The sequence below is a fragment of the Zingiber officinale genome, chromosome 9A (assembly GCF_018446385.1).
Source record: "Zingiber officinale cultivar Zhangliang chromosome 9A, Zo_v1.1, whole genome shotgun sequence".
Taxonomy (NCBI): domain Eukaryota; kingdom Viridiplantae; phylum Streptophyta; class Magnoliopsida; order Zingiberales; family Zingiberaceae; genus Zingiber; species Zingiber officinale.
Window position 1 is genome coordinate 88039550 of NC_056002.1, and position 72089 is coordinate 88111638.

At 39.0% G+C, this 72089-nt stretch overlaps 1 protein-coding gene across 1 annotated transcript; it reads left to right on the top strand.

The window, feature by feature from the left end:
• Window positions 1–30061: 30061 nt before the first annotated feature.
• On the top strand, window positions 30062–31935 carry LOC122019309. The gene is made up of 3 exons (XM_042576790.1): window positions 30062–30166; window positions 31102–31521; window positions 31596–31935. Exons 1-3 carry the CDS (start codon window positions 30062–30064, stop codon window positions 31713–31715), a joined length of 645 nt encoding a protein of 214 aa, XP_042432724.1. The 3' UTR covers window positions 31716–31935.
• The last annotated feature ends 40154 nt before the right edge of the window (window positions 31936–72089 follow it).

Sequence of the window (72089 nt, forward strand, 5' to 3'; positions counted from 1 at the left end):
AAATCCCTAGATCTAAGTTCATTGTCCCGGCACCGCTTTGGGATGGAGATGAAGGGAATCTCGCTGCTTGAAGCAGAACTACTCCACCAAAGACGTCACTATGAAGATGTTGTCACTGCTCACAGGGGTCCACCGGAGATGTTGTCGTCCGTCACCCCTTGGAGAGAATCACAAGGAGAGGAGAAAGTGGGCGTCAGGGAAGAAAATGCGAGGAAAGGGAAAGAATAATGCCTGAGCCCACTGCTCACTGTGCATCTGCATGAATAAAAGGAAGGCTTTCCTCCTTCGATCTGAGCCAATCATTTTTGTGAGGAATAAGGAATAGAGTGAAGATATGATTGTGTCAGATCTTAAGATAAGCGATCTATATCACTTTAAAATAAATTGAGGTTGATGTCCTCTTTAGATCTAATGGTCCACATAGTTTCAAATTTGGATGGAGAGCTAGATAGTTTAGATCTGAATGAAGGAACGAGATCTCTCTAGATCGGGATCAACGATTCATATTGATTCAGCTTGATCTCTTCCATTTGATCTCCAAATTAAACCAGATTCTATCCATCTTGATCTTAATCCATGGACTTTAGATTTCCAACAAAACGACATTAAAACATGAGATTAAACTTCGCAATTGTAGGAAATTTATAATTAAATCCAAAATGAATTCATACTCATAAAATATGATATAAACACCAAATCTATCATACGAGAAGGTAAAAATGCCAAGAATAAGAACCACAATAATAGATAAAAATGCTAATTGTCAATGTTATCCCCCAAGCTCTATATAATGGAGCTAGAGATGGATGGCTTGGGTAATAAAAATAAGAGGTGGTTAACCCCCTAATTAGAGTCTCCAAGCTCTCGTGATCCAAGTGTAGGTGATCAAGTTTGTGACAAAGTTTCTCCACCTAGAAGGAGTCGTTCACTAGCCAGAGTTTACTAGGGATTGATCCACCGAAGGATTACAAGGATCATCCTCCTTATGGACACGTCATGGAGTAGGAGCATCATCTTTGAATCACATTAAACGAAATGTGTTAGGGTTTGTTTGTTTTCTTTCTTGTTATTGGCTTTTGTATTCGTATTAGTTTTGTATTTCTGTTCTGCACTATCAAATACATAGGAAGCGAACGAAGTGGGTGATATACTATTTAACCCCCCCCCCCTTCTAGCTAGTGATCAAAGTCCTAATAGAATCCACACGACCGTGACTCCCTAGTTTTGGAAAATCAGAGTGTGGCTATGCTCGTAATGCACGGTCGTGACATGACCCAGGCAGGGATTGTGTCCATGCCTATAAAGGAGTGTTCTTTTCCTTTTTGAGGGGAGGAAGAGTTTTCTCCTTGGGGAGACTCACTTGGCCAAGATCCACTCCTCATCCGCACTCTAATCAATGATCCAAAGTCGTTTTCATTTTCTCCTTTACCTTCGGAGGCAAAGGATTGGATCCGAAGACTCTTCAACACATTAGATAAGGCTTGTTTCTCCTTTCTCTTAGATTTGAGTAGAAGCTTGTAATTTCTATGTATTTGGGTCTAGTTTCTCTTGCTATGGAATATATCCACCTTGTTCTAGGATTAAGAGAGTAATTGTAATGTGTGATTGATGCTAACTCTATGGATTTGCTAATGTCCTATTCAAATGATATGTTTATGACTTGTATCCATTTAATTAAATGTGTATGTGGTGTATTTATGCTTGAATGTCATGTTTGATGGAATGGAAGTATCGATTATTCACCCTATAGAGGGGATTTCCTAGATCATATGACCAACCATGGGACCGCCATGAGAAGAAGGTATCCCTTTAAACGAACATTTTGAGGGTGTCACTTTGAAAGGGAGAGCAATTCTTTATTGGAAATGTCTAATTAGGCTAATGAGTTATCTCTAATTCTATGTTAATATGTGTCTTGTGTAATCTTATGATTATTTAGTTGGGGGGTCCTAAGTGACATAGGGTATCTAATTAACTAGGCTTCCTAGGTTACCTTGACTGCTTAGTGACATTGGATAATAATTGGGATAATACTCCGATACGATCATCGAGGAGGAGTGTCGGTATTTAGTTTGATTTCCTACTTGTACATAAGGATAGAGGATAGGGGATGGACAATACATGGAGCATTAATTAGTATCACAATGAAACTGAACCCCCAGAACATCTCCCTTGACCAATTTCCTCACAATGATTATCAACTCTCTCTTCTACTTCTCTTTCTCTTAGTGCAATTGTTTACAAACATTTCGATCATTTAGATAGCTCACTATGGGAAATCACTAATTCTTAATCAATCCCTGTGGGATCGATAACTTTTTATTACTGATGATTTAACTGTGTACTTGTGATAGCTTAAGAGCTAACTAATCTGCTTACATAGCTGAATACTGACTCACCCGAGCGTCGAACCCTCTTTGGGCCACCTGGACTCTGGATGGCTGGGCCCTTCCTAGACACTGGAAGTCCCTTTTTGGGACAACTTCTAACTTTAATTTCCTATATCACAGAGCTAGAAAAATAGGCATAATATAATAATTTGGATAATATCAAGACTGTTTAATTCTGACTTTAAATTTTGCTGAAATTCTAAGTTAAATCAATGTCAATTGTTTCCTCAATAGGGAACACATCTTTACCTACTTCTCTCATGAGATTTTGCAGTTGTCAAACATTCAGTCCTCCAGATTTATTTGGACTTTGGCTCAGTAATTGGTCTTGACCTTCAAGACTCCCCACTAGACATCCAATCCTCAACCCGTCTAAGCTTCCACCTGGTGTCTGTGACCCCCAAGGTTTTCCGCCTAGTGTCTTTGACACCTAAGACTTTTACTAGATGTCCTCAATCTGCCAAGTCTTCTTCCAACCCCCTTGACCAAAACTTCGTTGCCCAATCCACTCGATCAGGACTTTTTTGCCTAGCCTCAACTAAAACTTTTATGAATACTTAGCTCAGCTTGTTAGATCATAATAACCTTTAACTTTGAACCTTTACTAATATCAAAACACATGTTTGATTAGCTAGTGATCCAAGCACCAACACAATGTTTGTATTGCTGATCTTCTCTAGACTAGCAACAAAGTTTGATTCTAACTGATCTATCCACACCAACAACACGCTACAATCATAATCAATGATTTTCACATTTGGGGAGATTTTGTTGGTTATCCTAGAAAAACAATAAACAAGTTGTTGTTGGTATCCTATCGAACAGTAACAACGTATAGTTGGTAATTCTAAACCAGCAACAAGATCAATACATACAGAAACTGCCAAGATGTTGGACCTATTTCTACACTATTTAGCCTATGAATTTAGATAATTGAATTTCACCATAAAATGATAATGGTAGTGTCAATTGAATGGCATCTCTTACCTGTCTTACATCATGACCCATGACCAATCTTGAAATTTGCGTTGACTGCTATTCTCTTTTGGCCCATGATATCCTGCCAACTTACTAAGGAGGCCCTAGTTTCCCTATAAGAAGAACGTAATTTTTACCGAAGGAGCGATGAGTCTATTATTTTAATTATAGCTTTCCTTTCCCTATATTTAGACTTAACTATCTTCCCTTCACTGATTTCATCCATCTAATATTATCGAAAGGAAAACGACTATGCACTACTTTCATCACTCCCACAAAAAGGTCAACGAATCAGTCACCGACAATGCTAGCCCTTCATTTTGATGAGAAATCGGTCATGGTACTTCTAAGTAAGCAATTCTGATCTAACGTTTGACCTCTAATTTTATGCAGAACTTCTAGTTTTCATAGAAGTAGCATGCTTATCATTCACACCTATGCTTAGGTCGCTCAAGCCATTGTATCCTATTACACATTGGGCATCTACAGCTCATCAGAATGTTTCAACAAAACTGGCATCTTTGCATTATTGTAATATATCAACATTTTGAGGTTCTATATATGGGGCTATCTTGATCGTAAAGACCATATCGAGTCTCCTTCACAAACAACATGTGGTATTCATGATCACTCGAAGATATAACCCATATATAGAATCCATGTCTTAACTATCATATCAATATAAACATGGATTGATTTTCTATATATGACTCCCTTGAGCACAATAAGAAGAGATCTCCCAAATCCGATCATGTTGCCTCTCTAAAGATAGCAGAGAGGAATTGAAGTGATCGCAAGGCTACAACTGTTGGGGATAGTGCCCTTAAGTATTGTAAACGTACTATGTTTTTATTTTGAATAAATGTGACGCTTATTATTGAACATTTTTGCTTGAAATTCATTGTATTGAATATCATAGTAAAATCCCTAGTTTATTGAATCTAACCATAATTTTAGTATATATAAGAGTTATATATACAAGAGGATTAAAATTATGGATAATAAACTTAAACGTGATGAAATTAATTAAAGTATAAGGTATTTAATTAAAGCATCATTAATGCAGCCCAAGAACATTATGACTGTGACGGTCTTATCCATAGACTTGGACTGATTTAATTATTTATTTCATAATTAATTCCATTATTAATATGAAATTTTAATTAAATCATAAGATGATCATATATGGAAAAATCTTAATCCTGATGTAATTATAGACTCCTATTCATTCTAATATAATTCTTAATTTACTTGTTTAAAGTTTGCAACTATGAATTCTCAACACTTGTATTTTAGATTTATATTTGAAATGATTGGTTGTGAATATGAATTCATAGACATGGAATCCATTCATTCCTGCAGGAAGTAGAAGGATGATTTCCTCATTTGTTAATTCTGGAAATGAGTGTTAGCCTAACTAATTTATAATTATGTTTTAAATTAAATCACTCACTTGTGAATTAATGGTAGACAAGGATAAAAAGTAATTGGAGAGGTAAACAAATATTCCTAGCTCCAAATTATGAATTGTCAATGGAGGATTAATCCATATGTAATGATTAAATCAATAGACTGCTCTTTTAGTAGAGTAACATATTTCATAATGAAAAAGAGTGTAATTCCATATTTTTAGTGGAGTAATAATAGAATTAATAGGTTGGATAAATTAATTAAAGAGTTTAATTATTTATCTAATTTATTAAAGCTTTTAATTATGAGTCCATGGTCCCAGTATACCTTCTTACTAATTGATGGACTAAAATACAATTTACAAATCAAATGTGAAAATGGAAAAATGTTTCCATATCTTCAAAGGTTTGTAGATAAATCATAATTATGAGATAATTATAAATTTAGATTATTATGGTAATATCCAATATTAATAATATCCTAATCTAAATCATAATTATGAGATAATTACAAATTTGGATTATTATGATAATATCAAAATAGATACTAATTATAATTATGAGTTAATTATAAATTTGGATTATTATGGTAATATCAAATAGATCCTAATCATAATTATGAGATAATTATAAATTTAGATTATTATGGTAATATCCAAATAGGTATTAATAATATCCTAGTCTAAATCACAATTATGAGATAATTATAAATTTAGATTATTATGGTAATATTAGATCTTAATAGAGACCATCTCAATTTATTCATCATTTAATTTGACCATCCCTAAGGTGGCTTATTATATGTGAGACTAAATTTCCTTGGAATTGGTAGGATAAATGTAAATGTGTGATGCATTTTATTTATGATTCCTGAATTATTTTACTTGTTGACTATGATATTCGTTCAACAATCATTCTTCTTGTCCTATTATTGCTTTAACTAATGAAAAGCTGACCGGTGAAAACTATCTGAAATGTCATCCGGAGCTCTCTTTGAATGCTTCCCGTAGTGTACGGAAAATATATGATTGATGGGTTGCAGCAAACAATAAAGATAAAGGCTATATGTTGGCTGAAATGAATGACGTGCTTAGGCTGAAGCACGAGCAAGTGGAGAATGCTGAAATAATGGATTCTCTACAAGCTATGTTTGGACAGCAGTCTAATCAATCTAAGCATGAGATGATTAAGAAAGCCATGAATGCTAAGATGAAGAAAGGACAGTCAGTTGGAGCGCATGTTCTGAACATGGTTAACTACTTCACTGAGGTTGAAACCCATGGTGCGATCATAGATGATAGCTCACAAGTAAGCATAATCTTGGAATCCTTTTCCGTAGATTTCTTGCAATTCAAGAGCAACTATGTCATGAACAAGCTCAATTATAACATGACACAATTGCTAATTGAACTACAAACCTTTGAGGTCATTTCTATTGGAAAGGTCCAAGAAGGTGAGACAAATGTTGCCGAGAGTAATCCATCTTCCTCCGAAGCTAGTTAGAAAAGGAAGAATAAGGGGAAAGGAAAGGGAGTCGCGAAAAGCAATCAAATTGGAAGAATTCAAGTGGCAAGAAGAAAGTTGTCAATGTAAAGCCCTAAGGAAAATGTTTCCATTGTGAGGTTGATGGTCATTGGAAGAGAAACTGCACTGATCCTGTCTAAAGACTATGAGATGGTGCACTGATTCTCATGATCGAAGAACAGTGAGCTTTTCGAGATCTGAAAGAAACTCTCCAACAATCTTGCATACAATCAGCCGAGTCAACAAAAGATTAGTGACCTAAAACCAGAGTGGGAATCCCTGGCTAGGCCCTCCGACGTTCAAGTCAATTTCCTTGCTTGAAAGTGGAAGAAGAACAGTAGCGAAAGTGTAAGAAAGTAGGACTTCAGATGCAAATATTTGCGTACCTTGTCAGCGGAGAGGATTCCCCTTTTTAGACCATCTCATATAACCTCTGCGATCGTGAGATGGTCCTCGGTTTGTTAGAGTTTATTAGGTGATGGAAGAAAGTACAACTTGGGCGTCGTGCAATAACATAAATACCAAATGGTTTAAGTATAATGATTTTAATCAAACATATCTCTGGTATTGTTGCTTTGGTCACATAAATGAGAGTCACATATCTCAAATCCATAAGGATAGAATTTTGGACTCATTTGATTTTGAATCATATGAGGTATGCAAATCTTGTCTTCAAGGTAAGATGACAAAGACTCAATTTAGTGGACACAGCGAAAGAGTTAATGACTTGTTAGGACTCATACGTATTGATGTATGCATCCCTTTCAGAATAGAAGCTAGAGGAAGCTATCATTACTTTATTACTTTTACTGATAATTTCAGTAGATGTGTATCTGATGAGACACAAGTCAGAATCCTTTAAAAAGTTCAAAGAATTCAAGAATGAAGTACAAAGCCAACTTGGTAAGCGTATTAAGATGCTTCTATCAGATCAAGATGGAGAATACCTTAGCCAAGAGTTTCATGATCATCTCGTTAAGTGTGAGATCATATCTCAACTCACTCCACCTAGAACACCATAATGGAATAGTGTATCAGAAAGGAGAAATCGTACTTTATTAGATATAGTACTATCGATGATGAGTCAAACAGATCTTCCTACTTCCTTATGGGGGCATGCTCTAGAGACGGTTGCTTTCACACTTAACCGCATTCCATCTAAGTCTTTTATAAAGATGTCGTATATGATATGGACTGGGAAGAGTCTCACGATGTCTTTCATGAAGATTTGGGGTTATGAGACTTACGTTTGACATCAAGTCTTAGATAAACTAGGATCCAAATAAGACAAGTACTATTTTTTAGGATATCCCAAGGAAACAAAGGGATATTATCTTTATAATCTCACACAAGGCAAAATGTTTATTTCCAAAATGGTGTCTTTCTAGAAAGGGAGTTTATTTCTAGAAAAACTAGTGGAAGTAAAGTCGATCTTGAAGAAATTCAAGATACACAATCTAGCACTGAAGTCTTGATGGAAATTGAATAGGCACCACAAGATATTGTGGATCATGATTTTGTTACACCATAAGAAGTTATGGATCAACAATCTGCTCAAGTAGCACAAGCTCTATGTAGATCTGATAGGATCAATTGTCAACCTAAGAGATATTATTTTCTCTTGTCTAACCATGGTGATGTAGTGCTTATTGGTCTTAACGAGCCTATATCTTATCAGGAAGTTGTACATAACTCAGATTCTGAGAAATAGCTAGAAGCCATGAGATCCAAAATGGAATCCATATACACTAACCAAATATGGACTTTAGTTGATCCACCTAAAGGGATCAAACCCTTTGGGTGCAAGTGGATCTTTAAAAGAAAGACTCACATGGTTGGTCATCTGCATACCTATAAATGGCGATTGGTAGCTAAAAGATTCAAGCAGATTCATAGTATAGACTATGATGAAATATTTTCACCAGTTACGATGTTTAAGTCTATTCGGATTCTACTTGCTATTGTAGCGTGCTATGATTATGAGATCTGGTAAATAGATGTCAAAACTATATTTCTCAATGAAAATTTACTCAAGGATGTGTGCATGACACAACTTGAGGGTTTTGTCAATTCAGAACACGCTGAAAAGGTATGTAAGTTGCAACGATCCATTTATGGATTAAAGTAAGCTTCTAGAAGTTGGAATCTTCAATTCAATGATGCAATCAGAGCGTTTGATTTCATCAAAAATTAAGATGAACCTTATATCTACAAGAGGATTAGTGGGAGCACAATCATCTTTCTCATATTATATATAGATGACCTATTTCTTATTGGAAATGATATCCCTACTTTTGAATCAGTGAAGACGTGACTTGAGAATTGTTTCTCAATAAAGAACTTAGGTGAAGCAACCTACATTTTTGTAAGGAACTAGGGCGCTAAACACACGAAAGCGCAGCAGAAAACATCTAGTTCCTTTCCAGGAGATCCATGCAAAAGGAAATCATATACTAAGTACTAAATTTCTACATGAAAAAGGAGTTATACCTTTGTTGCGTGCCCTTCGCAATTCCAACAGCAATATTTCTTTCTATGTGGATCTTAGCGCGATCAAGTGGCCACACCTCTATGGTATCCACACGAACAAGCCTCTTTTGTCTCACAAACTCACAAAGTGGAGAATAAAAAATAACCAAAGGTTATGCTAGCAACCCTTCTTGGAAGTTTCGGCCAAGTGAAGAGAGGAGGAGGAAGAAAAGCAAGAATACCAAAAATTCATCATCAAAATGAATAAAAAAAATTTCTTTTTATAGATTCATGAAATTGTTTCATACCTTAATTTCAATTGCCTTAATAAATATTAATATTTGTCTTCATCCAATAAATTCAATGCATCCTATGCATGATCAATTCAAATGGTTCACTCTTCATCCAATGAATCCAATGCATCCAATGCATGCAATGCATGAGCAATTCAAATGGTTCACTCTTCATCCAATGAATCCAATGCATGCAATGCATGAGCAATTCAAATTGCTCACTCCTCTTTCTTCATGAATTCAAATTCATGAAATCACTTAAGGAGTCCAACTCATTAATCATTAATCTAATTGACTTAATGAGTCTAATTCAAATTGAACTCAATCCAATAGTTAGATTCAATTGAATCTAACTCAATGAGTCTAATTTGAATTAGATTTAATCCAAATCCAATGATCCATCATATGAATCTATCTCCATTAACTTGTTCTTTGTGTGTGATCTAATAGGTTCTTGAAATGTTGGCAATGTGTAACGACCCACATTCTACTAACTAGGTTGTAAGGCTGATCGTCACGTTATGCTGTGCTAAACTATTCCCTGACCATTACTAAATCTAAATGCGGAAGCTGTACTAGTTACAATTTTACTAACTACTGACATTTCTTGGTTCTATACATGCTAAGGGAGGTAAATTGACTACTCATAACATGTTTTACCTTCCCCATGGCCAAGGAACTGAACTTAGGCACTTCCCCGCTGATACCAGACCTCCCAATCGATCCACGGATCGATTGGAATAGTCGGATCGATCCAGTGATCGATCCAGCTGGCTACTGTATGCGAGACATAGGTTGGATCGATCTAGTGATCGATCAAGCACGCTACTGTGCTCGGGCAATAATCTGGATCGATCGACTGATCGATCCAGGCTGGTTAATCGATCCCAGGGCCTTCTGTTCACGACAGAAATGGCTGGATCGATCGGCTGATCGATCCAGACGCCTACTGTTCGTGAGCCGAATTGCCCAGTCGATCAGTTGATCGATTGGAGACCCTCGAATCGATCAGCTGATCGATCCGAGTTTCTGATTTCGACAAAAGGACTGATTTCAGCACTTGTTCGTGCCAAAATCACCTACAACAATTCTAAACCTCATACCAAACGTTCTAACAACATTTAAATGACATTCTAAGCATGGTTATTAACAATCTAGACAGGTCTTTCATAATTCATGCATTAAAACAACTAAAAAAATACGGAATTCAACATGATATAAATCTAAAGTGTTAGTTTGCTAGTTTCTCCAAGATCTCTACTCCAGGTTCCTTCCACACACATCTTCATCATGGCATTGACCTCCAGCCTCCGCTAGTCCATCTTTCCTTTACCTTTATCTGCAGTATAAGGAAAAGAAGTATCTATAAGCTTTCGCTTAGTAAGAAACCATCTACCTCACTAAAACATGCACACGATGCATTTATGCTTTTAAAAACATGCTATTAAACAGATGCTGAACTTGCTAAAACATGGTATACTGAAATCACTGAATATGAACGCTAAAGCATGGCATACAAAGCTAATCATAAACAATCATATGGATCAATAAAGGAAAAACTGAACTGAACATGAACTGATTTAAACTGGAGTTGAATTCAAACTCAACTAACTTAATTAACCTTTGTGAGTTTTGAAAAGCTAATAACGTACTAGATCAAAATACATAATCATACTGCTAATGGGCCCGACAACTGTACATGCTATGCACGCATCCTTAACTAGACCCGGGGTTGCAAGTCCCGAATTTAGTAAGGTTTACTTGGTTATCTAAACCTAGGGACCGACTATGGGAGCCCAGCCCAATGGATATCTAATCCTATACAGTGTCACTGAAAGGTAAAATACTGAACACTAGCTAATAAATATTGATCTTGCTCTTACTAGGTTGTTTAAACCCAGAACTAGGTTATCTAAACCTAGAGGCGACTGTGGGAGCCCACCCATTGGACATCTAGTCCGGTAAAAGCTGAAGCAAGACTGCTAACTAATCTGTAAAAATGCTTCTATTGCATTTATCCAAGCTACTAAAATGCCTAAGTTACATTTTACTGCGATAAACAATTTAATCGAACACTTAGTGTGCGCTAATTCACATCCCTTGTGTCGAAAGTCTATGTACTGCTAAACTAAAACATAAAATCCACACGGAATCTACTTATACTGCAGGTGAGGGGTTTCTTACCTCATACACTAGTTTCCTTACGGTTCTAGTCGCTAGGTTTCCGGTGAAGATGATCCTTTCGATAGTCTTCTTGCGCCAACACGTTCCTCTCGCGGAGGAGAACGTCCTTGTGTCGGAGCTGCTGCCGGAAGATGTCCCTGGGCCCTAGGCTTGGTGCGCCGAGAGAGAAAGAGGAAGGGAGGTGGGCGGCGGTGGTGAGGGTTTGAGGGAGAGGAAAAGTTACGTTCAAATAACTCTTCACCTATTAATTCCCTATTTATATTAAGTGGTTAATTCCGCCCAACTATAATATAAATTTAATTGTTTCCCTTTCCTTTCAGCATGGCCCTGCTGGGTTCAACTGGTTACTAGAATTATCCGTAAACCATAGGTCTCGGGTTCAATTCCTGCTTAGGCCGTTTTCGTTTTCTATTTGTTTTTGCTACTTCCGCTACTCTAAAAATTCCGGAAAAATATCTAAAAATTCCCGAAAAATCATACAATATTTCTAATATAGTTTTGAGAATTTTCGGGCGTTACAATCCCCCATACCTTATAAAAAGTTCGTCCTCGAACTTAGAATAATTCTGGGTACTTCTATCTCATGCTAGCTTCTGTCTCCCAAGTTGCCTCTTCTGTGGTGTGATAAATAACCTTGACTAATAGTACTTCCTTGTTCATGATTTCTTATCGCTCGGTCTATTATCAATAGACCGATCATACCGAGGATCTGATCGAGGCTCAATCACCCGGTGACATTTGGGATATGCTTCTTAACATAGAGACATGAAATACATTATGGACAAATGACATTTGGCGACTCTAGCTCATATGCTACCTTGCCCACTCTTCTGCGATAAGGTATGGTCCCACATATCGGGACTTAGCTTGCCCTTCTTCCCAAAACGCATTACTCCTTCATGGGAGCTACTCTAAGGAACACTAAACTGAAAACTCTAAAGGTCTGCACCGTATATCAGCGCGGCTCTGAGCTGTCTCTATCCTCTGGCGGATCCGCCGTATAGCTGCTGTGGTATCTGCTACTAGATCTGTCTGAAGTTCTAGCTCTTTCTGTTCACCACTCTCATACCAGCAGATTGGAGATCTACACCTCCGCCCATAGAGAGCCTCATAAGGTGCCATGCCGATGGTGGCCTAATAGCTGTTGTTGTATGCAAATTCTGCTAGACTCAGATATTTGCACCAACTTCCTTTGAAATCTAGGGCACATGCTCGGAGCATATCTTCGAGTACCTGATTTACTCGCTCTGTCTGTCCATCTGTCTGAGGGTGGAAAGCTGTGCTGAACTTTAACTTCGTGCCCAAAGTTGACTGCACACACTCCCAGAAGTGTGATATGAATCTACTGTCCCTGTCTGAGATAATGGTTCGTGGAATTCCATGTAGTCTAATGATCTCCTTGAGATACAATTGAGCTAACTGTTCCATGGAGTAGGATATCCTGATAGCTAAGAAGTGGGCTGATTTAGTCAACCTGTCGACTATTACCCAGATGGTATCAAAATCATTCATGGTTTTGGGTAATCCCACTATGAAGTCCATAGAAATGTCTTCCCACTTCCATTCTAGAATCTGAATAGGCTGCAAGACTCCTCCTGGTCGCTGATGTTCTGCCTTAACCCTCTGACAGGTTAGGCAGGTGCTGACATATCGAGCGATGTCTCTCTTCATCCCAGGCCACCAAAAATGTTTCTTCAAGTCCTGGTACATTTTGGTGGAGCCAGGATGCATCGCGTAAGGAGTCTTGTGAGCCTCGTCTAGGATTTGGAACACATAATCTGTCGCCAAAGTACAACACCCCGCTAACGGACACTCTGAATTCTCCACTTTCTGATTCTGCTAATCCTTGCTTGATTTTCTGAATTTCAGGATCCTGCTCCTGAGCTGTCTGGATGTCACCGAGCAAGGTAGACTCTAATGTCATAGTAGAGAGCTGTCCGACTATGAGTTCGAGACCGAAATCTGAAATCTCCTTCTGTAGGGGCGATGACATGGCTGCTAAAGATAATAGGGCAGCACTGGACTTTCTGCTAAGTGCATCTGCTACCCTATTTGCCTTTCCTGGGTGGTAGAGGATGTCTATATCGTAGTCCTCGACCAGCTCTAGCCATCTGCGTTGTCGCATATTCAGATCCTTCTGAGTGAAGAAGTACTTCAGACTCTGATGATCTGTATACACTCTGTACTGAGCTCCATACAAGTAATGTCTCCAAATCTTGAGAGCGAACACCACTGCCGCAAGCTCAAGGTCATGAGTGCGGTAATTCCTCTCATAATCCTTGAGTTGTCTGGAGGCGTAGGCGATTACCTTGCCATTTTGCATCAGCACTGCTCCTAGTCCCAACTTCGAGGCATCACTATATATATCGAAGCTATCTGCGTTTTCTGGTAGAGTCAGTATAGGTGCACTGGTCAATCTTCTTTTTAGCTCGCTGAAACTGTTCTCACAGTCCTCTGTCCACTGAAATTTTCTGTTCTTTCTGGTAAGAGCTGTCAGTGGAGAGGCTATCCTGGAGAAGTCCTCTACAAATTTTCTGTAGTAGCCTGCTAATCCCAGAAAACTTCTGGTCTCACTAGCGTTCTTGGGTCTTTTCCAGTTGCTCACAACTTCTATCTTACTGGGGTCTACCATGATACCATCCTTTGAGATGATGTGACCCAGGAAGGACACCTGATCTAGCCAAAATTCACATTTTGTGAACTTGGCGTACAACTGTTTCTGCTGAAGGGTCTGCAGTACTATTTTCAGGTGCTCTGCGTGTTCTTCCTGAGTTCCTGAATAGATAAGAATGTCATCGATGAATACGATAACAAATTTATCTAAGTATTCTCTGAATACCCTGTTCATGAGGTCCATGAAAGTAGCTGGAGCATTTGTCACGCCAAAGGGCATGACTACAAACTCGTAATGTCCGTATCTGCTTCTGAATGCTGTCTTGGGTATATCCCCTTCCTTGACTTTCACCTGATGATAACCTGATCTGAGGTCTATCTTAGAGAACACTGCTGCTCCCTTTAGCTGGTCGAACAGGTCATCAATTCTGGGAAGAGGATACCTGTTCTTGATTGTGACTTGGTTCAGTGCCCGGTAATCTATACACAGGCGCATGCTCCCATCCTTCTTCTTCACGAACAATACAGGTGCTCCCCATGGTGAGTGACTAGGGCGTATGAAGTCTTTGTCAAGCAGCTCCTGTAGTTGCTCATGAAGTTCTTTTAGTTCTGCTGGAGCCATGCGGTAAGGTGCTTTGGAGATAGGATTTGTACTAGGGATGAGCTCTATCTCAAATTCGATCTCCCTGTCTGATGCTAGGCCTGGTAATTCTTCAGGGAAGACTGCTGGGTAGTCACATACGACTCGGACCTCTGCTAGCTGTTGGTCCTTGTCCTGACTGGTACTGACTACGTGTGCTAAGAACCCCGTACATCCTGAATCCATCAACCTCTGTGCCTTCATAGCTGAGAGAAACTTCTTGGCATTTCTCCTGGGTTCTCGGACGAATTCGAACTGTGCTTCCGCTTCAGGTTGGAATATGACTTTCTGTTTACGGCACTCGATGGAGGCACCGTATTTGATCAAGAAGTCCATCCCGAAGATAACGTCGTAGTCGGTCATATTAATCACTATCAGATCGCAAAAGAGCTCTCTGTCTGGTATAGTGACCGGCACTGCTCTGAGCCAGTGCGTAGACGCCATGATTTCTCCTGAGGGTAACGTCATAAAGAACTGGCTACTGAGTACCTCTGGAGGTATTGCTAACTTCTCAGCAAATGCCCTGGATATGTATGAATGGGTTGCCCCAGTATCGAATAAGACAGTTGTACTTTGCTGTAAAATACTAATCTGACCTGTAACAACTGTCGAGGCATTTGCTACGTCCTCTCTGGTCAGCGAGTATATTCGTGCATTTGTCGTGGCTGGAGGGGCTTCTAGTCGGCCCTGGCTGATGTGTGGACCATCTAAAACGGCCTGCATATGATGTAGCTGTGCTGGCTGGCCTCTATATTGTATCGGCTGTGGTTGGGGAAGACTTGTCTTGTTCGGGCATTGCTTAGCCATATACCCTTCTTGTCCACATTCAAAGCATCCTCGTGTGCCCTTGCGACAAACTCCTGGGTGAAATTTCCCACAAGTAGCACATTTGGGATAACTAGGCTGTTTGCTGGCTAGTCCTCCCTTTGGGTAACTCCCTAGTTTGCGCTTGTTGCTGGAGTTCCCTTTCCAGTTAGAGCCATGGGAGCTGTGACTCTGCTGTTTCTGAATACCTGAGCCTCCTTGACCTTTAGATTCTGAGAGGACTTGCTTCTGCTGCTTTATACTGTTCTGGTAGTGCTCGGTGGTCAGAGCACTGCTGACTAGTTCTTCGGTGGTTTGTGGCCTATGAACGCCACCAGCCACGTTCATCGCTATTTTCGGCCTCAGCATCTTGAGCATCAACCGGACTCGTTCTTTCTCTGTGCTGACTAGTTCAGGGCATAGACAAGCCAATCTGTTGAATTTCTTCACGGCTTCCTCCACTGAAAGGTTGCCCGGACGAAACTCAGTGAACTCGTCGTAGTGGCGGTTTGTAACCCGCATGTGAAAGAATTCCTCAAAGAACTCCTTCTCGAAGTCATCCCATGTCATCTGGTTTACTGGGCGCTTCGCTCTAATTCTCTCCCACCACATACGTGCATCTCCTGTCAGACAGAAGGAGGCGCACTTCACCTTCTCATGTTCTGGCCAGTCCAGAAGCTCCATCGTACTCTCCAGTATTTTGAACCAGGCCTGTGCATCCCATGGTTCACTGCTGCTTGAGAAGTTCTCTGGTTTGACTCTTTGCCACTGGATCAGATAGGCTTCTCTCTGGGTTCCTGCTGCTGGGGCCACTGGTGCTGCAGGTTGGACTGGGGGAACCTCTAAGACCACTGGTGTCGCTAAATTAGGCTCCGGGGTGATAGTGGGAGTGTTCTGCTGACTAGCCTTTAAGGTGGCTATTTCCTGTTGCTGTTCAGCTAGCTGCTGCTGTAACTGAGCTACTAATGCTGTGCTTGGGCTCAGTGGTTGCTGCCCTTCTAGCTGGGCGTCCTCGTGTCATTTCTAAAGACATGCAGGACATACATGACTAACACAAGCATAATAGAGTAACTATTGTCATCATGTTAACTACTATCATAAACAAGCATGCTGTGGTTATATCTAAACATAGAAACAAGAAGCATAAAGAAAGTGAGAGATGTTCTTACTTGGAAGCTGTAGGTTCAATGCTGATGTGTGTGTAGGAAGTATGGAAACTTGGCTCTGATACCACTCTGTAACGACCCGCCTCGTCACGTTATGCTGTGCTAAACTATTCCCTGACCATTACTAAATCTAAATGCGGAAGCTGTACTAGTTAAAATTTTACTAACTACTGACATTTCTTGGTTCTATACATGCTAAGGGAGGTAAACTGACTACTCATAACATGTTTTACCTTCCCCATGGCCAAGGAACTGAACTTAGACACTTCCCCGCTGATACCAGACCTCCCAATCGATCCACGGATCGATTGAAATAGTCGGATCGATCCAGTGATCGATCCAGCCGGCTACTGTATGCGGGACATAGGTTGGATCGATTCAGCACGCTACTGTGCTCGGGCAATAATCTGGATCGATCGACTGATCGATCCAGGCTGGTCAATCGATCCAGTGATCGATCCCAGGGCCTTCTGTTCGCGACAGAAATGGCTGGATCGATCGACTGATCGATCCAGACGCCTACTGTTTGCGAGCCGAATTGCCCAGTCGATCAGTTGATCGATTGGAGACCCTCGAATCAATCAGCTGATCGATCCGAGTTTCTGATTTCGACAAAAGGTCTGATTTCAACACTTGTTCGTGCCAAAATCACCTACAACAATTCTAAACCTCATACCAAACGTTCTAACAACATTTAAATGACATTCTAAGCATGGTTACTAACAATCTAGACAGGTCTTTCATAATTCATGCATTAAAACAACTAAAAAAATGCGGAATTCAACATGATATAAATCTAAAGTGTTAGTTTGCTAGTTTCTCCAAGATCTCTACTCCAGGTTCCTTCCACACACATCTTCATCATGGCATTGACCTCCAGCCTCCGCTAGTCCATCTTTCCTTTACCTTTATCTGCAGTATAAGGAAAAGAAGTATCTATAAGCTTTCGCTTAGTAAGAAACCATCTACCTCACTAAAACATGCACACGATGCATTTATGCTTTTAAAAACATGCTATTAAACAGATGCTGAACTTGCTAAAACATGGTATACTGAAATCACTGAATATGAACGCTAAAGCATGGCATACAAAGCTAATCATAAACAATCATATGGATCAATAAAGGAAAAACTGAACTGAACATGAACTGATTTAAACTGGAGTTGAATTCAAACTCAACTAACTTAATTAACCTTTGTGAGTTTTGAAAAGCTAATAACGTACTAGATCAAAATACATAATCATACTGCTAATGGGCCCGACAACTGTACATGCTATGCACGCATCCTTAACTAGACCCGGGTTTGCAAGTCCCGAATTTAGTAAGGTTTATTAGGTTATCTAAACCTAGGGACCGACTATGGGAGCCCAGCCCAATGGATATCTAATCCTATACAGTGCCACTGAAAGGTAAAATACTGAACACTAGCTAATAAATATTGATCTTGCTCTTACTAGGTTGTCTAAACCCAGAACTAGGTTATCTAAACCTAGAGGCGACTGTGGGAGCCCACCCATTGGACATCTAGTCCGGTAAAAGCTGAAGCAAGACTGCTAACTAATCTGTAAAAATGCTTCTATTGCATTTATCCAAGCTACTAAAATGCCTAAGTTGCATTTTACTGTGATAAACAATTTAATCGAACATTTGGTGTGCGGTAATTCACATCCCTTGTGTCGAAAGTCTATGTACTGCTAAACTAAAACATAAAATCCACACGGAAGCTACTTATATTGCAGGTGAGAGGTTTCTTACCTCGTACACTAGTTTCCTTACGGTTCTAGTCGCTAGGTTTCTGGTGAAGATGATCCTTTCGATAGTCTTCTTGCGCCAACACGTTCCTCTCGCGGAGGGGAACGTTCTTGTGTCGGAGTTGCCGCCGGAAGATGTCCCTGGGCCCTAGGCTTGGTGCGCCGAGAGAGAAAGAGGAAGGGAGGTGGGCGGCGGTGGTGAGGGTTTGAGGGAGAGGAAAAGTTACGTTCAAATAACTCTTCACCTATTAATTCCCTATTTATATTAAGTGGTTAATTCCGCCCAACTATAATATAAATTTAATTGTTTCCCTTTCCTTTCAGCACGGCCCTGCTGGGTTCAACTGGTTACTAGAATTATCCGTAAACCATAGGTCTCGGGTTCAATTCCCGCTTAGGCCGTTTTCGTTTTCTATTTGTTTTTGCTACTTCCGCTACTCTAAAAATTCCGGAAAAATATCTAAAAATTCCCGAAAAATCATACAATATTTCTAATATAGTTTTGAGAATTTTCGGGCATTACACATTGTATCCAAATCAACATTTAAATACATAAGCAATGAATGATATCTAGCAAGGCATTATTGCTACCCAAGTGACGAGAATGTCGAGATCCGACTTAATCTTTCCATGGCTATTATCTTGTATGACTCAATCCTTCTATCCTCGATATCTAGATTGATCAATGAGGCATAGACCATGTCATCCTCTTATCAATCTTTATGTTTCTTGATATCTAAGTAGACACACTCAATTAAATATGCTCAATATCGAATATTGACTCATTTAAGCATGGTCATGCATTCTTATGTCATACTAATCAAGGGGCCTATAGATATTACTTCCATCATATGGAAGGGATAAATCCATCTACATCACTCACATCCCTCCGCATAACTTATTGCATACCCAGTGATCGACTTTATGGTCCATCCTGTTATGGGTGACGTTTGTTGATACCAAAGTATACAACTCCTTATATAGGAAATCATAGTGACTTCAGGTCTAAGGACTATTCATACTAATAGTCACATGAGAATTTTTATGACACTCATATAAGGATCCATGAAACATTCTCATGGTTGGTCATTCAGTATATATTCTCTAATATATACTCATGTGTCAACCTGATATCTCATATCCATGACTTGTGAGATTAAGTCATTTGTTGACCTACATGCTAGTCTCAACATATTAATATTATCCTTGTATATTAATGCTTGACTAGGAATAATTAAAAATGGTGTTCTATGTATATCTACAATATCTCACTATCAATTCAACCAATTGATATGTTGTAGATTAGAACCTCGTACTCTATGACATTATTATACTTATTCATTCGACACTAAATTGAAGTAAATATAATAACCAACTTTTCCTTTATTAATAATAAAATATGATACAAAAGGAGTCATTTACAATCATCTCATAATTGGTATTAGGGTTAATACTAACAATCTCCCACTAGCACTAGTGTCAATCATTGAAATATCTAATACCTAGTGACTTAGTATGACCATCATGCTTCCTCTGTGTCAAAGCCTTAGTCAAGGGATCAACAATGTTAACATCGGTAATATTGCATTACGAAGAAACCATAGTTATTGCTATATTTTCAAATATTTCAACAACTTAGTTAAATGGTAATATAAATTTTCCAATTAATCATGTATTAATTTACTTGCAAGAATATTTGTTGGGGACAATCAACTTTAGTAGAGGCCTAATCATCAAAAGACATATAATCCTATAGACTGTCATGCCTTTGTCTTAGTTTAGCGTTGGAAAAATTTTTCAATGTAGATTCCTGTCACAAACATAAGATTATGGTCAATTATTTAAATATAATTATTTATCATTGTCCAATAAATATTATTTTGAAAAATATTTACTAACTATAAAATGTTGATCATTTTTTGTGCTGTAGGATATCGAATTATAATAGTAAAATATTTTTGTCTCGGTGTCCATGGACAATAAATGATAGTGAGAACTATGAGTATTCATTGGTCTAAAAATATACTTAACTTTACAATCAAGAAGATTTGTTTTTATAATGTATAACACACTAGTTCCCCATAAGTGTTCCTGTGATGACTGTCAAATTCAAGATATATTTTTAGTTAGTGTAATAATATCACAAACAAATTAATATGTTATCATATAAAACTAGATTTCTATCTCAAATATAGTTGAGCAATAAATGGATTAGTTATATGTTCTACTAGACAAGGATACTTCCCTAAAGAGTATTGAAATGTATGCGTTGATTACTTCCCTATCCGTAAAAATGCAACCATAGACACATGTAAGGAAGCTATTTATTGTTAATGCATAGTAGTCTTCCTCCAATACAAATTCAGAATTAGGTCACCTCAATTTCTCAAGTACTACTATAAGGTAGGCCACATTTCCTTCTCGTTTCTTCTTTTTCATTTATTTAAATTTACCTTTGAGATATTGTAAATAAGAACAACTCAATGTATTTAACACCCACAATAAAAACTCATATCAATATGATTGCAATAAGCAAATTGCTTCCCCCCCCCCCCCCCCCCCGGGGTCAACGCGCACCTCCTCCACTTCCCCTCTCTCCCCCGTCAAAAAGACGCATGTACCCCCTCCACCTCCCCTTTTTGTTTTTTTGTTTTTATTTTATTTTTAATTTTTTTTAACTCATACTTATATATACATACTTATATATTTTAAATTTTTAATTTTTAATTAATTTTAATTTTAAATTTTTAATTAATTTTATTTTTAATTTTTTTTATTCATACTTATATATTTTTTTAAAAAAATTAATTTCATTTTTAAAATTAATTTTATTTTTAATTTTTTTCATTCATACTTATATATTTTAAAATTTTTATTTAGTTTATATATTTTAAAATTTTTATTTAGTTTAAATTTTTAATCAATTTTATTTATTATTTTTCATTAATATTTATATATATTTTTAATTTTATTTAATTTTATTTAGTTTTATTTTTTAATTAATTTTGTTTATTATTTTTTCATTAATACTTATATTTTTTTAATTTTTATTTAGTTTTATTTTTAATTAATTTTATTTATTATTTTTTTAATTTTTAAATATTTATTTAATTTTATTTCTTTAATCAATTTTGTTTATTATTTTTTAATCAAATTTTTAAATTTTTTTTATTTTATATAATTTTTAAATTACTCCCTTCCTTTAAATTACATTCCTAATTTGACACTTAAATTACCCGCATCCAACTATTAACACATATCATAATCTTTTCTCCCTTTAAATCATCCCTCCCTCCAACCATTGACATATAACACATGTCAGAATCTCTCACCCTCTTTAAATTACCCATCATCCAACCATTGACACCTGTCAAAACACTCCTCCATTTAAATTCGTCATTCTTCAACCATTGACACCTGTCAAAACACCCCCTCCCTTTAAATTACCCCTCTTCAATGCTTGACATATGTCAGAACCTCCCCTCCCTTTAAATTACCCACCCTTCAACTCTTGACACATGTCAGAACCTCCCCTCCCCTTAAATTACCCACCCTTCAACTCTTGACACATGTCAAAATCTCTCATAACTTTAAATGGTCCCCCTTTCAACACTTGACACATGTCAGAACCTCCCCTCCCCTTAAATTACTCACCCTTAAACTCTTGACACATGTCAGAACCTCCCCTCCCCTTAAATTACCCACCCTTCAACTTTTGACACGTGTCAAAACATCTCCCTTTAAATCCTCCTCTCACACTTCATTTTTAGTCACTCTTCATTCACACCTCCCTTCACTGATATCTCCCTCTCAGCTTCTCCTTCTCTCTTCCTGAAAATATGGATGACTATTTGGGCTTATTTTCAGATAGTTGGTCAATTGAGAATGATGTTCCTAGTCAAGATATCTCCAACAACAATCGCGATTATACAATCGAATTTACCACAGATCAGGTTAGTTATTATCATTGTTTTATGTATATTCATTATTTATTTTATAAGTAGAGAAATTATATTAAGATTGATAATGTCATACTTATGCATCTTTGTTATATTTTTTTATATAGATATTTAAAAGTATAGAAGATATGATAAATTGAGTAAAGACAGTTGGTTTGAAGAATGGTATTGTAGTGGTTATTAAAAATTCTGCTAATTTAAAAAGTGGTAAGCTACCAAAGTGTCATCTTATGTGTGAAAGAGGTGGAAAGTATAAACCGCCACGATATTTAGTTGATGGGCAATCCTTAAAAAGAAATACTGGGACTAAAAAATGTGAATGGCCATTTGAGCTGCGAGGTATACCAATACCTCCAGATGGTGTGATGTGGGGTTTAAGGGTTGTTTGTGGTTTTCATAATCATCAATTAGCAGAATATATTGATGGACATGAGTACCCGAGTAGGTTAAAACCAAAGAAAAGAATCTGTGCTTGAAATGGCCAACAACACCACACCTCGTGAAATTCTTAGTATTTTGAAGGAAAGAGACCCATCACACACTACGGGGATCAAAAGCATTTATACTGCTATTTTCACAAATAACTCCGCTAAACGAGGTGGCCTAAATTCTATTCAGATGTCTTGGACCAATTAATCAAGAAAGAATACCTCCATAAATACCGTACAAATCCAGACACCAACGAAATCACAGATATTATTTGGGTTCATCCAAAAGTCTAGACTGTCTGTCAACTTTTCATCTATGTTGATCATTGATGCCACATACAAGACCAATGAGTATCGGATACCACTATTGGAGGTTGTGGGTATCACATCCACAATGCGAACTTACTCACTTATGTTTGCATATCTTAGTAATGAGAAGACAGAGCAACTGACATGGGCATTAGGTACCTTAAAGAAGTGGATGGTTGAAAAGAAGGCATCGTTGCCATTGGTATTTGTTTCAGATCGGGATTTGTCGCTTATTAATGCAATTGAAACATGTTTTCCCAATGCACGTCACATCCTTTGTATTTGGCACATAAACCAGTGCGTAATGAAGAAATGCGCCCCTATGCTTGGTCTGGAGTGGCAACATTTTTATGCATCATGGCACTCACTCATTAATTCATCGACACAATGGTCTTATCAGCATAAGTGGGATGTCATGCGCAAAGAGTATCAACGATTCGAGGGTGTTCTAAATTATCTTTGGAATACATGGTTACACCCTTACAAAGAGCGGTTTGTTTCAGCATGGGTTGATACATGTATGTACCTCGGGAGCAATTCAAATCAAAGGTATAGTCATTTTATAGTTTTATTATTTAAATTTTGTTCATTATTGTAGTATTTCAATTCTTTTCAGTATTTAAACACAATGCATTTTTTTATTACAGGGCAGAATCTGCACATGCGAGATTGAAGTTATATTTGGGAGATACCATGTCATCCCTACAGACATCTTTTGAAAAAATACATAAGATGTTGAGAATTCAGTTTGGGGATATTAAGAAGTCGTTCGAAAAATCTCTGAACATTCCACGCCATCAACATTTACATGATGACATTTTCAGTCAAATAAGGTGTCGGATTTCATTAGAGGCAATGGAGTTAATTTCTGGTCAGCTAAAATGTATTGAGGAAGCATCTCACCAGCTATCCGGCAGATGCAACTGTTCTATCAAAATTGTATACGGATTGCCATGCGAGCATGATCTTGCACATTATCATTACTTTTCCATTCCAATTCCGCTTCAGAGTATCAACGCTCATTGGAGGAGATTGTCGATGCATGCACATCAGTTTAATGACGAGGGAGCAGAACCTAACAGGACATCCCACGTTGTTGAGATATTAGATGGGATGGATCCATATATGCGAGAGCATATGATAAACAAGTTTCTTGATATGATTGATCCATCTCAAAGTATATTGCGAGCTCCTTCATACAACACAGAACATAGAGGTCGACCTACAGGTAGAGATGAGCAAAGTGGACATCGCATATCTTCTTTCGGAGAAGCATCCACTTCAGGATCTAGGGTCTCTCAACCGATTGCAACATCTCAAGGGAGAGGAAGACGTGGAAGAGGGTCGAAGGTTCACAATACTCAAACGACCCATGATCACTCTCCAGTTCCACCCATCCGTGATACTTATATTGAGAAATTACCTGTGCCTCTGCAGCGTTATATTTATCACACTGTTGATGTTCAACCTGATGGTCATTGTGGATTCAGGGCAATAGCTGCATTAATTGGGTATGGTGAAGCAGGTTGGGTTCAAGTACGATTTGAGCTTATAGAAGAGATTCAACAAAATAAGGATCTATATGATCAACTTTATCCAGATCCAAATTTGGTAACCAATCTATTATTCTCATTGAATTATTTCGAGCAGTGGGCACTAGAAATATATTGGATGGACGCTATGCCTTTGGGAATTGTCATCGCATCAAGGTACAATCTTGTACTTCATACATTTGGTGAGAATATTGGGAGTTGTTTTACTCACTTGCCATTAAGAACTCCTCCAGTTCCAAACCAAGAGCGTCGAGAAATAGCTATTGCTCATATTGGCAATCACTTCGTACAAGTTTTCTTATATCCTCATTATCCTGTACCACTCATTCCAACTTGGTGGTGGCAACATTCATCGTATGAAGCTAAAGGATGGGTCACTCGTTACAGGACACGCGCTCATTTGTGGTACGAAATAATAGGTGCACCACCACCAAATGCATCGGGAGCAGAATTTGGAGGCAATATTGATTAAGATTTCTATTTTTATATGTTTTTATGTTTTTTTTTGTATTATTACATGTACTCTTCATTTGGAAAAAATATATTTGTTCCTAAGTTATGAATGTGTTCATTATTAATTGGTAGTATTTTTTTTAGTTTTAAATATAAACTAAAAATAAATAAAAGATTATAAACATATAAAAAAATTATTGAAAAAAATAAAACTGAAAAAAATTTGATAAAGAAATTGATTAAAAAAATTAATAAAAAATTAAAATTTAAAAAAATCAATTGAAAAAATATAAGTATTATGAAAAAAATAATAAATTAAATTATTTAAAAAATAAAAATAAATAAAATTTATATAAAATTGAAAAATAAAGTATTGATAAAAACTAATAAATTAAATTAATTTAAAAAATAAAAACTAAATAAAATTTATACAAAATTGAAAAATAAAGTATTGATAAAAAATAATAAATTAAATTAATTAAAAAGTAAAATTAAATAAAATTTAAAATATAATTGTATGAGAGTTATTTTTAAATAAAATTAATTAAAAAAATTAAAACAAAATGAGAATTAAATGAAATAAAAAAACAAAAAAAACAAAAAGGGGAGGTGGAGGGGGTACATGCGTCTTTTGGCATGGAGAGAGGGGGAGGTGGAGGAGGTGTGGGTTGACCGGGGGAGGGGAAGCAGCCCTCTTGCAATTATTATTTAAGAATTACTCCATAATTCTCGCCTTACTTTAATACCATCCAACCTCCTTTTGTTAAGTGTCTTCTCACTTCATTGTATTCTTTCGGCCTTCTGTTCTTAATCAATCTCGTTAATGACTAATATAGTCTTATATTCTTACATTTTAGATTTTTTGTTTTTTTTTTAAATTTTTTTAACACCACCCTCTCACCCTCCTTCATTGTTCTTTGGACCTCTTCGTCTCATGGACCAATGGTACCAATAAAGGTTTATCTTTAGGAGTGTCCCTCATGTCATAGTGACTTCTATCACATCCTCTTTTCATCGAATTGGTGGATGAATCTTTAGGAGGAGGATGTCCTACAGGGTGCCTAGTTGGAAAAGGTATTCCTCCCTATCTAGAATGTCAACTAATTCTTTATTAAAGGCAAGTAGTTCTTCATTCTGGTAGGTAAGAATTTCAATCATTATTTCCTTTGCAATACATTCTAAATATCCAACTGCCTCCGGTGAGTGTGCATCGATTTGTGCAATGAATGTTTCACCCCTTTGTGGTGTTGACTTGCCTTAAATGGCTAGAGGGACCCAAGTAAATGGACTTCCTCAGGAGTAGGGTAAATATAAAAAATAATCTAATTGATCAACAATAATAGATAATCAATTAACGAACCTTTACATAGATAATAGGGTGGTAGCATTATTTCAAATACACTTATGTTTACTTGGAGAGCAAAGCTTGTAACTTATCTCTTACTTTATGATTATGAGAATGAGCAAACCTCGAGTTGCTTATTCTGGATCCTACCTTGTTGGTTGTTCATTGAATAGGGACATGCTCAAGAAACTAAGCCTATGACAAAATTAAATAATTAGATTATATTAGCTCTTTATGCAAACAACTAACTACATATTTAGGACTTACAATAAGTAGACCAGTAAATCCCTTCATATAAGATTGCATGACCATATGACTAGGAGTCTTTGCTACAAACACTTTTCTAAATATCAAGAGTTGAGGAGTCATATAATTATAAATTACTTCAACACCATTATAATTTCCTAGGTTGCTGATATCATCAATAATATCTATAAGTCATATAGGTAGCTTATAAGTAGAAGAAGAAATAAAACAAAAGAAAATATTTACAAAATATCAAATTTACAAAACAAGCTAACATCCACATCTGAATCCACACGAAGATAATATTTCTTCATTAGGTCTTCCAATCTAGATCGATCTAGCTCTTTTCTTACAAAATATCTTGTATACAATTTTTTAGAAGCAACCTTCGAATTCATCTTTACATGCATACCTCTATTAAGGATTTTGAGCAATAGTGCTATGTTTTTGGTTGTGAAGGTCGCACCCACATTCTAAAATTTAAAAATTTTACCTTATGAATCCCAATTCTCAAAGATGTTAACTAGTAATCCCCTAATTAAAATTTGTGGTATGCTAAGGAAAGACACAGAGGGGCTACTATTTATAATGCTAATATGTTTTTCATGAAGTTTCACTCCTGATAACTCTTTTCCCTTCCCCTTACCTTTTGGAAAATTTTGACTAGAAAAATCTATAAAATAACCCAGTTTACGCATCCAATGTAGCTTTTCTCTAGGTGTTGATATAGATGTTTACATTTCCTACAATATACAAATAAAACATTTGACCTTTGTAAATGAAGAAACAAATAACATTCACAAACTAAGTAACACTTTTTAGTCAATTCATTTTGATAAATTTAACATACTTAAATATAGACTAAATATAGTCTACTAGTAGTCTTAATAATTGATTGTACATATCAAAGTATTTGTAAACATCATTCCTAATAGATAATAGTATTGAAATATTATAATTTTTTTCACTAAGATCGATTATCTAACATTTTCATACTGCTTCTGTCAATTCAATCACATAACTTTTCTAAAAATAACTTAAACTAAGCATACATTTTCTATTTTTATAACTGATAAAATTTATTTTACTTGTGAAGATGATGGATTTTTCAGATCATTTCAAATATTATTAATACTGTAACCTTTGGTCAACGCTAGATCGGAATAAATTCTTCCGGGGAACAAATAACATCTGAAGGGATAGAAGTCTTGTACCAATAAGGGATGATGTGGTCACCGGTGAATCACTAAGAGCTACCGTTCAAGGTTTTGTCAATGAGCCCACAGCTCGCCAGTGAAAGCGTCGATGAACACTTAAATGGTGCCGATCCGTGATGTAAAAGTTGTCTTTTATGTTGTTTTCACCGATAGGAACTATGGTTTCAAGTTTTGACGATGAAACTGGAGCGAGGAGGTGTTAGAATTTTTTTCCATTAAAACAAATAAGTAGTTCAGTGACATGTGTTGGACTCCCATTTAATCCCTTCTTCATATGCACTTCAAATTGTTACAATTTTTGTCAAGGATAAAATGGAAATTTAAGACAGCTCATGGCCTCATGGTATGCATGGGATTGACATTTCCAAAATGACTACATGATTTGGGAAAAAAAAAATTCAAACCTGTCTAACACTATTCGGTAAATTACCGTTGAATTTTCATAACTTTGAAGAGCAAATCAAAATTTTCACCATACAACATTAAATTCAACTTAATTTAATTAATTAATTAATTTTTCCAAAAATAATTAAAAGATTAACATAAATATATTGAATTTATTTTAGAAACTAATATACTATGTTTTTCTTTCGTGTGAGATATCCCTCTGTCCCTTATATAGTCCGTCCATTAGGGGCATATCCTTTAGGGCATCCATAGCAGTTAGAGTTCATTGAGTGATTGAGAGTTCCTTCGTTGTCATGTCTGCGCCACATCAAAAGTTAAAAACCTCATACCTCTTTCTACTATTAAAAAACTTCTCAACAACTTTTTCATGGGCCCCACACTTTTCACTATATATAATTCTCATTTCTCCTTCATATTTTACATTATACATCATTAAATTTTATAAAATTTAAATTTATAAATTGATAACATGAAACTTCATGATCCTATATTTTTTAAACCTCCAAACCATATCTATTTCTTTCATAATTAAAAAAACATCTATAATATTATAGTTAAATTAAAAAAAACTTATTTTAATTAAAAAAATAAAAAAAAACGGTGAAGGAGCGGCTCCATCTATACGGAGCCGCTCCTTGCCAAATGGGGAAGAAGCTCTGGGAGGGAGCTTCTTCCGTACTGCCAATGTGACGTGGGAGCTGGGAGAAACTTCCCTCCCATAGTGGGAGGGAGGTTTTTCATTTATACGAAGAAGCAGCTTTATGGTTACAGAGCCACTTCTTCGTGTTTTTTAATTTTTTTTTATATTTTTTTTATAATTGTAAAAAATAAAAACAATGGCATAATTTTAATTAGAGTTTTTGTGTGCTATGTCGTTGAACAACGACTATTTTAGCCGTTGTTCAACGGTTAAATTTATTTTTTTAATTTATTATTTTTTTATAAATACATGATCGATTTCATCTTTTTCATTCATCTCATTGTTATTTTCGCTTTCGATTTCTTTCCTCAACTCTCTATATTTTTCAACCACAAAAATATCTTGATTTATTTCAAATGACTCAAAATCCAGATCGATTTATGCTCCATAAATTCTGTAGAAATGAATTGGCGGAAGATGCAGAGGATATAAATGAACGAAGAATGCTCCAACTATATGATCAGCAACAAACGGTACGTCAAAGAACTCAAAGTTCTTCTAGTAGAATACAGAGGAGAAGGTATTTGAATCGGGATGGTGAAGTTGGACATGCTCGTGTTTTCAATGATTACTTTTCTGATGATCCGGTATATCCTGATGACATATTTTGACGTCGATTTTGAAATCAAAAAGAGTTATTCCTTCGTATAGTTGACACCGTGAAAAATCATTCCGAATATTTTCAATGGAAGGTCGATGCAACGGGAAAAAAGGTTTGTCACCACTTCATAAATGCACAGCGGCTATTCGTTAATTGGTGTATGGAGTCTCATCAGCTAATCATTATCATGAGTATCTACGAATTGCTGAAACAACTGTCATTCAATGTTTATTCAACTTTTGTCGATATGTAATTGAAGTGTTCGGGGCTCAATATTTAAGAAGACCTAATACTGCTGATATCCAACACTTGCTTGAAATGCATGAGCAGAGACATGGTTTCCCTGGCATGTTGGGCAGTCTTGATTGTATGCATTGACAATGGAAAAATTGTTCCGTCGCTTAGAAAGGCCAGTTTACTCGAGGAGATCATGACACCCCAACAATTGTGCTCGAAGCCATTGCATCTTCGGACTTGTGGATATGACATGTCTTTTTTGGAATTGCAGGGGTCACGTAATGATATCAATGCGCTTAACGAATCGTCCTGAGGTTAATTTTACGATTACTAATACACAATATACAAAAGGATACTATCTGATCGATGGGATCTATCCAGAATGGGCTACTTTCGTCAAGAGCTTTTCATGTCCTCAGGATCCCAAGAGAAAATATTTAAAGAACGACAGGAGGCCGCGAGAAAGGATGTCGAGAGGGCATTTGGGGTGCTCCAATCACGATGGACAATGATAAGAGGTCCAGGACGATTTTGATACAAGGATAATTTGAAGGACATAATGTATACCTGTATAATTTTGCACAACATGATTATTGAGAATGAGGGAGATGCAGTAGTCAATTGGTCGGGCGATGAAGGAGATCCTCAATCACAAATATTTCAAGGCTCCACTCAAGAATTCCAAGCATACATCTGCAGAAATTACGAGCTACGTTATAATTAACTACATCATCAACTTCGAGCCGACTTAGTTGAGTATATCTGGGTACACTATAATTGTAATCAGTGAAAAAATAATTTATTAATTGCGATATATGTATTGTGATATTTATGTAATTTTTTTAATTATGATAGTTATTTTATGTTAGTAAGTTATGAATTTAAATTTTATTAAAATTTAATTATATAAAATGTAAATATGAAGAAGAGATAATGAAATATATATAATGAAAAGTGTGGGACCTATGTAAAAATTGTTGAAAGATTTGTTGATAGTAAAGAGAAGTGTGAGATTTTTAATTTTTAATGTGGCGCAGATGTAACAAAGAAAAAACTCTTAATAAATTTTAATCACTGTGAATGTCCTTAGATTATCTGTCCTAATTTGTTCTTGGACAGGACTATTCAAATTTGATAGCCCCATCTATCATTAAATTTCATCAATATAAATGAAGGATCAGAACTGATCCTTATATTTATGATTCAGACGATACGTCCTTACCTCTTTTTGCAACGACCAGGCCATTTCCATCGCTAATAAATCTGTTTTTTTTACTAAAATCATAAGAGATAAGAAAAAAAAATTTCATAGGTGATAGGTGTCCAAATAATATTACCGAAGAGAAAAATTAAAAAATGCTGAACTATAAAATAAAATTATTTTTTTATAAGAAAAATTTCATCTCAGATTCCTAATCCTAGCGTCGGGCCCCTTCCATTCTGTCCACACACCTCTCTCTCTCTCTCTCCTTCAAAGCAATTCGGCGTCGAACCCAAGCAAAACGCGGTTGTTCGTCACGTGGAGGCTTTTTATTTGCTGCGATTGTCGAGGATCCACTGTTACGGCGGAACCTAAATTCTCTGTTCAATTCGATTTATAGACCTACAAAACGAAGGGCTGAGCGGAAACAGAGCACAGCACTCTGTGAATGGTTTCGAAGCTTCTCCGGCGATCGTGAGAGGAAGGAGAAGCACACGACCTCGATCTCCGTCCTCCTCGTCAAGATGAGCAAGGCCGGACCCATCACTGCTTCGATCGCAGCCGCCTCCTCTGCCGCTTTCGCTGCCGCGGCCACTCCTTACCTCTTCGCGGTCATTGCTCCCTCCGCCGCTGTCAAAGGGGTATGCATGGCCTTATCTCGTCTTGATGTGTTAAGATTTTTTACGGATTGGTGATGGATTTGCGCGATATATAGGAATCAGGATCATTGAAGAAAGCTTCGGGATCTAGATCGAGGCGTAGCGCCGAAGACAAGTTCTCGCCGAGGTTCGACGGTCTCAGATTCATCGAGACGCTGGTAACGGCGCACCGGTGATTCACCCTTTCACTTAATACTTCTTGAATCTTGTTGCTCCATTCTGTTCCTCGGCGCTCCCGCAGTTTTTCCTTTTTTTTTTCTTCCTTTTTTTTCATTTTTCCCCAATTCGATTGTGGTTTGTAGCGTGAGATTGCTACAAGTAGTTCTTTGTTTTTGAGCAATAGATAGGTTGCTACAAAGTTTGTCCTAATACGATAGAATTTGCGCATCGATTTCAGGAATTGTGTTCCTCATCAAGAAACTTCTGCCTGATTAATTACTTTTTGGTAAACTTTAATCATGTGTTCGATCAGAATATAAGACAAAACAAGGGAACACGTAGAGATTAATCCTGCTTCCTTGTCTAGATTTTAGAAAGAAAAAAAAACTCTACTTTTTCGTTTGAGAAGAATCGGAGACGGATGTCGGGTGAATGTGTAGCTCATCCATCGACATACATTTTATCCTGTCATACTGTCATTTTTGTAGGGCCTTTAATGGACATTTTACTCTTGGGTACAACTAAAAAAAATCAAATGCTAGGAAATTCATCTAAAAGAAGAAAAGACAGGTGAAGTTGAATCTCATGTATGGAATTATATTTTGCAGGCTTGTCCTATATAGAAGACAAGAACATCCGTGATACATTACTGACATAAATAACACAGGACATGGTTATGAATTATATTAACAAAAACTACATTTTTGTTCAGCAAGCAAGTTACTATAAGCATATGAAAGAGGGATTATCTGGTAGAAGAATGGATAATCAACATTAAGCATGTGTTCTCACACTAATTTGTCTATAACCAATGTTGCATAATCCATCTTGTTCATTCAATTTGTGTTCACCTTAGAACGGGTTCAGTTTCAACCATAATCATAGGTTGATAAGCTTGAGTGGAGCTTCATGCTTGACACTGAAAAATGAGTTAAATTGATCTGAGTCCCAAACATTTCTTTTATACATAATCCTAGTGAGGTCTTTAAAATGGACAGTGATTTTACATATATCAATGTTTATGTGTATGTATATGTATATAGTCAATCCATGAGTAACTGTCAGTTGTCGTCTCTTTGTTTCATCCGAGCAAAACTGAAACTAGAGAATGAATACATTTATTAATGTCTAAAGGAAGAAAGTGCATACTGAAGTATAGTGTAGCTGCATTTTTAGCATAAAAGGGAAAGATCTTGGAGATTTGAATTGCATCATTCATGCGGTAAAAGATGATTCGCTCGTCCCTAGCGTCTCCATCAATCCGTCTTTAGGCCAATATGGAGAAAGCAAATCATAGGTGACTATTAGTCATTAGTGCAAGTGCCCAAGACATGGGAAGGTATGTTGTCGAGTTTTTATCCTAAGATTTTATGTGGCAACATTCCATACCTCAACTACCGCACCATCTCAATGAGACTTGAATTGCATCATTTATGGAGTCCAAGCAAGTTGAGAAACATCCAACAATGACTAGCTAGATCGTGGATCACCCTAACCTTCTGAGGTTTCCCTGTCACGATCATTTTCATCATGAAACTTGAATATAAAAAGAACGAAATCTCGTGTCCTCATAATGGAGTTTCCCTGTCCACAGCGCAGACGGCTTTGGTCTCATATTTCTGGTTGCTCATTTTGTATTTGATGGCTACGCTAACCCTCCCTGCGTCCATGGTAGAGGGCCTTTAACCTACCTCCTTAATTTACACATACTTGAATATGAAACTCTAAATATAAGATTGATTTGTATGGTACCTTTGACTACGTTGTCAATCTTAATGTTCTTCCGTGCACAATTTAAGCATTCGGTTGAGCCGACAACCATTGTTTCAGTCGACGTCACAACACTTGAGTGTGAGGCGGCCACCAACAACAATATATACAATTGCATCAAAAATCATCCAAATGGGGATCCGTGGAGTCCCCATCATCAGAAACTCAGAAGATAAAACTACTGATCAAATGTGATATGGATGTGGAATGTAAGAAACTATACGTGCCAATTTATATCAACGCCAGCTACTCCAAACAAGTTATTTAAAACAGTCACATGTTATGAGGTGGTCCCATGAGATGAATCCCACCGGTTTTACAGTTTTGTGCATTTGAATGAACTGAAGTCCCATGAAATCAATTCCACTACTAAAGGAACGATCTATCACGTTATTATTATTATTATTTTTGTCCATTTGCTTCTCTAAGCAATAAGTTCTTCCAAAGTCCTTTCGTATATGAATTTTCACATGTATAGTTTAACATTGGTGAGTGGGGTTCGGTTGTTTTGCTAAAAATTACAGAAAATGAAGTAGAAAGAGCGAATTGATTAACAGTGAGCTAAACAGAGCAGAGCATGGATGAAGTTGTTTGTGTGGCAAGCAACATCATAAATAAAATTAAAACAAACAGTTTGGTGAAAGAGACTCTCCGAGTTGTCCCGTTTAATTCAAACACGGTTGTCAGATAACATTGAATCTAGAACGATTCATTTGATCATATCGAAATTTTTTTATCTTAAGATAAATTAAAAAAATATCCATAATAAATAGTCTAAAAATCTAACATTTAATGATTGCACATCCTAAAAAAAAGGATAGTTCAGTGCACGAATTTTTCATTATGTGAAGTCCCGGAGAAGGATCTATTGTACGTAGTCTTATCCTACTTTTTACAAGAGACTGTTTTCAAGATTCGAACCCGTGACTTTTTGATCATATGACAACAACTTTATCATTACGTCAATTATATATTCTATTTGAAAGAAAAAATCTCTACAAATATATCATAGTTAGAGATTAAATCGTGAACACATAAATAACAACTTGACACTCTTTTGTTGTATGGTAACTTTGGAGGCTTGTCCCGTCTCATCCAAGCTAGCTCGAATGGGAGTGGATCGGAGCAGTCTAACTAACCCGCCAACAAATTAGGTTTCCATTAAATTTAAAATGACAGTTTGCTTGCCTGCCTCACTGAAATTAACAATACAAGCGAAAAGGGTGGTAGACAAGGATTGATTGCAAGGTATGATTTGACAGCAAATGTATGGCTAATAGCTTGTAGAATTACTGTCTTATTTTTCTTTCGGTTTTTTGGTTAATCCAGATATTCGACTCTCTTATTTATCGTTTTTTTAATAAAAAACATCTTAAAAAGATGATGGTTTTTGGTTAAACAAGTCTCTATGCTGCTTAGATTTACATTTCAAGGGATTCAGTAGCGTGAAGACCCCTTAATGCCCTTATCTCGTCCAGAAGTTGAGTTAGATGAAGATACTAATGATAAGGATGAGAATGTTGATGGAGAGAAGATCCGGGTCTGAGACCTAAGGGTACGTCACAAACTTTTCACCTTCTCACAGAGCAGGGGGAGACGGTCGGAGCTAGGACCATGAATCGATGGACATCACAGACGGCGTCAAATTTGATATCGTCCAGAAGTTAAGTCAGATGGGGTGCTGTTGACATTGGCAAGAATGTTGATGGGGAGAAAACCTGGGCCTGAGACCTAAGGGTACGTTGCAGGCTTTTCGCCTTCCCACGGAGCAGGGGGTGACGATCGGAGCTACGACCACGAACCTGTGGACACCACAGACCAAGCACCCGGGAGCGATAGTATGAGAATCAGGGAAGAGGTCTCTGGCACAGACACTCTGACACTTAAGTCAGGAGCAGTACCGAGTGAAAAACGTAGAAAGAAGATGAATGGTAGTACTGTAGTAGATGCGTGTGTGTGCGCAATCCTGAACAATAGAGAGAACCTCTCTTTTTATACTGCCTCTCATAACCTCCGTAATTATGAGGCATTTGAGAAGGTTGAGTGTCAAGGTATGTCGGGTGCTAGAGGATATACGGCGGACTCCCAATGAGTAGAAGAAGGTTCCACTTCATGCATGTGACAAAGCATCGGAATATTCCCTGACAAATAGTCATTATTCTTTGACAAGTAGTTGCAATTCCCTGACAATGTTGTCTCCTAGTAATAGTCCGACCAACATAGAGTCGGCCGATAGAGCCAACCGAAAGTATATTGAGAGTTATGCCCATAAGCAATGAGGGGACTATGCCCTGGGGTCTGACCGACATAGAGCTAGTCGAGAGTAGACTGGGAGTTATGCCCAGTAGAAGTGGGGGGACTGAGCCCTGAGGGTCCGATCGGTATGAATTCGACCGGGAGTAGACTGGGAATTGTGCTCAGTAGAAGTGAGGGATTAAGTCCTGGGGTCCGACCAGCATGGAGCTTGCCGGGAGTCGACTAGGAGTTATGCCTAGGAGAAGTGGGGGGACTGAGCCTTGGGAGTTCGACTGATATATAGCAGGCCGGGAGTAGACTGGGAGCTATGCGCTGGAGAAGTGGGGGGACTGAGCCTTGGGAGGTCCGACCGACAAGGAGCTGACCTGGTGTAGACTAGGAGTTGTGTCTAGGAGAAGTGGGGGGACTGAGCCCTAGGGATCTGACTAGCATGGAGCCGATCGAGAGTAGATTGGGACTAGTTATGCGGTGTGGGGGACCAAGTCCCAAGGGAACCCCCGCCCGTGACTACTACTTTCTCTTGACTTTTGACCGCAACATCAACTTGATTATTGGCCTTCTCATATGTTGGAACCCCAAGGTTATTTTTGTGTGATCAACAAGTTAAGTTATGTCCTGTGTGATTTTAACCTTGTGTCTAAGTGTGCAGGAGCTTAGGAGCACAAGTAGTCGAGCGAAAGACGCAGCTAGCAAGAAGGACGGCACGCGGTGCGTCCGAGGGACGAGGCACTATGGAGGCGTACACCGGCGGACGAGAAGGAAGCATGCGATGGTTCTGAGGGACGAGAAGCCGTTGTGGAAGACTGCTCGAGGAGCAAGAGACGCAGCTAGCGAGAAGGTCGGCACAGGGTGCGACCGAGGGACGAAGACTGCGGATGAGTACGCTGGCGGACGAGAAGGAACCACGCGGCGATTCCAAGGGACGAGAAGCCGGAGTGGAAGCTGTTAGGACCTTCGGATGGCTAGAGAGGGGGGGGGGGTGTGAATAGCATCCACTAAAAGTCAGTCAATTTCCTCACAAAATCTTGTTAGCACAGCTGAAATAAGTAAGAAGAAAACTGATGCAAGGAAAGAAAACACAACCCACAGATTACACAAGTATGTACGAGGTTCGGGGATAACTTGCCCCTACTCCTCGGCGTATCCGTAGGGTGGACGATCCCTTGATCTTTCGGTAGATCACACCCCGGACAAATTCCGGCTAAGTATTTCTCCTTCTCGGTGGAGTAACCTCTCCACAAAGTCACAGAAATGATTTGAAAATGAAGCACAAGACTTAACAGAGATTTTTGGCTGAAAAGAATGAACAAATGAACTTACAGCCACGATGAAAGCAAAGGCAGAAGGAATTCCTCAACCAAGAGCTCAACAATACACAGCCTCTTGCTTCGGTTCACAGAGAGTTTTTCCAGAACCTTTTGTTACCAAAACCTCTCTTCTTCCTTCTTCTTATTCCTCTGCTTTCTCACTGTCTTCAGCCAGAGCCGAATCGCTGTCACCTGTATCGTATCACTGCAACCAACTCAGGCATCGCCAATCACTCTTCCTCCTCATCTGGTTCTCTGAGCTCACACCAATACCATCCATGGTCTTTACTGGTGTCTCTGAGCTCGAACCAATGAGAAAGAGTCAAGCTGTTGCCAACTGATCGCAGCCAGTGAACGTTACGCTCGAATTGCACCACTTGCAGTGAAACATAGCACAAAGGGCATTTGTTCTTATTCTTCTGATGGAGCTTAATTTGAAATTAAGCACTGGCACGACACCTGCAACCTGTAACTCAAAAATCTCACAGCAGATGATTTGATCAGGTGAATCAGAAATCGCAGAGAAACAGCAAAAAACAAACGATATTGTTGTGGATCGGTCAGCAGACCGATCCATAGCCTTCTGGACCGATCAGGACACACCCTGATCGGCCTAGGATTATGCTGATCGGTCTGTGGACCGATCAGCCTATGGGTGGATCGGTCCACAGACCGATCCCCCTATGGTTCTGAGTCTTCGCGAACATTATTCGGTCCAGGTCCCGTCGGATAGCCTGAGATCGCTTACGTGCGTCACGAGACCGATCGATAATCCATTATTTACAGTTCCGATCGGTCACGAGACCGATCAGTTCACTGAGTATCCTTGGATCGACGCCGATCGATCCGGTCAACCGGTATCACTAGATCGGTCAATGCATGATCGATATCCAATGTTGTTAGTTTTAGAGCCTCCCTAAACCTAACGTCTTCTGCAAGCCCTCTCGACCTAGTGACTGAGCACTCAGGAGAGCCCCCTCTCGGCCTAGTCAGGAGAATGAGCTCGAGCCCTCTCCGAGGTCAGCAGAACAAGCTACAGGGCCCTCTCGGCCTGAGTCGAGCCCTAGAGCCCTCTCGACTGCCAAGTATCCGTACTTGGACTTTTCCTCTCCACATGATCAACCTTGATCATTAATCAGTCTGAGATTAATTAATATCAAAACAATAGCCAGGTCAGACTGTATCAACAATCTCCCCCTTTTTGTTGTTTGACAACACGATTTAAATTTAGATCAGAAATGTTCATATTTCCCTAATTTTAGGGGAATCAAGATCCTCCCCCTAAGATAAACTTTCATTTATCTCTAAACTTAGTTACCTTCTCCCCCTTTGTCAAACACCAAAAAGGTGCGAATTAGGAAAGAAAACGTTAAAGGACTCCCCCTTAACCCATACTGTCTTTTTCTTAATTCACCTAGAATACCTTCTAAGTGTATTATAAGACAGTGATAAAGAAATAAGAGACATACAAGACATGGCATATGAACAGCAAATTAATAGCCAATAGGAAGTGAAACATAAAAAAAAACAAGGAAATGAACAGCATAAATAGATGAAATCAGCAAGTATCCAAGTTAGACATAAATATCCAACAAACAACAACCAAAACATAGATAGTCAAAATGACATCATAGAACAATGTGTATCAATCAGCCTCCTCATCATGAGGAGCATCAGTATCATCAATGGGAGGAGTGGGTCCCTGAGGTGGCATGCCGCTGCTCGAGGATGGATAGCCCGGGAAATCCTGCGGAGGTGGGTATCTGACCATCCATCCCATAATCGCCTGATGTGTCGCCAACTGCTGACTGCGTAACTCATCGTAGCGCTGGTCAATCCGGACGCGCAACCCGTGGAGCTCAGCCGCAGATCAGGATCTGCCTCTCCATCGTCAGCAGCAGCAGCAGGAGGAGCAGCAACAGGCGCAGCAGCAACCTGTCGTGGAGGTCCCCGTGGTAACTCACCTAGAGCTCTCCCATCCTTCCACCGAACGTCCCCATCCTGTCCTATGATGCCAGACTTGGAAAATGCCCGTTTCCCAAGTCTGCAGTCCTGCCTGACCATCTTGACTATTCTACCCTTGGAGACATCAATCTGAAGAGTCTCGAGCCAATCTGTAATGATATGCCCATAAGGCATATAAACAGTGAAGCTGTTTGGCTCACTATAGGAAATGATCGAAGAGTAGATGCTGGACATGATGTCAAAGTCGAGACGCCGACGCAATCCATAAAGCATCAGACAATGATATGGTCGGATTTCAGACAAGGGTTTAGATGTGATTGGCAGAAGGCAGTTTGTGACAATCTTAAAGAGGATGTAATCGTGGGCAGATAATCTCAAGGCTGCAAACGTAGGAAAATCAACATGTAATTCATCTAGCCCACCTGGTCTAGGATGTCTGAAGAAATACTCATAAATAGAGTCAGATGTGACATCAAAAGGTGAAGGTAAGGGGTCTGGTAAGTCAGGATATATCGAAAAGATATTTTCGGAACACCTCCGGCAACCTAGATAGTCAAAGAAGGCTGAGAAACTGAAATCAAGAGTCCGCTTAGCAACCTTTGTTTTATAACTTACATCATTAGTTTGATGAAGATTGTTATAAAACTCCGATACTAAGTCATAATTGATATCTCGTTCTAAATAGACAAGTGTATCAAGTTTGTAGTAGGCAATGATTTCTGACACAGTTGGACAAAATTCGTCCATGAATTTTCGATCTACAGACCTACAAGGGAGTAATTTAAAGGTTCTTTGTCTAAAGGCTTCCTCAAACTGGTGGTTTGGAAATCTCCCGGAGACAGCTGGTTGAGGTCGAGAGGGAGCCTTAGACTTAGACTTCTCAGGTGACTTAGAGGTCCCCTCACCCACTTGTTTCTTCCTAAGGTGTAACAATGTGATCCAATAGGGCAAGTAAGTGAGCATCGGAGCCACCAACACCCGAAACAAAAAAACACAGATATGATGAGAAATGAAACTGAAATGCCAAGTTCTAGAGAAGTATGGAGTTACCTTGGTGCCATTGAAGTATCTTTTGGCTAAGGCTTTGGCTAGGGTTCCAGCGTGCAAAGAGAAGAGAAGAAGTGAGGTGTAGGGAAGAGTCGGCTAGGGCTTCCGCGTGAAAAGGGAAAAGAAAGGATCGGGAAGTTTTAAGGGAGATGGGTGTCCAGGTGTCGAAATGATCGGACGACTGTCCGATCAGGAGACATCAGGAGCCTCCTGATCGGTTCCTGGTGTTAGAGTGTATACTAAAAGCCTAGCTTTTGGTATAAACATTTATCTAGAAATAAGAATCACATTGGTCAAATGTCTACATTTATGATATATGTAGTTGTTCAATTAATTTATATTGTAGATAACATGGTGTGTGATGTCACACACAGAGGATCATGTTATCAGTACCTTATAAATTATAAACAGTAACTCACGACCATAATGGAAAGGAACAAACCATTGGAAGGTCGTAGTGTAATTAGGTATTAGTTTATCTTAACTATATAATTACACTAGTACACTTAGAGTGTATTGAGTAGGACCATTAGAGGTCGTTTCTTTTATACTGACTTTATAAAGAAACAAAGACCTCAGTTATTATGGAAGTGTGTGCTCTTAATCCTAATATAATTACAAGCACATATATTTGATATTTATTTCTTTAATTTATCAATGGGTGAGATTTAGTTCGATGAATCAATAAGCCCGATAAGTTGGGAAATGATATCACTTATAGTGTGTATTGTGATTATAGAAGGAAACTGTGTCCTAGTGATCTAGGTTGAGAATGTCCTCAAGAGGAGCTCATAAGGATTGTCATGTTAAACCCTGCAGGTGGACTTAGTCCGACATGACGATAAGGTTGAGTGGTACTACTCTTGGACTAAGATATTAATTAAATGAGTTGTCAGTAACTCGCTTAATTAATGGACATTTGACATCTTAAACACAAGGAGACTAACACACTCATAATAAGAAGGAGCCCAAAATGTAATTTGGGATTGGTGCGGTAGTTCAATAATAGTTCTTTAGTGGAATGAATTATTATTGATGTGTTCAGGGCGAACACGGGAAGCTTAATTTCATCGGGAGACCAAAACCAATTCCTCCACTCGGTCCCTATCGTAGCCTCTTGTATATAGAGATTTATACCCACCACATACCCACCTTCTTACCCAACCAATAGGGGCCGGCCAAGCTAAGCTTGAAGCTCAAGCTTAGGGCCGGCCAAGCCTAAAGGTTGGCCTTAAGGTGGCCGACCAATAGCTTGGAGCCCAAGCTTAGGTAACCGGCCACATCATATTAAAAGGATTTTTTAAAAATTATTTCTTATGTGGATATCATAGTTTTAAAGAGAGTTTAAAGCTTTCTACAAAGATTAAGAAAAGATTTGAAATCTTTCCTTATTTGTAGATTGAAAGGAGATTTTAATTTTAAGAAAAACTTTCCTTTTTAACCATGATAATAATTTAAAAGAAGTTTAAAAATTAAATATTCTCTTTTATTAGTTTCTACAAAAGATTTGATATCTTTCCTTATTTGTAGATTGAAAGAGATTTTAATTTTTAGAGATAACTTTCTTTTTATCCACATGTTTAAAAGAAGAATTTTAATTTATAAAGTTTCCTTTTATTAACCAATCATGAAGGATAAAATTATTGGAGAAATTTTTATAAATTTCTAGAAACAAATTAGGAAGTTTTAATTCTTGTGTGAATTAAATTTTCCTTGTTTTGGGAATTAGAAGTGGCCGGCCATTATTATTAAAAGAAGAAAATTGTTTTTAATTAAAATAATTTTTCTTTTTTATGACAAAAGAATTAAGGAATTTTTATTAAAATTTCCTTATTTGTCAAGACCAAGGATTATAAAAGAGGGGTAGAGGTGCCTTCAGGGTTATCAACTCTATTTATTCTTCCTCTCTTTTCCTCCTTGGTGGCCGGCCCTTAGCTTCTTCCTCTGCCGGTGGCAACCTCTCTTGGAGCTCTTGATGGTGGCCGGTTCTAGCTAGGAGAAGAAGGAGAGAAAGGTGGTTTTGTTTCTTGCATCCCTTGGAGCTTGGTGGTGGTGGTCGAACCTCTACTTCTCTTGGAGAATTGTGGTGGCCGAAACTTGCAAGGAAGAAGAAGGTGCTTGGTGGTTCTCATCTCGGAAGATCGTTACCCACACAACGTCCGAGGTTAGAAGAGGAATACGGTAGAAGATCAAGAGGTCTTTTTAGAAGGTATAACTAGTAATTTTTCCTTTCCGCATCATGCTAGTTATTTATGGAAATAATACCAAATACAAGAGGCTTACGATTCTAGTATTTCGAATATGTTTTTCGAAGTTGTGTTCTTTTATTTTTCTTTTCCTTGTGATTTGATTGTTCTTTTTTGGTTGACCTAAAGTTATTTTAAGAAATTAAATATTAGCTTTCCATAAAAGGTTTTGTCTAGTCGGTGGTGGTTGTTCCCATATCCAAGAAGGCCATGTGCCTCGCCACGTCAGTACTGGGAACCAATTATGGAAATTAATATTTAATGGAATTAATAACTTAAGGTGATTTGGGTCGAACGTGTTAAATTTCGCAGGAGATCCAAGTCTAAACCTAAAAGAACATATAGATTAAGTTTTGGATCAAAAGTGTTAAGTTCCACAGGCGATCCAAAAATTTAATTTAAAAGAACACATGGTAGCTAGGAAAAGGTTCAGACCTTTGTACAAAATTTTTGTACAGTGGAACCTCTAGGTTTTCCGAGTAGCAACCAACAATTGGTATCAGAGCAAGGGTTTTGCCTCTGTGTATTTGGTATTAGTTTAATTATGCACATGTCATACATAATTTAGGCAGGTTAATAGTAGGATGTGCTAACTTTGTGGATGCAGGATCCAACTATTATGGCTTTTAGTTATTATGTGTGTGATTGGACCCTTGGACATGTTAAGGGCATTTATATGTGTGTGTATGATTGTATTATAAAATACAACAGGAGCTGTATTTAGTTTGATTAGGATTTTATTTTTGATCTAGATACATGTACATTCCTTTTATGGAATATACGATCAAAAATGTAAAATTCTATTTATGTCGCGGATCGAATCTTGCAAAGCGTGGAACCTTCTAAGGACCAGAGGCGCAGCGGAACTAGGAGCAAGATGGATGCGACAGCTAGACCCAGTGGCGGTGGCCAAATATGGCAGCAGCTTGGGATGACAACACACGGAGGACAACTAGAGATAAAAGCCATAATAGTTGAAAATTAGATTTTCTATTTATTGCTTTTATATTGTGCTGTGTGTGCATGTTGGTTTACATATTTAGTAGGCTAGCATAATTAAAATTCCTCATTTATAAATAACTAAGTGGGAGAGGGATTTTTAAGTAAATCCCATGGTCTCCATTACTGGTTTGTAAGTGATGCAAACAAGCTTGCGCGTTGGCTCTGAGTGCCTTCCTCCATAACGGATGAGCTTGTTTGTGGATCACTAGAACAGACTTTCATTTTTAGATGACTATAGGAAGTTAATTAAGAGCGTGTGATCTTCCCCAACGGAAGGGGCATAATCTTATTAATGGACTTAGTGTCAAGTAATGGTATACACTTAGACACATTTAATAGTATCCTCCCCAACGGAGTCACTACTATCACTTGTGTGACCAAAGGGAAACCAACTATTGATTTGTCATAAAACTAGATTGACAATATAATAAAATTAATAAACCCCTCTTACAAATGTTTGAATTTGTATACGTCCACACTAACGTGGCATACAAGATTCATGGTGTTTGAGGTAATTTTATTTGTCAAAAGTTATATTGACAAGATAGTCAATGGGTAAAACCCTCCTCTTACAAATGATGAATTTGTATACGTCCACACTAACGTGGCATGCAAAATTCACGGTGTTTGAGGTGTTGGTGAATTTAAATAATATTGTTTGAGGAATCAATGTTATTTTAAATTCAAAGAGTTTTGACCAAATATTTGATCAAAGACAGATCAACTATTAATTTTATTCGTCATAAAGTAAAGTTGACGAGATAATAAAATTAATGAATAAAATCTCCTCTTCGATTTTGTATACACAAAATTCATGGAGATTTTAAGGAGTTGATCTTGACCAAATATTTTTGTGATTCTTAGGATGTTTGTCAATCCCTAGTAGTCAGACTATAGAAAAAGACTTAGTAGTCCCAATTGTAATGATTGGAAATAGGACTTGGACATTAAGGTAGACTGTCTTCTTAGAACTAAGAATAATTTAGGTGTATTTAATTCATTAGTTGAAACATGTCTAGTGGTGTTATCTACCAGAACCTGGAGTGTAGATACAAGATGTCTGTAATTCATTGCAGGGTTCCAGGAAACCCGACAACTAAATGAAAGGTAAATCACCGTCCACATGGGCACTACTGTAAAAGTGGTAGCTATTGCAGTAGGAGATGTTTATCCTTTGATAAGAATAAAATATGGATTTTAAGTAATTTTCTTTACGTACCAAGTTTAGAAAGAACCTGATTTCAGTTTCTAAACTATTATAGATATTGTGTCTATTTTGATAACAAAGTTGTTATCAAGAAAAATAGGGAAGTTATCTATTCTGGTATGATGGTTGACAATTTATAATCCAATAACTCCTATGATGCAACAAATGGAAATTAGTAACACATCTTCTAATTTTAAGAAAAAGCAACCTTCGGAAATGAACCAATTATATCTTTGGCATCTAAAAGCTAGGTTATACTTGAGTAGGATTCATTGGTAGCTAATGAACTTTTGGGTGGTTCATTGGTAGTGGAAATATTTCCAACCTGCGAGTCTTACTTGGAAGGAAAATAACCAAGAAGCTTTTAAGTCCAAGGGGTATGGAGTCAAAGATATGTTGAAATCGGTTCATTCTGATTTGTGTGATCCTATGACTATCCAGACAAGAGGTAGTATTGAATATTTTGTCTATTTTATAGACAACTATTCAAGATACAAATAAATTTACTTAATGTACCGCAAGACTAAGTACTTTGATTAGTTCAAAGAGTACAAGGTTGATGCGAGAAATGTTAAAGTAAAAGTCACTATGGAAGATCGTGGTGGCAAGTACCTCTTGAGAGATTTTAGAGTCACTTATCAGTAGTTGGATTTCAACCCCAACTAACCGCACCTGGTACAACAGAATGGTGTAGTAGAAAGAAGGTAAAGGACTCTTATGAAATAATTAGATAGATGATGAGTTATTCAGAAAATTACCAAATTTATTTTAAGGATAAACTCTGATAACGAAAGTGAACATAGTACCTTCCAAGTTAGAACTCTCTACTCATATAGAATTGCTGAATAGGTGAAAACCTATTTTGAAGCATATTCGGATTCGGGTAATCCAGCACATATGTTAAAGAGAGACAATGATAAGTTGGATAGGAGTTCACTTGTTTGTAAGTTATCCTAGATAAACAAAGTAGGTTTATAGTCTTAAAAATCAGAAGGTCATTGTTAGCATCAATGACTGATTTTTTTTAGAAAAGGACTATATAATGAACCACATGCTCATAAGTAAATTTGTTCTTAAGGAAATAATAAAGGACATGTCTAACCTAGTACCAACTGTACAAGATGAGATACCACAAGAAAACTGCAACACGTATCACAAATTGATACACAATTACAGAAAGTGTCTTGTTGTAGTGGGAGGGTTGTTATGCAACCTAAATAGATTCATGTTTTGGGAGAGTTTTTGGACTCGATCTCTGGAGGACATGAACCTGATCTCTGGTCATATGATGAAGCACTCCAAGATAAAGATGCAGCATCTTGGCAAAGAGTAATGAATAAAAGAATTAGAATATATGTATTCTAATAAAATCTGGAAGCTTGTAGAATCACCAAATGGTGTAAAAGCCGTTGGGTGTAAAAAGGTCTATAATAGGAAAAGAGGGATAGACAGGAAGGTAGTAACTTTCAAAGAAGGCTTGATGAAAAGGAAACTTTTCACCGGTAGTCATGCTTAAGTCTATCCGGATTCCTTTTATCTATTTGGCAAGAGGATGTCAAGACATTCTTTAATGGAAGTCTTGAAGAAAGCATCCATATAAAGCAACCAGAAGGGTTCATTGCAAAGGGCTAAGAGCATCTTGTGTAAGCTCAATCAGTCTATGGACTGAGGCAAAACTTCAAGGTCTTGGAACATCCGGTTTATCAAAGTAATCCAGACCTATGGATTTATTTAGTAACTGGATAAGTCTTGTGTATACAAAAGGTGTGATGGAAGCGTGGTGGTATTTCTTGTACTATACGTAGATAACATTTTTGGTAGTTGGAAACAATATCAAAATGTTGTCAGAAGTAAGGGTATGGTTGTCCAAATAATTCGATATAAAGGACTTGGGAGAATGTATATATTTTTGAGATCAAAATAATAAGGGATCGAAAGAAAAAAATATATTTTACTTATCCCAAGCTTGATACATCGGAAAATCCTTGCTCGTTTTAAGCATGCAAAACTCCTCGAAAGGTTTCTTACTTTTTAAGTATGGAGTGTCTTTATCTAAAGAGATGTCTCCGTTGACATCAAAAGAGATTGAGGACATGTAGGCAGTTCTTTATGCTTCGGCAGTTAGACAACCTAATGTATGCTATACACGAGATCAGAAATCTGTTTTGCCAAGGGCATAGTTAGCAGATATCAAAGTAACCCTAAACAAGGACATTGGACTGCAGTAAAGCATATATTAAAGTACCTTAGAGGCGCTAGAGATTATATGCTAGCTTACAAGGCAATTAATTTGGTCCCTGTGGGTTACACGGATTTTGACTTCCAATCGGATAGGGACAATAATAACTCAACCTCGGGGTTTTGTGTTTACTTTAGGAGGCAAAGTCATAACTATGGAAGAGTGATAAGCATAGGTGTTTTTCTGGACTCCACCATAGAAGCTTAGTATATGGCAAGCCTCTGAGGAAGCCATAAAAGCTGAATGACTTAATTACCTCAAGATAGACTTAGATATGATTTCTAGTTTGTCCAAAGATTATTACAATTTATTGTAATAATAATGGTGCAGTAACAAACTCGAAGAAACCATGAGTCTATAAGGCGCAAGTACCACCCAATACGAGAAATCGTATAAACGAGGAGAAGTTGTTGCCGCCTAGAATGCATCAGATGATGACCTATAGATCTTTTCACTAAGGTCCTTAAGGCGAAAGCTTTTGATGGACATGTTGAAGGGTTGGGAATCAGATGTGTGGCAGCAGATATGGCAGCTTAGTCTTTTAGTATAAGTGGGAGATTGTTAGAGTGTATACTAAAAGCCTAGCTTTTGGTATAAACATTTATCTAGAAATAAGAATCACATTGGTCAAATGTCTACATTTATGATATATGTAGTTGTTCAATTAATTTATATTGTAGATAACATGGTATGTGGTGTCACACACAGAGGATCATGTTATCAGTACCTAATAAATTATAAACAGTAACTCACGACCATAATGGAAAGGAACAAACCATTGGAAGGTCGTAGTGTAATTAGGTATTAGTTTATCTTAACTATATAATTACACTAGTACACTTAGAGTGTATTGAGTAGGACCATTAGAGGTCGTTTCTTTTATACTGACTTTATAATGAAACAAAGACCTCAGTTATTATGGAAGTGTGTGCTCTTAATCCTAATATAATAACAAGCACATATATTTGATATTTATTTCTTTAATTTATCAATGGGTGAGATTTAGTTCGATGAATCAATAAGCCCGATAAGTTGGGAAATGATATCACTTATAGTGTGTATTGTTGATTATAGAAGGAAACTGTGTCCTAGTGATCTAGGTTGAGAATGTCCTCAAGAGGAGCTCATAAGGATTGTCATGTTAAACCCTGCAGGTGGACTTAGTCCGACATGACGATAAGGTTGAGTGGTACTACTCTTGGACTAAGATATTAATTAAATGAGTTGTCAGTAACTCGCTTAATTAATGGACATTTGACATCTTAAACACAAGGAGACTAACACACTCAAAATAAGAAGGAGCCCAAAATGTAATTTGGGATTGGTGCGGTAGTTTAATAATAGTTCTTTAGTGGAATGAATTATTATTGATGGAATTAAGTTGTGTGTTCGGGGCGAACACGGGAAGCTTAATTTCATCGGGAGACCAAAACCAATTCCTCCTCTCGGTCCCTATCGTAGCCTCTTGTATATAGAGATTTATACCCACCACATACCCACCTTCTTACCCAACCAATAGGGGCCGGCCAAGCTAAGCTTGAAGCTCAAGCTTAAGGTTGGCCTTAAGGTGGCCGGCCAATAGCTTGGAGCCCAAGCTTAGGTGGCCGACCACATCATATTAAAAAGGATTTTTTATTAAAATTATTTCTTATGTGGATATCATAGTTTTAAAAGAGAGTTTAAAAATTAAATCTTTCCTTTTAAAGCTTTCTACAAAAGATTAAGAAAAGATTTGAAATCTTTCCTTATTTGTAGATTGAAAGGAGATTTTATTTTTAAGAAAAACTTTCCTTTTTAACCATGATAATAATTTAAAAGAGAAGTTTAAAAATTAAATATTCTCTTTTATTAGTTTCTACAAAAGATTAGGAAAAGATTTGATATCTTTCCTTATTTGTAGATTGAAAAGAGATTTTAATTTTTAGAGATAACTTTCCTTTTGGAAATTATCCACATGTTTAAAAGAAGAATTTTAATTTATAAAATTTCCTTTTTATTAACCAATCATGAAGGGATAAAAATTATTGGAGAAATTTTTATAAATTTCTAGAAACAAATTAGGAAGTTTTAATTCTTGTGTGAATTAAATTTTCCTTGTTTTGGGGAATTAGAAGTGGCCGGCCATTATTATTAAAAGAAGAAAATTGTTTTTTAATTAAAATAATTTTTCTTTTTTATGACAAAAGAATTAAGGAATTTTTTATTAAAATTTCCTTATTTGTCAAGACCAAGGATTATAAAAGAGGGGGTAGAGGTGCCTTCACGGGTGATCAACTCTATTATTCTTCTCCTCTCTTTTCCTCCTTGGTGGCTGGCCCTAGCTTCTTCCTCTTCTCTTCTTCTTATGGCCGGCGGCAACCTCTCTTGGAGCTCTTGATGGTGGCCGGTTCTAGCTAGGAGAAGAAGGAGAGAAAGGTGGTTTTGTTTCTTGCATCCCTTGGAGCTTGGTGGTGGTGGCCGGACCTCTACTTCTCTTGGAGAATTGTGGTGGCCAAAACTTGCAAGGAAGAAGAAGGTGCTTGGTGGTTCTCATCTCGGAAGATCGTTGCCCACACAACGTCCGAGGTTAGAAGAGGAATACGGTAGAAGATCAAGAGGTCTTTTTAGAAGGTATAACTAGTAATTTTTCCTTTCCGCATCATGCTAGTTATTTATGGAAATAATACCAAATACAAGAGGCTTACGATTCTAGTATTTCGAATATGTTTTTCGAAGTTGTGTTCTTTTATTTTTCTTTTCCTTGTGATTTGATTGTTCTTTTTTGGTTGACCTAAAGTTATTTTAGGAAATTAAATATTAGCTTTCCATAAAAGGTTTTGTCTAGTCGGTGGTGGTTGTTCCCATATCCAAGAAGGCCATGTGCCTCGCCACGTCAGTACTGGGAACCAATTATGGAAATTAATATTTAATGAAATTAATAACTTAAGGTGATTTGGGTCGAACGTGTTAAGTTTCGCATGAGATCCAAATCTAAACCTAAAAGAACATATAGATTAAGTTTTGGATCAAAAGTGTTAAGTTCCGCAGGCGATCCAAAATTTAATTTAAAAGAACACATGGTAGCTAGGAAAAGGTTCAGACCTTTGTACAAAATTTTTGTACAGTGGAACCTCTAGGTTTTCCGAGTAGCAACCAACACCTGGACCGATCCGGGAACCTCCTGATCGGTCTGTAGACCGATCAGGAGACGATCAGTAGTCGCTGATCGGTCCCTGGACCGATCAGGGAATTTCCTGATCGGTCTGGAGACCGATCAGAAAATGATCAGTAGCGGGCTCTACGTGCCAGGCTGACCTGATCGGTCCCCGGACTGATCAGGTAACTCTTCCTGGCGTACAAAACGAACCTGATCGGTCCCTGGACCGATCAGATTACAAACAGAAAGGTGAAGAGATTTTTGGATCGGTCGACAGACCGATCCACCTTCTCCTGATCGGCCTGTAGACCGATCAGTGTCTAATACTTAAATTACTCCAGTAATTTCAGTAACTGAAATTCGTAGAGATGTTCGATAATTCATAGAAGTTTCTCCAGGAAAACTTCCAAGTTCAGTACCTAGAACCTGAAGAATCTATAGGCATAACTATTTCCTAAAGATTATGGTCTGAAATTGTTTATAGCCCGAAAGTTTCAGACATTTAGAAAACAGACAACTTAAGGCCTAAAAACTGAAACTTTCGACCTTGTTATGTTCAGTTTCAAGTTTGTCAAAATATAACCAACTTGCTATCATTCTTTCAAGGACTTGTCCTAGTTTCAATCAAAATCATGAAAAGTATCGTTCAAATGTATCAAACAGTCCATCAACCAAAGTCACATAATTTCTAGGTAAAGGTCCAACCAAGTTTCCTTGGTTGGAATATATGAGTAAGATCTAAGAACCAAATACACATGAATTATGTAATGGTCTTCCCCATACTCAATTTATGTCTCTTCAACCTAATTATTCAAGGGATGCATGATACATTTTGAATAATTCGGCTGATCCTAGCATCTCACCCCATTTCTAGCAAACAAAAATCATTTGTTAACCTTATAGTTTGTGTGAGATGTTCCCAAGTTGCCCAAATTAATTTCCTTTTTTTTTTATCGTTTTAATTGTCCTTATTGATCATGATGGGGTCCCAATGGCTTATTGAGCCAAACACATTCCCAATTCTCTCCTCAAATGACTAAATTCATTTTCCGGAAGAGGTTTGGTGAGAATATCGGCTAGGTTTGACTTAGACTCAACATAAGTGAGTGCAATGTCTCCCCTAGCTACGTGATCTCTAATGAAGTGATGACGCACTTCAATGTGTTTGGTCCTTGAATGATGGACTAGATTTTTCGTTAGGTTTATTGTGCTGATGTTGTCACACAACACTTGCACTCCCTTATACGAAAGCCCATAATCTTCTAGGGTGTGTATCATCCACAACAATTGTGATACACTCTCTCCCATGGCAATGTATTCAGCCTCGGTTGTGGAGAGAGCAACGCAATGTTGCTTCCGACTTGACCAACTAACCAATGATGACCCTAAAAATTGGCAACCCCCACTGGTGCTTTTCCGATCCAATTTGCACCCAGCATAATCGGAGTCGGTATAACCTATCAAGTCAAAAGACTCCGTACGAGGATACCATAGACCTACTCTAATTGTGCCTTTAAGGTATCTCAAGATTCTCTTAACTGCAATCAAATGAGATTCCTTGGCACAGACTTGATATCTAGCGCACATGCCCACAGCAAAAAGTATGTCCGGTCGACTAGCTGTGAGATATAGAAGACTACCGATCATGCTTCTATATTGCGTTAGATCAACTGGTTTTCCATTCTCATCATTGTCAAGGCGAGTGTTCGTCGCCATTGGAGTGGATACTTCCTTAGAGTCACTCATTTTGAATTTCTTGAGCATCTCTTGAGTGTATTTCGTCTGATGGACATAAATGCCATCTCGAGTTTGTTTGATTTCAAGTCTAAGGAAGAATGTCAATTCTCCCACCAGACTCATCTCAAACTCACTTTCCATGTGAGTGATAAATTCATTCAAGTAGCCCTTGTTATTTGAGCCACAAATTATATCATCGACATACACTTGGGCTACAAATATGTTTTCACCATCTCTACGCAGAAATAGTGTTGGGTCTATTTGACCTCTTACAAAACCCTTTTCTAGTAAGTAAGTTGACAACCTTTCGTACCAAGCTCGAGGTGCTTGTTTAAGCCCATAAAGAGCTTTCTTGAGCTTGTACACGTGGTTTGGAACTTCGGTATTCACAAACCCCGGTGGTTGTTCAACATAGACCTCTTCTTTAATGAAACCATTTAAGAAGGCTGATTTAACGTCCATTTGATAGAGCTTGAAGCCTCTATGTGCAGCAAAAGCTAGCATTAAACGAATGGACTCTAATCGAGCCACGGGAGCATAAGTCTCATCATAATCGAGGCCTTCGACTTGACTATAGCCCTTGGCTACAAGTCTTGCCTTGTTTCTTACGACTTTTCCCTTTTGGTTTAACTTATTTTTGAAGACCCATTTGGTTCCAATAATGGTGGTCTTCTTAGGTCTAGGAACTAAGTCCCACACTTGGCTCCTTTCAAATTGACCTAACTCATCTTGCATAGCTATGATCCAATCAGGATCGTGCAATGCCTCATCGACTAATCTTGGTTCGATTTCTGAGATCAAGGCGACCTCATTAGACTCATTTCTAAAGAATGATCTAGTTCTAACCCCTTGTTGAATGTCTCCCACAATCTGGTCTTGGGGATGACTAGAGGCTATCCTAGATTACCTTGGTGTTGGCGGTGCCTCATGAGTGATCTCTCTAGACACAGGCAAGGGCTCAGTATTAGGTAAAGGATCAGACTGAGCCCTCTCTTGCCTTTGCTCATCGTCATTGGAGTCAACTTCGACTCTTTCTATGTTTTGATCATTTAAACTTAGATTTCTAAGTTCAAATTGAATTTCTCCAACATCCCTTGATTGATCATTTGATTTAGGGATTTCTTCAAATGCTACATCCGAGGACTCTTCAATCAATTTAGTCCTATTGTTGTAGACTCGATAGACTTTGCTGGTGAGAGAGTACCCGACTAGTATCCCTTCGTCAGCCTTAGCTGTGAACTTTCCAAGATGATCCTTGGTGTTCAAGATAAACACCTTACAACCAAACACCCTAAATTAAAAGATGTTTAATTGTAGGGGGTTTCCCAAACCAGAGTTCATGGGGAGTCTTTCTTAAAAACCTATGTATCAAGACTCGGTTTTGCACATAGCAAGCGGTATTTACCGCTTCAACCCATAAGTAGCTCGGTAGTGAGTACTCATTGAGCATGCTTCGTGCAGCCTCTTGCAAGACTCGGTTCTTTCTCTCCACAACCCCATTTTTTTGTGGGGTCCTTGGAGTAGAGAACTCATGCCTATATCCTTTTTCTTAACAAAAATCTAAAAATCTATGATTTTGAAATTCTCCACCATGATCACTTCTAATTGTTTTAATTGTTGTTGATTTTTCATTTTCAGTTCTTCTACAAAAGGAAACAAAAATATCTATGGTTTGATCCTTATTTTTCAAAAAGAAAGTCCATGTATATCTATTAAAATCATCAATGATCACTCAGCAGTATCTACTTCCATTCAATGAAATAACATTACTGCAATCAAACAAATCCATATGTAATAAATCTAGAGCAGTAGATGTACTTACAACGCTTTTACCTTTATGAGACGCTTTTGTTTGCTTACCCTTTTGACATGCATCATATAACTTTGTCTTTTGATACTTGATGCTTGGTAAGTCTCACACTAATCCTTTGTTGGCCAGCTTTCGAATATTCTTCATGTTTACGTGGGCCAACCTTCTATGCCACAGCCATGATTCTTCTTCTTTTGACATGAAACACTTAGCAGAGGCATTAGTAGCACTTTTAAAAGATACTTGGTAAATGTTATCTACCCTTGTGCCTACTAGTACCGTGTCAAGTGTGTCAATGTGTTTGACCAGACATTGACTTGAATGAAACTCAATTGTGTAACCCGTATCACACAATTGGCTGACACTTAGGAGATTAAAGGTCATCCCCTTGACTAGAAGGACATTTCTGATTTGGAGACATTCGGATATATGAATATCTCCAACTCTTATAACCTTAAGGCTACCATTATTACCAAAGGACACATTACCTCTATTTTTGTTTTGAAGGGTAGTAAAGAGTGACTTGTCCCCGGTCATGTGCTTAGAGCATCCACTATCAACAAACCAAGTTGATAGATGCTCCCCCTTGACAAATGCCTACAAGACACGAAAGATAGATTTTTTAGGTACCAAAATCTTGGGACCTAATGCATCTACAATGAAAGACCTAGGAACCCATGCCTTGGTCACACCCTTCCTAGTCTCATGAATCCTAGAAGCATGTGATCTATGAAATTGGGTTCTAGACACTAAGGAAATGAAACTAGACTCCTTAGGTTGATATCCTAACCCAGCCTTGTTGTAGACCGCCCTTTGGGCATTTAGAATCATATTTAAGGTCTTAGAGCTAGTTGAGAATTTCTCAAGCATTTTCTTGAGTTTCTCAACTTCACTCTTTAAGGCCTTGTTTTCATCCTCAAGAAGCTCTTGATGTAGGTCATCAACCTCATCTTCCCTAAGAGTCTTCAAGTGTTCTACTTCATCTTTTAATGATTTAATTTCTATTTTTGATTTCTTAAGAAAAGTAGATAAATGTGCAATAGTTTTATAGCATTTTTCTAAGTGAGGAGAAATTACCTCTTCATCATCCGAAGATGATGAAGCCGTGGTTGATGTATCACTTCCGGAGTCCGATTCCTCCCTTGCCATGAGTGCTAATTGACGAGTGCTTTTCTCCTTCTCTTCCTATGATGAGCTTGAGGAGGATTCATCACAAGAAGCTTTTAGAGCTTTCTTCTTCTTGGTCCTTTCTTCCTTCTTCTTGAGTTTTGGACACTCACTCCGATAGTGTCCTTTCTTGCTACACTCATAACACGTAACATTAGTCTTATCAGTATTTTGATCAATCGACTTACCTTTCCCTTTGTATCTCCGGCTCCTTCTCATGATTCTTCTTACGAGGTTGGCCATCTCGCTTGATGATGATCCTCCTTCATCATCGGACTCGGAGGAGGATGAGGATGTAGGAATTTCTTTCTCCTTCTTCTTTTCTTTCTTCCTTCTTCCATCCTTGCTCCCTGCAACTAAGGCAATACCTTTCTCTTTTTGACCCTTGTTAGCAAGTTCATGAAGTTCCATTTCACAAAAGAATTCATCTAACTTAACAATTGAAAGGTCCTTGGAGACCTTGTAAGCATCTACCATAGATGACCACAAGGCATTCCTCGGAAAGGCTTTGAGAGTGTACCTTACGAGATCGGGATTCTCTACGCGTTCATCTACAGAATGAAGACCATTGATGATCTCTTTGAACCTTCCGTGTAGTTCACTTACCGTTTCATTCTCCTTCATGGTCATATTTTGTAGTTGGTTTAGGAACAAGTCTCTCTTGGCGATCCGAGAGTCTCGGGTTCCTTCTTGGAGCTCAATGAGCTTGTTCCACAAATCTTTTGCACTCACAAATGGACCTACCTTGACAAGTTGATCTTTGGCTATCCCACATTGTAGGGTGACCACCGCCTTGGCATCGGCTTGTCCTTTGCGAGTTTGCTCGGCGGACCACCTTGACGACTCTAGTTCCTTACCTTCTTCATCCTTCGAAGGTGTGAAACCTTCCTTGACCGAGAACCACATGGAGATGTCGGTCTTGAGATAATACTCCATACGACTCTTCCAATATTGGAAGTCCGCTCCGTCGAAGTAGGGTGGACGATTGGTGCTGAAACCTTCCTTCATAGCCATCTTCTTGCTCTTTAGGGTGTTAATCCGGATGAAGAGCGCCTTGCTCTGATATCACTTGTTAGGACCTTCGGATGGCTAGAGAGGGGGGGTTTGAATAGCCTCCACTAAAAGTCAGTCAATTTCCTCACAAAATCTTGTTAGCACAGCGGAAATAAGTAAGAAGAAAACTGATGCAAGGAAAGAAAACACAACCCACAGATTACACAAGTATGTACGAGGTTCGGGGATAACTTGCCCCTACTCCTCGGCGTGTCTGTAGGGTGGACGATCCCTTGATCTTTCGGTAGATCACACCCCGGACAAATTTCGGCTAAGTATTTCTCCTTCTTGGTGGAGTAACCTCTCCACAAAGTCACAGAAATGATTTGAAAATGAAGCACAAGACTTAATAGAGATTTTTGGCTGAAAAGAATGAACAAATGAACTTACAGCCATGATGAAAGCAAAGACAGAAGGAATTCCTCAGCCAAGAGCTCAACAATACACAGCCTCTTGCTTCGGTTCACAGAGAGTTTTTCCAGAACCTTTTGTTACCAAAACCTCTCTTCTTCCTTCTTCTTATCCCTCTGCTTTCTCAATGTCTTCAGCCAGAGCCGAATCGCTGTCACCTGTATCGTATCACTGCAACCAACTCAGGCGTCGCCAATCACTCTTCCTCCTCATCTGGTTCTCTGAGCTCACACCAATACCATCCATGGTCTTTACTGGTGTCTCTGAGCTCGAACTAATGATCAAGAGTCAAGCTGTTGCCAACTGATCGCAGCCAGTGAACGTTACGCTCGAATTGCACCACTTGCAGTGAAACACAGCACAAAGGGCATTTGTTCTTATTCTTCTGATGGAGCTTAATTTGAAATTAAGCACTGGCACGACACCTGTAACCTGTAACTCAAAAATCTCACAGCAGATGATTTGATCAGGTGAATCAGAAATCGCAGAGAAACAGCAGAAAACAAACGACATTGTTGTGGATCGGTCAGCAGACTGATCCATAGCCTTCTGGACCGATCAGGACACACCCTGATCGGTCTAGGATTATGCTTGATCGGCGTGGACCGATCGGCCTATAAATGGATCGGTCCACGGACCGATCCCCTATGGTTCCAGTCTTCGCCGCTTGTTACCGATCGGTCCGGTCTCGATCGATAGCCCATGATACGCTTCAGGTTCTTGATCGGTCACGAGACCGATCAGATAATCCATAGATTGTTTCTATGTGGTTACCGATCGGTCACGAGACCGATCAGTTCACTGGTATCACGGATCGATGCGTCGGCGGATCCGATCAATCAGATATCCTGGATCGGTCAATGCACCGATCCAATGTCCCCATGTTAGTTTTAGAGCCTCGCCCTAAACCCTAACGTCTTCTGGTCCGGAGAATGAGCTACCAAGCCCTCTCGACCTAGTCAGGAGAACGGTGCAGCCCTCTCCGACTTCGTCCCGTCCAGAACGAGCTCCGAGGCCCTCTCGACCTGGTCAGAACGAGCTACCGAGCCCTCTCCGACTTCGTCCGGTCCAGAGAACAAGCTACCGAGCCCTCTCTGACCTAGTCAGGAGAACGAGCTGCCGAGCCTTCTCTGACTTCATCCGGTCCAGAGAACGAGCTACCGAGCCCTCTCTGACCTAGTCCGGAGAACGAGCTACCGAGCCCTCTCTGACATAGTCCGGAGAACGAGCTACCGAGCCCTCTCCGACTTCGCGTGCCAAGTATCCGTACTTGGACTTTTCCTCTCCACATGATCAACCTTGATCATTAATCAGTCTGAGTCTAATTAATATCGGATACAAACTTAAATCCGTGTCAACATCAAAACAACAGCCAGGTCAGACTGTATCAACAGAAGCCTGCTCGAGAAGATCGGAAGTTGGGTTCGGGTGAGCCCTATTCTGGATGGCAGAGATCACCCAAGCGAGCGGAAGACTCAGTCTGAGGCGAACGGAGCCAGAGCAGACGACCCGGACTAGAAAAAGTCAACGAGGTTGACTTTTCCCTCCGGGGCGCCCGGAACCCTTCCGAGCGCTCGGACCCCTTCGGGGCGCCTAGAACCCTTCAGGACACCCGGACCCCTCCGAGGCGCTCGGAACCCTTCCGGGCGCTCGAAGTTGACTTTTTGACCAGAATGTGTCAATCGCGATATGAACTTTGGGGGATAAAGTTTTATCCCCCCAGGGCGCCCGGAACCTCTTCGGGGTGCCCCGACTAAGGCTATAAATACAACCTTGGTCTAGAAGCTTTTCAACAACTCAAAAATTGTGTATTCGAACACTTGTGCACTTCTAGTTGTAGTTTAGCTTCTATTCCTTTGTGCGCTTCGTCGTTGTACGAGGCTTCTCCGCCTGAAGGAGTTTTTAGTATGATCATCTTCCTTGGATTAACAATCTCCCCGATTGTAACCAAGTCAGTCCGGGCGTGGCTCGTATTTTCTTATTTACTTTCTGTTTAGTTAATTTATGCAAGTGTTAGTTTAAGAGTTCGAGAAGGGTTGTCTTTTTATTTTGTCAAGCTATTCAACCCCCCTTCTAGCCGACCGCAGCGGTCCAACAAGTGGTATCAGAGCCAAGGTGCTTGGTCCAGAAGCTTTTCAACAACTCAGAAATTGTGTATTCGAACACTTGTGCGCTTCTAGTTGTAGTTTAGCTTCTATTCCTTTGTACGCTTCGTCGTTGTACGAGGCTTCTCCGCCTAAAGGAGTTTTTAGTACGATCATCTTCCTTGGATTAACAACCTCCCCGATTGTAACCAAGTCAATCCGGGTGTGTCTCGTATTTTCTTATTTACTTTCTGTTTAGTTAATTTATGCAAGTGTTAGTTTAAGAGTTTGAGAAGGGTTGTCTTTTTATTTTGTCAAGCTATTCAACCCCCCTTCTAGCCGACCACAGCGGTCCAACAAGTGGTATCAGAGCCAAGGTGCTTCAGGAGAACTAACCGCCAATCGAAGCAAAGATAATGGCCGGATCAAGTATCTACCCACCGAAATTCGAATGAGATTTCGCTACTTGGAAGCAACAAATGGAGGTATATCTTAATATAGATTTTTGTATTTCATTAATTATGAAATTTGGTTATGAAGTACCAAAGACAACGAATGGAGAAGAACTCAAGAAATATCTCTGGAATGAGAAGCAACGTAACGAGTCTATGGCAAACGCTTGGGATGAATTTTATCTTCTAAGCGTAATATCAGATGAAGATCTCAACAGAATCGGAGAATACAAAAGCGCAAAAGAACTTTGGGAAAAGTTCTTGATGATCTACGATGAAACAACTGAAGTCGAATCCAACTCATCGATGGACACCAAGTCACCATCAGAACTGTCCGAGAACGAGGAAACTGCCAAGACAGCCGAATTCCATCCCGAGGACACAGAAAACTCATCCCAGATGAGCATCAATGAAGGGGGAGAATCTTCAGAAGAAAGCAATTCAACAGGAGGAGAATCAACGACCGACAAGGTAAGTCAGGTATGGTTTCCAGCTCCTGACCAGTTGATTTATCCAATCAAAATGTTGCCGCAAGAATTATGCAAATTAGAAATTATTGTTTTGAAAGAATTTTGCAAATTAGAAGCATTGCCAAAAGATTCTTATAAGTTACAAAATATTTTGTTGAACGAATCTTGCAAATCAGAAACATTGCCGAAAGATTTTTTTCCAATTATTTTGTCGAAAGAATTTTGCGAAATAAAACCTATAAAATTATAAACTAATAGTGAGTTAAAAGAAACTCAAGTAATAGATTTTCAACTAAAGAATCTTGACAAAATAATAATATCAAATAACATGATATAATTTTTTGCATGTTTAATATTGTTTGCTTCAAATCTGAAAAATTATAATTTGAGAAATTATGATAAACTAAAATGAAAATTTAAATATCATAATGATATCAAAGAAATGACAATAACTTGAGAACGAATTTTGTTGAAAGTAAAAAAAAATTATTTTTTGTCTAAGTTGAAAGTTTTTTCTGAAATTGGAAATTTCTGCAAAGTTGCCTAAGTCAGATTGTTTTCTCTTACTTAAAGCTTTACTTAGAAAATTTTTTTGGGACTGCATTTGCTGAAAATTATTGAAAATTCTCTAACTTAGAATTTATTCAACTTAAATTTTTTTTAAGAAAGTTAGAATTTTTTAACCCTTAGATTTTTTTGGGAACCCCAATTTTTTATGTGATCAAAGGGGGAGAAGAAAAAGTAAAAGTCTAGGGGGAGATAGACAAATTTTTTTTTATCTTTTTGCACTTAATTGAAAAATTAGTTAGTTTATTATTATGTCTACTTTTACCCTAGCTTAACTTGAGTTTCTCATATCAAAAAGGGGGAGATTGTTGGAACCCCAATGTTATTTTAGTGTGATCAACAAGTTAAGTTAGGTCCTGTGTGTTTTTAACCTTGTGTCTAAGTGTTCAGGAGCTTAGGAGCACAAGTAGTCGAGCAGAAGACATAGCTAGTGAGAAGGACGACACGCGGTACATCCGAGGGATGAGGCACTGCGAAAGATTACACCGGCGGACGAGAAGGAAGCGTGCGGTGGTTCCGAGGGATGAGAAGCCGGAGCGGAAGACTGCTCGAGGAGCAAGAGACGCAACTAGCAAGAAGGTCGGCATGGGGTGCGACCGAGGGACGAAGACTGCGGATGAGTACGCTGGCGGAAGAGAAGGAATCACACGGCGATTCCGAGGGACGAGAAGCTGGAGCAGGAGCCTGCTCGAGAAGACCGGAAGTTGGATTCGGGTAAGTCCTATTCCGGATGGCAGAGATCACCCAAGCGAGCGGAAGACTTGGTCTGAGGCGAACGGAGGCGGAGAAGAAGACCCAGGCTGGAAAAGTCAACAGGGTTGACTTTTCCCTCTGGGGCGCTCGGAGCTGTCCGGGGCGCTCGGAATCCTTCCGGGGGCTTCCGGGCGCCTAGAGTTGACTTTTTGACCAGAACATGTCAATCGCGATCTGAACGTTGGGGGATAAAGTTTTATTCCCCTAGGGCGCCCGGAACCCCTTCGGGACGCCTCAACCAAGGCTATAAATATAGCCTTGGTCCAGAACCTTTCCAACAACTCAGAAATTGTGTATTCAAACACTTGTGTGCTTCCAGTTGTAGTTTAACTTTATTCCTTTGTGTGCTTCATCGTTGTACGAGGCTTCTCCGCCTGAAGGAGTTTTTAGTACGATCATCTTTCTTGGATTAACAACCTCCCCGGTTGTAACCAAGTCAATCCCGGTGTGCCTCGTATTTTCTTATTTACTTTCTGTTTAGCTAATTTATGCAAGTGTTAGTTTAAGAGTTCGAGAAGGGTTTTCTTTTTATTTTGTCAAGCTATTCAATTCCCCTTCTAGCCGGTCGTAGCGGTCCAACACCATACTCCTGGGGTGTTCCATTATACACCATATCACAAGCCTCACTCTCAAGTCTGGTCGAAGGAGGCTCATGACCGACTGACTAGACTTGAGCCCCACTGCTATCCCACCGTTTGATTGAGCATCAACACCAATGACTTCCTCGAAACTGCTCACATCGCCTTATCGCAGAAACGTCTGTCCATTGTTTCAAATGTAAGGTAGGGCACAAGTGATGGCGTATCAGAGTAATGATTTGCTCATCTCGTCCATCATAAATGTTGTTTTATGGGCAAATGACACGTGTCCTACCAAATTCATTTTGATATGATGGCAAATTCAAGCTTTTTTTGCACGAGTTTCGATGTCAATCCATTTTCTTTAATCGGATGGTTGCCCTTAATCGGACCGTTTTGATCGAATGGTGCAAGCGCCAAAGCACGCTTAGGGCCTTCTTTAAAAACCCTAAGTGTTGCAGGGAACTATTCATTCATGCCTCATCTTCTCCCACCTTTTTCTCTGACGATCTTCAGCGTCTGCAGTTCTCTTTCTGTAACCCTTCCAGTAAGTGTTCCTTCTTGACCTTTCTTCCTCTCTTTCATCTCTTCAATGCCTCAAGAAAACTTTGCCCCTGGTATGCAACTTTTCATTCTGATTTCGATAGTTGTGACATTGAGTCAACTAATTTAAACTTAGAAATCCCCAAAACCTTTTGTATCTGCATCCCTAGTCCTCAAGATCGCTCTCATCACCCACCTCCCGGCTTTATAATCTTTTTCAAAGATCAGCTTCACGCTAGTCTGTGATTCCCTATCCCCTAATTCTTTTCCCAACTAAGCCAATATTTTTGCAATCTCCTTTCTCAGTTTGCTCCTAATGCCTTTCATGTCATGTGCAGAATGGTAATCTTGTGCTACTTATCTTATATCCCCTTGTCTCCTCGTACCTTCCATCATTTCTATTATCTTAAGAAATCAGAGCCTGGAGTTTTTATGGTTCAATCCTGCCCTAAGGCCATGTTCTTTAAGAATATGTTTTCCTCTAATAAGAGATGAAAATCTCATTTCTTTTCATCCAAGTACCCAACCACATCTCTTGGCTGACCGAGTGGCATTCGGATCATCCCTCTTCTTCTGAGTTAGGAGAGCACCAACATGAGTCTGCATATGCTGTCGCTTCATAGAAGTTAACAGGTGTGCAGTTCCTCCTTCCCTCCTTACTATGAGAGAGTCTTCTCTATGCATTTGGACTGAGTCCCGTCTGCATAGCACTTCCTTCTTCCTTTGGTAAGCCCATGTAACTTAGCGCTTATATCTTCACTTACTGAGGTCCTTTCTTTCTTACGCAAAGGATATCGTGTTTGGCCTACACTCTCGGCTTTGCATAGCTGAAAAAAGATGTAATAAAATGATAAGGGCAGGCCATATTAATTGACTGAGAGAATTAGCCGACCGACTCTTCCAGAGAGGCTTCCCATCACTAAACGGGTGGTGACATTATGGCTGCCAGTGAAGAAGTGGGGTCTGCTGAGCCCCTCACCCTTCCTAAGGAAATTCCCTCTGTAGACCTCAAGAGGCCCTTATGACTTTAGTGCAAAAGGTGTCGAGTTACAGCCTCGGTGCAGTCATCCCCCGAGTGGCCATCTTTGACTCGTCTTACTCGCTTGGGGTTCTACTCTCATCCAAGAAAGTACTCTAGCTCCTGGGTAGGTTTCCTCGCTCCTACATCCCTCTAGTCCAATGCAAGGGGAAGGGGCATCTGTGACAAGAGACTCTCCCATTGCCTCTATTCCTCATGCACCTTCTCTTGTCCACCCCTCGGAAGCCCTCCCTCAGTCGTTCCATCCTCCCAAAAGCCGCTTCCTATTTATATCTACTTTCAACGTGCCTTCTTTCCAAGTTCTAGCCTCAACTCCATCTATTGATCCTTCGTCTACCTATAAGCAGATACGATTGAAGGACCTACTCGCAGAGGCCTGGAAGGGTGCGGCTGGCAAAGTGTTGAACTACCCCATGCTGGAGTTGGAGGATAGGTTTTCGCAAGAGCTAACTACGATGAGTTGCAATTGTTTTATCTTTGCATATGGAATGTTGTTAACCAAGCTCTTCTACATGCTTGGGTGACTGGGATGAGTGTGTCCCAAACCGTTGTGAGGCTGCAACGGGAGAATAAGGCTCTACGGGGGAAAGTAATGGAGTCGGGGCCTTCCACACCTACGAGCCTAATTTTGACCTAACTGACCCGTAAGAAACTCCAACTGTTGGTCGCTACTTGGAATTTCATTCTGCTTCCCCTGTACAAAAATTTGTACAAGTACAGAACTTTCCTAACAACCTATGTGTTCCTCATGAGTTAAACTTGAATTGGAAACGAAACTTAATATTTTTACTTCAAGTTCAATTCATGTGTTCTTCAGTAGTTAAAACTTGGATTGCAAACGATACTTAATATTATTAATCCAAGTTCATCCCATGTTACAGAAGTTGATTAAATATCTATTTCAAGGATTGACTTCCAGGTTAAACATGGCGAGACACTCGACCTTCTTAGGTATGAGATCATCCACCAATTCCTAGACAAAGTCTTTCAAAGAAATTGGATATTTAAACTTCTTACAGTAACCCTAGGTTTAACTACAGAGACCTCAATAGAAGCACAAGATCAAAACAGTAAATCGGAACACAAAAAACAAAACACGAAATTGCTAGCTTCTTGTGTTGGTATTTCAGGATTCATACAAAGAAAAACTAGTTTCGCTACAGAATTAAGAACTAGTTATACCTTTCTTTGTTAACAAAGACCTTTTGATCTTCTGCTGTATTCCTCTCCTCCTCTTGGACGTCGTGTGGGCGACGATCTACCAAGATGAAATCCACCCGAACCACTTCTCCTCCAAGAAATTTCGGCCACCAAGGAATGCCAAAATAGGAAACTTTCTTCTCTTCTTCTTCCTCTCAAGCAATCGACCACCAAGTGCTCCTTCTTTTATTTCAAGTTTCGACCACTAAGAAGAGATGGGTGATGACCTTAGAAAGAAGAAAGAGAGAGAAGAAACAAGGTGCTGTCGGCCTTAGGAAGAGGAAAGGGAGAGAGGCCGACCACCAAGGAAAAGAGAGGAGAGAAATTGTAGAGATATGTGTCTTTCATAAGGCACCCTCTACCTCTCTTTTATAATCCTTGGTCATGACAATTTTTTTTTTAATAATAATTAAATCTCTCTTTTTAAAATTTCCTATTGTGATGGCTACAAAAGGAAAATTTTAAAATTAATCTCTCTCTTTTAAACAATGTAGAAGGCTACAAAAAAGGAAAGATTAAAATTAAAATTTCTCTTTTAAATCATGGTTACAAAAAAGGAAAGTTTTGTCAAAATTAAAATATCTCTTTTTAAACATTATAGATAATTACAAAAAGGAAAGATTAAAATCTCTCTTTTAAACCTTTATAGATAGCTATAAAAGAAAAGATTTTAAAATTTAAAACTATCTTTTAAAACCATACGGATGTCTATAAAAGAAAAGATTTTAACAAAAAAAAAATAAAATCTCTCCTTTTAATCCTATGTGATCGGCCCCTTGCTTGGGCACCAAGCTTGGCCGACCACCTCTTGGGCTCCAAGCTAATGCTTGGTCGTCCCCCTTGCAACCAAGAAAGGATGTGTCCGACCCATTACTTAGGTAAGAAGTGGACTTCGTGGATACAAAGCTTTATAGAGGCTACAATAGGGACCGAGAGGAGGAATTGGTTTTGGTCTCCCGATAAGCTTGAGCTTCCTGTGTCCGACCTGAACAGCCAACTCAAGTTGATCAATAATAACTCATACCACTAAAGAGTTTTTATTGAACTACCGCACCAATCCTATATTACATTATGGACTCCTTCTTATCATGAGTGCATTAGTCTCCCTGTGTTTAAGATATCGAATGCCCATTAATTAAATGAATTACTGACAACTCACTTAATTAATATCTAGCTCCAAAAGTAGTACCACTCAACTTCATTGTCATGTCGGACTAAGTCCACCTGCAGGGTTTACATGACAATCCTTATGAGCTCCTCAAGGGGATATCATCAACCTAGATAATTAGGACACAGTTTCCTTCTATAATCAACAACACACCATATAAATAATATTATTTTCTAACTTATTAAGCCTATTGATTTAACGAATAAATCTCACCCATTGATAAATTAAAGAAATAAATACTAAGTATATGTGCTTGTTATTATATCGAGATTAAGAGTACGCACATCCATAATAACAGAGGTTATGCTCTTTTATGCAGTCAGTATAAAAGGAACAACCTCAAATGGTCCTGCTCAATACACACATAGTGTACTAGTGTAATTTTATAGTCGAGATAAACTAATACCAAATTACACTATAACGATTCCAATGGTTTGTCCCAATCCATCTTGGTTGTGAGCTACTATTTATAATTTATAAGGAACTGATAACATGATCTTCTGTGTGACACCACACACCATGTTATCTACAATATAAATTAAATGGACAACTGTATTTAACTAAATGCAGACATTCAACCAATGTGATTCTTATTACAAAATAAATGTTCATTCAATAAATATTCATACAAAAAGCTAGGCTTTTAGTATACATCCTAACACCAACATAGGCTGACCTGCTCGTAGCAACAGAGAAGAAGGCCCAAGAACTCGAGGACTAGCTAGTATAGAGGTGGAAAGGGTACAGAAACTAGAGGTTGCCCTAAACACCAGCAATAGTAAGCTCCGCTCAGAAAGTGCGAGGAGGGTCCAAGCAGTGGTTGATTGTGACGTAAAGACCCGAGAAGACTTGGACCTCTAACAAATTTAAGAAGCTAAAAATTGCTCATGTTTCTTCCTTGGCGACCCTGCAGACGAAAGATGCTGAGTTGGCTGCCAGCGCCCTACGAGAAGCCGACCAGCAGCAACAAATGGATGTGTAGAGGAATACCCTGGAGTCTCTATGCGTTGAGTTAGAGGCTGTGAAGTTTGAGGCTGCGGCTTCTAAGCTAGAGCTTATTGGGGTAAAATCTGAGTTAATCAAATCCTAGGAAGAGCTAGTAGGCGAGGGAGGATGACTGCTTCGAAGCCAGAAATACTACTTACTTTGCTTCCCCTAATTTTGACTAATAGATTGGTGATGCCCTTAACCAGATGCTTTGTTATGGTGTCGAAGGAGCCCTTACCCAACTACAAGAGGCTAGCCTATTGCTGTCCGAACCCCCCAAAGATTTTCTATATCATGAGAGGCTTTTGAACAAGCTCTCAGACGAATCTTTTCTCATCTTCAAATAGTCTTTTAAATCTTGTATTCCCAACCTAGTTGGATGTGGACTTTTCTCGGCCTATAATGAACTGTTGTCTGTATTTACTTTTCCTATCTGTGTGTTGTTTATTTCTACGTGTATGTGAACACTAGTGTGCAGGGAATGGAGTCAATGCCCGACCCCTCTATGCGCTGGTCGGGTATCGACCTGGCTATTCCCCTTGGGTAATGTTATGTATTGCTCAAGTAGTTCTTGTGGATTCTTGCTACCAATCACCATTGGAAAGTAAATTTACACATATATCCATGTGTTGATTGGATGGGGCCAAGAGCTGGTAGGCGTATAACTGGCCGGCTTGTGAGTACCCGCAATAGATTGGTGTAATAGCCAGTCGGCGTATATCCGATCGGCTAATGAGTACCTGCCAATCTTGTTATTAAATGCTCTGCTTGGGGAAGTGAAAAGATCATTAGCAAAGTGCACTCTTTCTATGAACCTATGACTGTTGGAAACCTTACTTAGCTGGGAGGGGGTAGGTTGGCTATAACCGCGCAGTTTAGACAGGGTGTCCCGCCCTTATGAGAACCCGCTTGGCCATAATTGAGTGGATCAGTGGAAGGTTGCTATTTGTCAAATGTTGGTAGGGTAAAAATGGTTAAATCTATCATATTACAGGCATTAAATACCCTAAAATACACTAGAATGGTGTGCCTCACTATCCTTTTCGTCTTTTGCCGATGTCATAAATGTATCTTTTCTAATGCTACCATGTGTCTATCAGACTTACTTTTGTCAGATAAGACAACTAATGTACGACATTTTATACGGCCGACGATTCACCTATCTTAAAATCCAACGGTCTAGGTGCTCAACCCATCCTTGGATGCGGTCATATGGTTCATCCAATAGCTTGGGTGATCGACTCATCTTTTGAGGCGATCACATGACTTATTTCCCTCAAATGTCTCTTTAAAAAGACCTAACGGATTCTCCCCTATGCCTGCACTTCATTTTCATCGCGTTTCTTCATTTTCTTCCTTCGACAACCATGACTACCTCTCTACTTTCATCGGCCCCTAGTTTCCCCCACATTTTTCCTTTTCATGAGATCTTCTTGAATCAACCCTCTCTTTGAGTCCCCGATGAATGCCTCTACTCTGTAGTATACTCAGCTAGTCTCGGACTTTACCGAGGTAGACCTAGATGATCTTTGTTTCACCTATGAGGTCCCCTACTCCCATCATGTGATCATGCCCACTGAAAATGACTATCCTCATAAGCCCCCTATGGGCTATGTGATTTTCTTTAAGGATCAAATCCTTACGAGTCTTCATTTCCCCTTCCCCACCTTCTTCTCCGACATGAGTCAGTATTTCTCCATCCCCCTATGCTAGTTCATCCCTAATTCTATCTGCATCCCATACGGGGTCACTATCTTATTCCACCTGTATATAATTCCCATGACCCCACACTTGCTTCACTACTTTTTTTGTTCCGTAATGCTAGACCGATGGCATTTTCTATTTTCAACCTTGCTCTAGGATAACCTTTTTTTGATATGATTCCTCTTCAGGGGAAGGATTGGAAAACTAAGTATTTTTTCCTCCACATTCCCTCTCCTATGGCTTAGCCGACTAGACGCCAATCAATCCTTCCACCCGCGCATGAGCTAGGCCAATTTTGCATAGAGTGATCATTCATCGAAGCTTCAGAGCAATTAGTAGGTCTGCAGTTCAATATTTCTGAGCTACTCTAGGAGGGAATCATGTATATGTTTAGTCTAAGGTCCCTCCCAGCTAAAATTCTACTCTCACTAGGTAAGGAATTTTATCTTTGATTCACCCCTCTTACTTTTCCTACCAACACCTTCTCTTTTATAGTGGATGCTCTTTCCAAGCCTTAGTGTCTAGGCCTATTCGAATGAGTACTCTTGAAATAAACTGGAGAGGGAGGGCTATTCTGGCCGAGAGGCGAGGTCTTTTGCCCGTCTATCCTCTCGCTCTTGCATCTTTGCCAGGTCTACCCATTCGTCATCTAGCTCCGATAGCTTCCCAAGGTCCACTGCCCATCTGTGATTCCGCTATGAGAGCTCCACATGGCCCCCCCCCCCTCGTCCATTGTCTTACTCCGATCGCTTCATATTCATATGTTTCAAATGAGCCATTGATTCTTCGCCATAAAAGACCTCGATCGCTTACTGCGACTACCTCGGTTCTGGCTCGACCTGAGTACTGCCCGTCCCTTCAGTCCCTCAAACAACTCCATCTGAGATCAATCGCCCTATTATTGTTGGGCAAACTGGGATCGAGCGGACATCTATACCTTCAACAGTCGTTTGGGGGAAAGCCCTAATGGAGATAGCAAGGCCTATCTTAGAGGGGTCCCTTCCCCCACCAATTCACCCCTCTACCCCTTTGCTCTTCGCACGTCCTCATCTAGCCAATCCTACCTTGGCATGTTGACTTCCAGGCTTGCTGCGCCCCATCGATTTTTCTCCTGTGTTGATGTGCCTTCCCAGCAGGGGATGACTGTCAACTATTGTACATAGAATATATCTATTTTATGCATGTTTTAACACACATTCACTTGCTTTCCTTTCTTATGTTCGATGCATTTTTATTCCTATTTATCGTATTTTTAACATAATTACACTCTTTGTTAGAGATCTACTGTTGTTTGATTTTCTGTTAATAGGATGCATTTTTAGAGTAAAAACAGTGTGAAACGTGCTTCAGAGAGACGAAATAAGAAGAGCAGAGTTTCGGCAGTGTGGTTTCACACCACCATATCCCTTCTCCCATGAGCAAGCAACATACGGCCGTGCCAAAAGGCACAGCGATGTCATTCATCTAGAGCAAAGGAAGACTCTACTGTGTGTTTCCACTTAGCCGTGTCTTCCATCCAGAGAAGTGGAAGACTTTGACCATGTGTTTTCACATGGTTGTGCCAAGCAGACAAAGCTAAGGAAAGACATGACTGTGCCAAAAGGGCACAACCATTCCTCCTAAATAGAATGGCTACAAGATCTGGCCATACTAATGGGGCATGGCTATGGCACGAGCCATACCTAGCTCATGCTTTGCTCAATTTAAGGGGAGTTCTTTCCTTTATTCAAGGGAGGAAGTTTCTCCCCTTTTGGAAATATAACTTGGTCTAGATATACATCCTTTCCACACTCCATTCAATGATCTGAAGTCATTTTCATCATCTTCATCAACCCCGGAAGCAATGGATTGAATACAAAGATTACTCAATGCATCGAATAAGCTTCTTCTCCCTTCTTCTCTGAGGTTGGATTTTAATGCTTACAATTTCATTATCTTTGGATTCTTTCCTCCTTGTTATAGAGTATATCTTATTGTTCTAGGATTAAGGGAGTAATTGTGATGTGAGATTGACATATACTCTTGGATTTTCCAATTTTCTTTTTATATGACATTGCTTATGCCTTGTATTTATTTGATCAAATGTGTGTATGATGTGTTTGTACTTAATTCTCATATTTGGATAAATGATTGTGTGGATTTGTTCACCATGTAGAGGGGATGCTCTAGATCGTATGACCGGAGGCCCTACTGACAAGGGTAACCCTTTAAACGGACATCTAGAGCTTCGCCTTGAAAGAGGGAGCAATTCTTTACAAGGAGGTGTAGAATTAGGCTTATTGGATTATTTCTATGTCCATGCTATCATGTATTTAGTGTATTCTTATGGATATATGACCGGAGGACTCTAGTGACAAGGGTAATCCTTGAACCTGACTTCATAGGAATCATTTTCATTAGGTAACATTAGATGTTAATAAAGATTACACTCTGACATGACCACCACAGGGAAGTATCAGTAATGAATTAATCCTCCTACATATGCATAGGAATAGAGGATAGGTAATTAGTGATCCTTAGTTCATCGATTAGCATCATAATAAAATTGAACCCCTAGAACATTCCTTTAAACCAATTTCCTCAACAAACTCTCAAACTCTCTCTCTCTCTCTCAATCTTACCTCTTTAGTGCAAGATTCTCAACCAACGCTCGTTTAGCTAATTCGCTGTGATTAATCACTAGTGCTTATATCCAGTTCTTGTGGGATTGATATTTTTAATTACTTGATGACAACCGTGCACTTGCGGATTGTGGACATTAAATTTTTGGCATCATTACCGAGGATTGCACATATAACATTAGTCGATAATAACTTGAGTTAGAGTAGACATTGTTTTCTATTTTTGTAAATATTTCTACACTTTTGTTTTCATATATCTTGCATTTCCTTACTTTTATTTTTGTAATTTCTTTTCTGCATTTCTAATTCTGCACTTTGATATTTGTTTCTCCATTTAAATACTCTATTTTTCTACATTTCTAAATGTCTGCAAACTTGATTTCAAGCAACCTTATTCTTGTATACAAAGATCTAATCCTATAGGGGATTTATTGCCACTTGATCCTGAGATAGATAGAACCTTCCGAAGAAGGAGAAACCTGCAGAGACAACAAGAAGAACAAGAAATATCTCAAATGGTGAATAAACCTCAGGATTATGCAGCGCCCTATGCACACGGGCTTTGGTCTAACATCATCAAACCAGCTATTGAAGCCAATAATTTTGAGATTAAACCCGCAGTAATCACGATAGTATAACAACAATAATTTGAGAGCGGGCCACATGAAGATCCAAACCAACACTTGGAAGTCTTTTATAAAATATGCAGAACCATGAAAAGGAATAGAGTCCCAGTAGAGGCAGTGAAATTAATTCTATTGGGGTTTTCTCTAAGGGATAGAGCCAAGATGTGGCTCATTTCTTTGTTGGCCAACAGCATAACATTATGGGAGCAATGCGAACAATTTGTTGGTGCGGGAAGCATCCGACGATCGAACCGTTGTTTTGATAATGGCAAAGGAATTCAAAGTTAAGGTTATGTTGTTATCTAACAAGGTTCATGGAGCTTGCAGGAAAGTCCTAAGTGGTACTTAATCAAAAGTCCTAGTTGCGGTTAGGCAGGTGGAAAACCCTAGGGGGTGGTAACCCTAGGTCATAGGGGGTGGTAACCCTATGCGGAAAGTCTTGGCGGGTCGAGGGCTTCAGGCAAAAGTCCAAGGGGTGGTAACCCTAGGTGGAAAGTCCTGGTGTCGCGAACCAGGTGGAAGATTGGACGAGCCGGGAAGCGGGAGTCCAGCAGAAAGTCCGGAAGCATCGAGCGCAGAGCAAAAGTCCAGTCGATCTGGAGGATCATACTAGCAACAGGTAACTCTGCTGAGAGGAGTAGGTGAGGACGCGTTCCCCGTAGAGGGAACATTAGGCGTCGGTTCGACCTAGGGTTTCTGGTCGGAAATCCGAAGACAGTCCGAAGATTGTTAAACTTAAGCTTCTTATATATTCTGTTTTGTTCTAACTCTGTTTTGCATGAAACTAATAGGTTTGTGCAGAGCTAGAACTGACCAGGATCGATCGACCGAACCTTAGGATCGGTCGACCGAACCCCCAAGCCAGCAGATCAGCTTTCCAGAGATTGGACCAGCTCGACAAGGGGATCAGTCGACTGAACCTTGGGATCGGTCGATCGAACCAAGGTTGGGCGTCGACTGGATCAGGCCGGCTGGACTGAGTCAGAGCAGCTGATCGGTCGACCGAACTTGTTTATCGGTTGACCGAACATGGGATAGAAGTTGACCAGATCAAAGCAGAGCGGACCGGGGGGATCCGATGAGGTGGAGGTCATCTGATCTGTCGACCAAACCGGGGATCGGTCGACCGATCCGCTTCGAGTCAACTCTGATCCCGAAGTGACCAGATCTGGATCAGTGCTGCAGAGACTTATAAAAGGAGCCTCGGGGTACTGCTTCAGAATAACTCAAATAGAAGAACTTGTGA

Bases quoted from the DNA above. Each gene is read 5' to 3' on its own strand.
- LOC122019309 (XM_042576790.1), top strand. From the start codon at position 30,062: ATGGGCTACTTTCGTCAAGAGCTTTTCATGTCCTCAGGATCCCAAGAG. The intron at 30,167-31,101 runs GTGCTCCAATCA...TCCTAATCCTAG, and splicing joins ATGTCGAGAGGGCATTTGGG to CGTCGGGCCCCTTCCATTCT. The intron at 31,522-31,595 runs GTATGCATGGCC...CGCGATATATAG, and splicing joins CCTCCGCCGCTGTCAAAGGG to GAATCAGGATCATTGAAGAA.